Raw genomic sequence first — 60948 nt, 5'->3', positions numbered from 1 at the left:
CGTGACTTTGCAACATATAGACTCTTATAAATAAGTATCACACAACTCTTTCAAATCCTGTAATCAAAATACCGGGACCCTTCCTCATGTATATCTATGTTGGGGTACATGTATGCTTTTTTTATCAAATGCGACGTAAACCTGAAACTGATTCTGTTTCAAAAATCAGACGCAACTCTACTTTCGTAACTCGTAACTCGCAACTCGACTTTCGTTATATGTAGTTTATGTTTCAGAAAATTAAAAAGTTGCCTGGATTTTGATGTGCATTTTGACTCGCATTTTTGCCCAGTCTGCAGAAGATAGCAAAATAAATGTTTGCTTCGGAAAATAAGGTCTAAGGGAGACAAGCGCGATAGTAACTGGTTTTCACCATGATCTGGGACCAGATTTAACATTACGCATGATAACCGGAAGTGATTGAATGGATTTGGTGGTCAACTATTGTTGGTTGTTATGATCAGGAGACCAAGAATTATTATCATGTAGAAGCACTTCTGTTAGTTTTGCATTACCAAAGACGATAATTCAGGTGAAATACAAACGTATAAAATGGTTTATTAGGATTACTTTGTCGATACTCTCACGTAATTCTGTGTGTCACTGATCAAGAATTTATATAGAATACATTTACACATGTACTTGTTGACGTTGTACATGGGGGATCATAGCCTCATAGCCTATGACATAGGTAGATGCTCTTTAGACTAATGAGGAGAACATGTTTTCTTCTTATGGTATCCAGTTATCCATCAGATTTTTGATGATTACTAACTGTTTTCCTTGAGGTACAAAACATTGTGTCATATTTTTAATTAAATAAGTCAGAAATATCCGCTAGAAACCACATGATGGCACATCAAATATTTGGAATTAATTTTTGGACAACTAGTAAAATTGTCAACTATATTTTAATTTTGGGTTGCAAATAATAAACATTATGTTAGTTTGGTGCAAATCGCGAAACTCAGTTAGAATTGTTTAGTCAACGGAGAAAATGTCTGATGTCACAAGGCAAAAGTTAATGATGTATGATATCAAAAATTATAATTCAAAAAGTTTCATAAAATTGAGAATGGAAATACATTTATTATCTGGTTTGTTCTGGGTTTGTCTTTTCACCACTGAACATCGCCAAACACCACCTTACACCCTAAAAGACCACAAACCCCTTAGGAAAACAATTCCACAATAAAATGGTAAAAAATTTAATCATATTATACAATTATAGCCTTTGTGTGAGGTTGATACAAGGATATATTGACCTTAAAGAAGTATATAGACTGAGGACGAAGTCCCAGGTCGATATACTTCTTTGGATCGATATATCCTGTATTGACCTCATACAAAGGCTATAATTGTTATATTATTAATTTCCGACGATATTTGTATCAAAATCGTCAGTGTTATAAATTCGATCATTTGATTTTGTTGGAATTTTTTCAAGTCACAAATTATATCGGTTTTTAGATATTCTAAAAATAACCGTGCAATATGCTTTTTGCTATTCGCCGTTTTCTATCTACCTTCGGAAATATAGTTTAACATGTGACTATCCCTGAACAAATCAAATTAGTTAAAATATACGAATTAATAATATCATTTTATATCTTTTTTTGTGCATTATGCATTGTAGTTGAGAATCAAAAATAAACTTTCCGTATTCAGTAACATATTTTTTTCCTGGTTTGCAATTGGATATATATATCATTTTATATCATCTTAATTTCTTTACTTTACAAATAAAAGAAACAAATTATTCAAATTAGTGAAAAGACATTTTATTAGTCCCCTACTGATGAAGTTGAAAGGGACTTTAGGTTTGCTCTCCGTCCGTCTGTCTGTCCATCTGTCAGTCCGGCAAATCAGCTTTCCACACTTTTTTTCTTCGTTCTTGAAGATATTGATGTGATATGTGGTGTATAGTTTTATCATGACAAGTTATAGATCAAGTTTGAATTTTGTTCCGGTCTGATGATTTACTCCAGAGTTTTGGACCATAACTCTGGACCATTTCTAATGTTAGAGTACTATGTTAAACCATATCTCTGTACAAAGGGAGATAACTCATTTTTTATAAGACATTCTTTGTTAAATTATTTGAAGAATTTTTTGGCAGGTTTGTTTGTTATTTAGTATAAACTTATTTTCTGAATGCTATATATATATAAAAAAAAATTATGAAGAGAAATCCTTTAATTAGATAATAATCTATTTCTATTAATGTATATATTTCAATACATTACATTGTGTAGATAAAAGTTGTTGACATTTTATAGATAAGTTACAAATCTATATTAGTTTGTGACAAATGAAAGATAAAATATTTGGAACTATTAATTATATTTGATTATAATTTGAAAATAGATATACACTCAGTGTTCTCCACAGGCCCTTAAAGGACCGCGGGCCCGCGATGTATAATTTTTCACCGTGGTGGTATCGTTCTTACCGCGATGTATAATTTTTCTCTGTGGTGCTAAAATTTTCAGTTAAAAAATCGTAAATCGGTAAAGTTTTAAACGATTTGTTAAATCTTTTCCGTGCGGTATAAAATTCCAGGTGAAATTTGACCAGTTCAAACCAGTTCAACACATATTGTTTACACCACGTGATTGATTTACCTTTATGAGGTTAACCTTTGTTGATTGGATTTAACCGATGTAATTAACACTTTTTACATGATTCTTTTGTGTTTTAATTTAGAGATCATAACTTTATGATCAAAGATAACTATTTTAAGGCTTCACTCACCACCTGACAAGTCGGCAAATACTTTGTACACAAACCGTGTTGACCCGATAGTTGTACACACGGCGGTACATATTTTGTACATTATAAAGTTAGCTCAATACTTATTATATAGTTTTATATGTCTCTGATTAAACCATGGCCAAATTTATCTTTAATTATGACATAGTTATTGCATGCTATTCCGGTTTCAAACTGTCAACAAGTAATTCAAAGGAGAAGGATCACATGACCCAGTTAGTTCACGTAGAATATTCAAGATTATTTACAATTAACTGCAATCTATTCTATTTTATAAATAAAATGCATGACTGTACCTTAAAACTGGATATATATATCCATATGATCATTAATGAATAACAGAAGTGATCTTGCAATTTTAATCCATAAGCACATGTTAAATCTATTTATATCTACTTCCTGTCATTTAGGCGGGAAAATAGGGAGACTTTGTTGTTGACATTGAATATGTTACTTATAGATCTATAGACCTAAGATAAATTTATAGATTTAGCAATTCTTTTGAAATGGATCATGACAAATAAAGATTTGGATTTCAGTGCAGTATTAAGTCTGTATCTATATATGTTTGATTATCACCAAAGACAAGAAAGGCTAATATTTACATGTTCATGAAATCTATGGCAAAATGTTTTAAAATTTATGAAAAATTTCTTTTTATTAAAATTTAAGATAGAAACTGGTTCAGATTATTACACAATTTTGTTTCTTATTAATTTTATATCTCCTTATGACAGGAATCCTTTCACATACAACAACTTTCTTTCTAGAAACTAGAAAGGTTTTTTAAATTGAACATTTTTGTTCTCTTTTGAATCTGGGAACAGTATATCTAACAATATACATGATATATATGTTCCTGTTTGAATGATATTTTATTTTTATTGATCATGGATTTTATAAAAGATTTATTTACTTTAAATTTAGATGAATATTATGTAATGAATCATGTTTTATTTATTTTAAAAAAATATTAAAAGTATACAAACTGTTTATTGATCTTTTTAACCAATAATATTCTGACATAACACAGTACCACAGTATTAAAACTAAACAAGAGACATAAAAACTGCAGTAACTAGAAATATAGCGACGCCACGCGACACAACTGATTGTATGAATCATTTCACCAAGCTGTTCACACGCGTTACCCTGGTGCTATCCAAAAATCCTGGGGAGAACACTGACACTGTATTATATAATTACATGATATCTAATTTTAGAGAACTATTAATCATATCTAATGTTTTTTTCATCATGCTTATAAGATATTGATTGATAATTGGTATATAGTTTTATCATGACAAGTTACAGATCAAGTTCAAATTTTTGTTTCGGTCTAATGATTTTTTGCAGAGTTATGGTCCTTGGACTTGAAAAAATCACTCATATAATCAGTTTTCCACACTGTTTTTAGTCATGCTTGAAGATATTGACATGATATTTACTTTTTGTTTACACCATGACAAGTTATAGAACAAGTTAGCATTTTGTTCCAGTATAATGAAATTTTACCCGGTAGGGGACTATGTGTTGCCATGCAATACTCTCAGAATGCTTGTTTAATGAGAGATTATCACAAAAATTATATGTAAAAATATGTAAGACTGAAAGTGTACTGTTCTGACAACAGCCCTTGTATGACCAGAAAACTTCTTTTTTGGTTCTCTGGTTATCACTTCTTATTAATATGTTTATTTATGTATAAAATTATTCGTCCTTGTTCAAAAGGTTTGTCAAATATATAAATAAAAATGAAAACAGTATGTTTACATATGTTAGATGGTATACATGGTACATGTATATGAATGTGTTCGGTGGTGTTCAGTGGTGAACCTACTGGTTTGTTCCCTTTGATAATTAAGTCTCCCAAATGAAGTTTGAGAAGACTTATTGTTTTTGCTCAGTTATTATTATTATTATTATTATTCTTCTTCATCTTCCTCTTCCTCTTCATCTTCCGCCGCTTTTAAATTTGAACTTGTCCGCACCTGTTCTCCAAAACCGCTTGTCAGATTAACTTAGGGTTTCACAATATGTTAGACAAACATGTCTAGTGGTGCAATCAGGGTTTTGTTTGTGCAATGGGGTTTATAAAGGGGTACTTTGAGGGGCAAAAAGAAAAGAGGGTTTTACTATAGAACCCTATGGGATTTTATTTTTAAAAATTTTCAAATGATTATAAATTGAAAACCGTTTGTGATAGACACAATCTTTTTATTTGAAAATGTTCTAAATAATAAAACCCATTAAATGAAATACAGGGTTAGTCCCCAGGGGTCATCACCACCCCCAGGCCCCTGCCATTTAAGAAAGTTCTAATACCTTGTAAGTGATCAAGATCCCCACCCCTAAACCATATATATTCTGGTTTGTCATGCTAAGATGGTTTGAATGATAGACAGGGTTAGTCCCCAGGGGTCATCCCGACCCCCTGCCATTTGAGAAAGTTCTAATATCTTGTAAATGGTCGAGATCCCCACCCCTAAACCATATATATTCTGGTTTGTCATGATAAAGCACATGAAATGAAATACAGGGTTAGTCCCCAGGGGTCACCCCCACCCCATGCCATTTAAGAAAGTTCTAGTATCTTGTAAGTGGTCAAGATCCCCACCCCTAAACCATATTTATTCTGGTTTGTCATGCTAAGATGGTTTGAATGATACACAGGGTTAGTCCCCAGGGGTCATCCCGACCCCCTGTCATTTGAGAAAGTTCTAATATCTTGTAAATGGTCGAGATCCCCACCCCTAAACCATATATATTCTGGTTTGTCATGATACAGCACATGAAATGAAATACAGGGTTAGTCCCCAGGGGTCACCCCCACCCCATGCCATTTAAGAAAGTTCTAATATCTTGTAAGTGGTCAAGATCCCCACCCCTAAACCATATATATTCTGGTTTGTCATGCTAAGATGGTTTGAATGATATACAGGGTTAGTCCCCAGGGGTCATCCCGACCCCCTGCCATTTGAGAAAGTTCTAATATCTTGTAAATGGTCAAGATCCCCACCCCTAAACCATATATATTCTGGTTTGTCATGCCAAGATAATTTGAATGATATACAGGGTTAGTCCCCAGGCATCACTAATGCATATAACTTTACTGGACCAAACCAATTTTCACTGGACTTTGCCCAATGTCAGGCGACCCTGGGAATTACGAATTATGGAAGCTTCGTTTGGGAGACTTCGTAACAGCATCCTGTTACAATCATTTCTTGTTAATCTTGATGTTGCAAATTTGTATTGTGACGAAGGGTCTTTCTGTAAGCTTAAAACCACTTGAAGCAATGTTAGAACTAAATACTGCATCAGGTGAATAAATGTGTTATTAATTTGATTAAATTGTCATTTTAAGTACTGTAAGGCTTCTCTTATACATGTAAGAGTCATTTCCACATGTATATAGCTAGATTGGGCTTAATTAAATACATATACATTAGCCTGATTCAGATAAAATAAAGAATTTTAAGTTTCTACCGACTTATTTGGAATGCTGTCTAAATATTTTCAGTCATTATAAGAAACAAATTATTTCTGTGTAAAATTTTGAACCTTTATCATGATTTTTTTATAGAACACATGTAAAATAGAAAAAAAATATTGCATATTTATAATCTGCAGTACTTCCTCTTAAGGCTCATTATTGTCTGCTAAGTTTCAAATTGCACTTTTCAGAACTGATAATCAGAAGAAAACTTCAGGAAGTTTTATGCTTCATTAATTTATGAAAAATCCGGGAAACTTGCATACAAGATCTTCAAAATTGTGCATTTTTGTACGGTTAGACAATATTTAAGAGAGGTATTGGATTATTTGTTAAATACATGCATATGTAGTCTTGTGAAGGCCACTTTGCTCAGTTTTCCTGTCCTGCTACTTAAAAACTGACCTCACTGGCAAAGAGGGCTTTATCCTTCAAAGTTGTTTCTGGATCCTTGCTCTCTTCATATTGTTCTCTTCCTTCGGTGTGCTTTATTTGACTATCATCTCAAATATGTGAATTAAGTCAAATACTTGAAATAGTGTTTTTCAATTTTCTGCCAATGCTTATGATGATGGGTTTGTTTAATACATGCATAGCAGAATAAGACTTGTTAATCTGCTAATTTGATATGAATATTGGTCCTGCATATGACTTGACCGAAAAAGCTGACCTGTTACTTTTACATGTACATGGAAGTTCACAAGGTCTATAGAGTGACGACTCACCCTACCAAGATACATACTTCAGACTCGGATGTTCTTGAGTAGGGTTTTAGGGAAGGCACAACAAATCATCAAATTGTTTGTATTTTTTTGTAGGGTAATGTAATGATGATTTGCACTTGCAAACAAATAGTCCCTTGTATAACCTTGATATAACTTGATACAGTCCTTCACTATTCTGAAAATAATGTTTCCAGGACTCATTGGCTCATCATAGTGAGGACCTTACTATCCTTGTTGGGTCCCCATAATCATGATAATCGACAGTTTTAATACTACCCTTGTTGGGTCCCCATAATCATGATAATCGACAGTTTTAATACTACCCTTGTTGGGTCCTCATATAATATGGCATATTCATGATAATTGATGTAGTTTTAATTAAGACATTCAAGTTGTTGATTAGTTTCAACCATCATAGCAAAACATTATTGTACAATTTAGATTTGGTTTGATTCAATGAATTTAATAGACCTAAAATATGATATCAATAATATATTGATTTGTCTTCTAGAACTTTGCTATCAATTTTAATGTTTCTTTGGATTTTCATCAATAATTTTCTACAAGAGATCCGTGATTAAACAAAAGATGTTAGAAAAACAATGATAATCAAGATTTTTAGACATAAAAAATCTCAATATTTTCTCAGATACTTTTAAGTGAAGTTTTATACAATGTCTTTCAATCATTTTCATTTTTAAAAGTTTGAATATTGTCACAATTTATTATCTAAAAAAAAGAATTTTCTGATGATTATAGACACAGTTGAAATTACACAACAGTTATAATTTTAATTTTATGTTTAAATGTCAAATGTTAATAGCCTGATATGTTTGCTTAGATTAGCTTATGACTTATTGATTCTTTTATTTCTATGTGATAGATAGGTATACCTGAAAGCCTGAAACCATAATTCTTAGGTCAGACACAGAGAGCTGTCATTAATATCACACTAGAAATCATATTAAAAACTACTGGTTTTGGTAAACATCATTACATGCATTATATGACTGCAAAATTACTATTTTGCAGTTTAATATGCATTGTACATGTATATTTTTTTCATCCTGCATGTATTCAATCGGTTACATGTTCATACTTTTGGTTGAATGTTTACATGTTGTTGCAAATTAAAAAAAATTATATGATAGGACCCATTATTAGTACTTATCATGGTTGATTTGGAGGAGTTTAACAAACTCACATTAAAAAGTCGGCTACATTTACATGTAGCTAGATATCATGCTAAATTGACCTCAGTCTTTGAACTTGAAATTTTCAAGATAATGATTGAATTTCTCAAATTAGAGAACAAACTTGATGCAAGGATAATGCATCAGGATAATAAAAAAACCTGTGAAAAGTAGGTCTCCCTTGTGACTGGAATGTATTGTGTTTGTTTGTCTTGGCATACTTTGAATTATGGATCATGACAGTAATTATTAATTACACATCAGTATAAATATTTTGCACTGAATATTTCATATTATTGATTTGATTATATTTCCACAGTTGTATAAAAATTGTTTTGAGCCACAATTGACTTGAAAGGATTATTCAATTATAAAATAGGTTGCAATGAAATACCATGTAATATTTCACATGTGACATAAATCTTGTAATTTCACTCCTATGTCATACAACATTGTACAAAGAACAACAGGTGTTTGTCAAGACATTGGAAATGACATTGCAGTAGAACAAATTGGGAAAGCTTTGAAAAGGAAATAGTTTCTTGCATTTTTTTATATTCCAAAATGTATTACTTTTAAGTTAAAAGTCAATACAAACATGGTAATTAAAAGAATAACTGATACCCAGTATACAAATATCCAAAAGATTCAACTTCTCTCTTGCACAACATGCTATTGGTTTTTGTCGAGCCTGCGACTTTTGTCGCAGAAAGCTCTACATAGGGATAGTGATCCGGCGGCGGCGGCGGCGTTAGCTAACTTCTTAAAAGCTTTATATTTTAGAAGGTGGAAGACCTGGATGCTTCATACTTTGTATATGGATGCCTCATGTTATGAAGTTTCCGTCAGTCACATGTCCAATGTCCTTGACCTCATTTTCATGGTTCAGTGACTACTTGAAAAAAAAGTTAAGATTTTTTGTAATGTTAAATTCTCTCTTATTATAAGTAATAGGATAACTATATTTGGTATGTGCGAACCTTGCAAGGTCCTCATGCCTGTCAGACAGTTTTCACTTGACCTTGACCTCATTTCATGGATCAGTGAACAAGGTTAAGTTTTGGTGGTCAAGTCCATATCTCAGATACTATAAGCAATAGGTCTAGTATATTCTGTGTATGGAAGGACTGTAAGGTGTACATGTCCAACTGGCAGGTGTCATCTGACCTTGACCTCATTTTCATGGTTCAGTGGTTATAGTTAAGTTTTTGTGTTTTGGTCTGTTTTTCTTATACTGTATGCAATAGGTCTACTATATTTGGTGTATGGAATGATTGTAAGGTGTACGTGTCTAGCTGGCAGGTGTCATCTGACCTTGACCTCATTTTCATGGTTCAGTGGTTATAGTTTAGTTTTTGTGTTTTGGTCCGTTTTTCTTATACTTTATGCAATAGGTCTTCTTTATTTGGTGTATGGAATGATTGTAAGGTGTACATGTCCAACTGGCAGGTGTCATCTGACTTTGACCTCATTTTCATGGTTCAGTGGTCAAAGTTAAGTTTTTGAGTTTTGGTCTTTTTTCTTATACTATATGCAATAAGTCAACTATATTTGGTGTATGGAAATATTCTATGATGTACATGTCAGTCTCGCAGGTTTTTTTTGACCTTGACCTCATTTTTACGGTTCATTGCTCAGTGTTAAGTTTATGTGTTTCAGTCTGTTTTTCTTAAACTATAAGCAATAGGTCAGCTATATTTGTTGTATGGAAGGATTGTAAGCTGTTCATGTCTGCCTGGCATGGTTCATCTGACCTTGACCTCATTTTCACGATTCATTGGTCAATGTTTAGTTTTCTTGGTTAAGTCTGTTTCTTAGAAACTATAAGCAATAGGTCAACTATATTTTATGTATTGAATAATTGTAAGGTGTACATGTATTTCTCGTTTGGTTTATATGACCTTGACTTCATTTTCTTGGATCATGTTAAGTTTATGTAATAGTTGTAGTAAAGCTTTCATTTAGAACTATCCACATAATATAAATGGTTAGTAAAGAAGGCGAGACATTTCAGCGTGTACACTCTTGTATAATATAAATATGAATTGATTTTGGTGTTTATTTTTGTCATATGAATATATTTAAGTACTTAAATAAGTTGGACTATCTTTATTTTATGTATTTCAAATTGTTTTTGTCTAGTCATTTTTGCTAGAAAATAGAATTTTATTCGACATACTTGAATTATACAAAACTTTAATAAAGTTTGCCATAAATTTTTTTATGTCAGAAAGTAAGGTTTTCAAAAAGTATTAGAGGGAAAGAATTTCTTTGAATTAATGACCAACATTTCTGAAGATGAAATTGATGGGATTAAATCCAGATGGGCCTTTTGTATGGAATTTTTTTCTCTCTATTAGAACATGATTTTTTTTACTCATTAAAGTCATATGAAACAAGTTTAAAGAAATTTTAATGTTCAGGAAATTATTGAACCAATGCATGCATATATCATGTATTTACAAAACTAAGTCATGTATGCAAGTTTTTTGCTTATATTTTGGATCTATAACGTATAATTAACAAATAATATTTCATTCAGTGATAGTTGATCGCAAGCTCATTAACTTTCGAGTTTGTTGCCGAAGTTTACCGTATCGTGACATCGATAAACAACACAGAAGCACATGGAGCATGTGAAAAATAGAGAATTGAAAGAGCGTTGTTAATTTTTTTTTATATTTTTCTATGCGTTCCTATGTGGTTAATAAACTTTTCAATAATTGTTGTTAAATGATTTTATGTATTTAATTTTTTGTGTTGCCTTGATGGAGTCAAAAAAGCGAGACATAGGTATGCTGTTTCCGGCGTCAGATACTGCAGCGGCGTCAACAATGTATTAGTTTGTGATTAGGTCTAGTTTATGGTGAACCACAAGTGGTAGGTCAATGATATTTGGTATACAGTTGTATTAGCATTGGCACATCTCATTTCCATGGAGATTATTTGGCCCTGCCCCCTCAGTCATGGTCTATTGACTTTGAAGCTTTTGCTTAGTTTACATGTATTAGTTTGTGATTAGGTCAGTTTATGAGGAACCACTAGTGTAGGTGAATGATATTTGGTATGCAGTTGTATAAGCATTGGCATATCTCATTTCCATTGAGATTATTTGTCTCCGCCCCCTTAGTCATGGTTTATTGACTTTGAAATAATTGTTGTTAAATGATTTTATGTATTTAATTTTTTGTGTCGCCTTGATGGAGTCAAAAAAGCGAGACATAGGTATGCTGTTTCCAGCGTCAGATACTGCAGCGGCGTCAACAATGTATTAGTTTGTGATTAGGTCTAGTTCATGGTGAACAACTAGTGGTAGGCCAATGTTATTTGGTATTCAGTTGTATAAGCATTAGCACATCTCATTTCCATGGAGAATATTTGGCCCACCCCCTCAGTCATGGTCTATTGACTGAAACTTTTGCTTAGTTTACATGGATTAGTTTGTGATTAGGTCAGTTCATGGGGAACAACTAGTGGTAGGCCAATGTTATTTGGTATTCAGTTGTATAAGCATTAGCACATCTCATTTCCATGGAGAATATTTGGCCCACTCCCTCAGTCATGGTCTATTGACTGAAACTTTTGCTTAGTTTACATGGATTAGTTTGTGATTAGGTCAGTTCATGGGGAACCATTAGTGGTAGGCCAATGATAATTGGTATTCAGTTGTATAAGCATTAGCACATCTCATTTCCATGGAGAATATTTGGCCCACCCCCTCAGTCATGGTCTATTGACTGAAACTTTTGCTTAGTTTACATGGATTAGTTTGTGATTAGATCAGTTTAAGATGATCTGCTAATGTTAAGTCAATGATATTTGGTATGCAAATTTATTGGCATTTGCAAGTATCGTTTCCATGGAGATTATATAGCCCAGCCCCCTCATCATGGTTCAATGACTTTGAAACTTTTACATAGTTTACAAGTTAATGTTTGTGTTTAGGTTTGTTTAAAGGGAACGACTTATAATAAGTCAATGGTATTTAGTATGCAGTTGTATTAGCATTGGCACATCATGGAGATTGTTTAGCCATGTACCTTCAGTCATGGTTCATTGACTTTGAATATTTGCATAACTTACATGTTAAAGTATTGCTATTTTAATTTCAACCTTTGCACTATCAAATTACAAAAAGGTGAGACATATCTCTGTGATAACAGTTTATTCTATAGGAATCAATTATTACTATTTACCTTCCAGTGTAATTTTGTTAAAATTCTGTCATCACGGTTTTCCCTCCCACTTGAGCTGTGCTGTGGCCTAAGTTCTAACGAGAGGTCTCGTAGTTAAGGTCACCGCATACGGAAGAATATCAACGAATTAGTATACAGGAAGACAATAATTCAATAGCAGTACATTTCTGAAGATTTTTATAAGATAACGGATTTTCTTTCACAAGAAAGTCCATGTACACTTGTTTTATAATACAACTAATTAGCCATTCAAGTACCCCGGTATATAAAACATATTCAACTTTTTTTTTTTAATTTGAAGTTTCATATGACTTTAACTAGACAATAAAAATGTGGCTAACATTAGAAGTTTGGGAGAGAAAGACCGACATAGATGTAAAAAGGTAAAAGTCATATCTATTTACTGATCTGCAAGGCAAATTTTACTTATTACATCAAAGGTCAGATTCTGAGCTGCTTCTTTTAGACCAAATTTTTTGAAAGATTTGGTTCCTTTGGCATGTTTGGAATTGATTTTTTTGAAGAATTTACATAATATAGCCTTGCGTTATATTTAACCTGTAGATTCATTACATGTACCTGCAAATAAGAGTTGTGTGCAGTTGTATTTTAACCTGTTAACATGGTTAAGTGGTATAAATAGATTTTGCAAATAATAAATATATTGTATGATTTTGAAAAAAATGCATTATTCTGCTGCTGATGCATAATAGATCTTATGTTTTTGGAGTTATTCTTTTGAATTGATCCATGAAGTAAACAAAAAGTTTTATTAGACAATTTTTGCTATAAATTACCAGTCTAACATTTTTAGATAGATGGAAAAAACCTTTTAGTAAACTTTACTCCAGTTAACATGGTTAAGGTTTTAATGGACAATTAATTATCAATCTTGTCTCATCAAACAGATGAAATACCTGTACCAGAATTAATAAATCATCTTTCAGAATGACTTATTTTCATGATTTTGATTGGTTGTTCATAATACATGTAATATATTGGAAAACAAAACTTTATCGTTCTTTAAGTATTCCTAACCTTTCAGACCTAATTCTTAACAATAAAAAATCCATAATCCTAAGTAAATGATGATATTGAATATCTACAACTTTCAGTAAATTACATGTGTTGTTAATTTCATTGTATCGATGACAAAGCTTACCTTTATACAAACTGTTATAACCACGATAATGGCCTGATCAGACTCACAAATTACAAAACATTATCACGTAGAATTAACCAAGTATATTTGTTTTTGTAAAACAGATCTCAGTGTTAGACATTTTGTTTGATCATCATGAATACTGAGAAGCAAGATAGGATTACCTAGCGGTATATTTTATACACCTACAATTCAAATTTTCAAATGAACTACATTATAATCATTATAGGTATGAATCAGGAAATGGACATAGAATTATACATGATATAGCTTTATTTTGATATTTACTGAGAATGTGCTTTTGTTTTAAGAGTGATGAGACAACTTTATTTTCTTTTTTTCAGATGATATGTCTGAACTACAAGCGATCTTAGAGTTTCTGGTTGAATTCCATAAATTTTACAATGTGGATCTGTTTCAGAGAGGGTAAGTCATCTAATTTGTTTTCTTGTCCTAACTGTAAAGAATGTTTGTGTATGACAACATATTGGACTTACACATGATACTTTATTTTTGTTTATTGTATTTGTCAAAGAAATTGGACAAATTATAATTTCAGTATTTGTACGTGCAAGTCTTTTGAAAGAAAAATGCATTTTATACTCTAAATGATTGGTGCAGGGTAAAAAAAATAATCTATGTATATATATACATGATTTATATTTCGGAAAGATTTTTTTTTTATGAAAATAAATGGAAATGTGTTATGCTATTAAAACATTTATCAGAGGTATATATGTACCTGTTATAACAAGCTGTATGTGAAAAGAAATTGTTATTTATAGAGAAAATCTTGTAAAAGTTGTAAGGGATTTTAGATTTGTTCTGATTTATCTGTAATTTCAACATGTGTTGAGATAACAGTTATTGGTAAACTTTCCTTCTTACTTCTCAACTGAAATTCTGATGAAAAATATCAACATTGGTAAAATATTATACTGGGTATAAAGCCATAAAAAATAAAAAATCCATAGTTTTGTCATATCAGATTACATAAATGGTGTGTTGTCATAGTTGTAAGGCCAAAAGGAAGAAAAATGTTTCCAGTCACCTGACAATGCAATATGATTAAATACAGATCCTGTGTTTAAGCTTTGCTCACAAGGATCTCACAACACTCATTCTACTTTCTGTTTTAAAGATATATAGGGATCCTCAGGTTTTGTCGATAAAATGAAGACCTTTAAAAATTTGAGGGCTGAAATTTCATTGGCTGATGTAATAATTACCACAACAGAAAGTAAAATGGAGTGTTGTCAGATCCTTGTAAGCAAAGCTTGGATTCATGATCTGTATTTAAACAGATTGCTGATAATGCCTCATTTTTTTTTTACCCCATTCTCATTGTTTTGCCTTGCTGATCATAAAAATAATGATGCTTTCAATTCTGACCTTCTCAAACTAGATTTTGGTCTGTAAAAAATCATTTTTTTTACATGATGATAACTATTACCAATATCATTATCAACAGAGAAACATGTACATTAAAATGAAATGCTTCATATTGAGTCTAATAATTTCAAGCACATTCCATAATTATTTATACAAATACTATGCTTATTCCGAAAGTTAAAAAAAACCTTTAAAACAGATCAACTGACTGGAAACACAACCTATTTTTCATGGCATTAAACTTCTAAACTACATGCAAAATCTTAAAACTTTATCATCATGATCATGATGAGGTGAAATTCTTAAAAAATTATAAAAAAAACCTCATCAAAGATACCAGGCTTATACTTGTGTACGCCAGACGTATGTTTCATCTACAAAACACTCATCAGTGATGCTTGAATCAAAACAGTTAAAGGCCAAATAAAGTACAAAGTTGAAGAGCATTGAAGACACGAAATTCCAAAAGGTTTTGCCTAAACTTTGTCATCATTTGGCAAAAAAGACAGAAAGGATTGCTAAAACTTGTCATGATCTAGTTAAAATCTGTAAAGTTTTGCTTTGTTTCATGATTTGGTCAATAAGCCATTAACAAACCAAGGCCTTGTCATCATATCATTAAAACCATAAATGGCAAAGCTTTGTCAAGGTTAAGTAAAAACGTAACAAAAAATGAAAATATGTATAGTGACCAGTGAAAAGTTATAACAAATGCAGAACTTTCTTTGTCGTGATTTGGTAAAAAGCAATTATGATTGCAAAGTTTTGTTGTGAAGTAATGAAATATCACAATGATTGAAAGACTCATCATGATTCAGTTTAAACCCTTTGAAAATTCAAAGCTTTGTCTTGATGTAAAAATAAAGAATCTTATGGAAGTTGACAGAATTTGCCAGAATTACTGCCCTTGGACTTCATGAAATGTGTAAAGTTTTTTTTGGTAATTTTCAATGCTCATGTGTTGTATGGTCATATTGCTGTGTTAAGGGGCTTCTATTCATTTATTTACTTTATGTTCAGATATTACCAAATTAGGACAACTTTAAAAACATCAGCAAGAGTTCCTGCTAAGATTGAAGTAACTCTGCCTAAAGCTACAGGTTAGTTGATATAAGAGATATGTGGGGGGACATGAGTAACTAGATTTGATCTAGTATTTTATTACATCAACAGCTCAGTCATCTTTCTTAGACGTATTTACACTTGTATGCAAATTTGTCCACCATTAATTAGAATCACACAAGTTCCCACTAAATGTTGCATCACAATTTAAAAAATTTGACGTCATAATTAAAAGTGATTGTTGCTTGACATCAGAAGGTTATTTCGAGAAGGATCTATGCATGGTCATTCAGGGACAAAATTCGACTAAATACCAAAGGTATAAATACGTCTACTGTTTATACAATCATTGTATAGCAAGATAATATTTCACACAGAGCATAATGAAAAATTAATATGCAATTTTCTATAATGTATAATGGTTGTCCGTCTGATGGCAGAAAACCATAGGGTAGGTACGTAGGTATTTAAAATTATTTTATTTTTCGAAAAATAATTTACATAGACTGTATAGAAAATTTTCTTGGACTAAAACACTGCTAAAAAAAATATTTGAACATAATACAATGGCCAAAAGTGTCCATAAAATATGTTAGAGTTGTGAAAATTTAGAATAAGTAGGGAGGCAGAAAACCCCATTATCAAGGTTTTATTAAAGTTCAGTTCATTATTTAATATATATGAATCACATAATAAATATGTGAAAATACCTGATGAATATAAAATCATTTTATTTCAACACCAACTTGCATTATTTTAGAATCTTTATAGCTTCCCTAAAAAGTCATCTTCCTGTTAATAAAAATTCCCCAAATTTTCATTGAAAATGAAATTATTATGTTAAGATTGATTGTGGTGTTTTTATGCCACTTTCAGCACTGATGCCAGTGTTTATTGGTGAAGGAAGCACAGATTACAGTGCAATACTTTAGGGTCCTTTTTGTTTCGATCAGCTCTTCCAACTTTTTTATTGGTTTTTGGATTTACAAATATTTTGGTCTCGAGCATCACTGAAGAGACATTAATTGTCCAAATGAGCATCTGGTACATAAAAGTAGGTACCGTTAATGTTATTATTACCAGGAGAGAACCACCATCCTTGGCAGGACCCTGGCAATCCTAGTCAATTAAGATATGAGTCCAACATATTTGCCAAGAGTGGGGTTTAAACTCAAAACCTCATATTTGACAGGCTAGCTAGTGATCACTATAGACGTACTACTTAGACCACTGGGTCACTGAAGCCCCTATCAAGTTGTAATTCTTTATTGATCATGCATAGTTTGTACACCAAGTTAAGTCAATAACGATTCAGTCATAATATGTGTAATTAATACATGACTGAGGGAGTGGTAAGTATAGATTGATTTCACTTAGAAAGCATAATATTTCTAAATATATATATATATATGTAAGTGTTTTCTCATTTTAGATTATTAGGGTAATTATAGTACAGTATTTATTGCCAATTTTGACACCTAACTTTTTATCTGTTAATTATCTGTCTGGTCTTTCTTCAGCCTTTATTTAACACAATATACTGTATTTGTTATTTATTGCTGATTTACAAAAATAGATGAGGAGATTTGTCTGTAAGACAAAGAGGCCCATTTATAAAAGTACATTTAAAAAGCCATCACTTTGACCTATTTATCAAATCAAGGTCATAAGAAAGTAAATGTTAAATACATACATGACATATATGCAATGTAAATTATCATTGATATACATGATGATGTGAAATGTATCCAGTTACTGCTGCATGAAACAAATTAGTCTGTTCATCTTTCTGACCCACTTTTTGCATCAGCTATTCATCCTATTGTCCTGCTTTTTATATAGGCTACTGCTCCTTGTCGGTTAGACAGAATGTTATAAAACTTTCACAGCATCTGAACTATTGTTCTTGACTATTGGCATAGCTGGCTTACCAGATGATATGAATGTGATCTAGTAATACTTGAGAAAGGATATTTATTTTTTCTAGGTGAAACATTAGTGCTGCCCTCTTGTGTCAGTAGTGGATCAGCGATCAGCAAAACTTTTCAAATCTTGTATCGTAATGAAGATGTTACCATAAATGATTTGATATCTTTTAGACTTCACACTATTATAGACAGCAGTAAGGTAGGTTAATTTGTATGTATCTTTTTGTCCTTTTAAAAATTCCATAATTGACATGGTTGTTTTGAAGTTACATGTTTGAATTGTTTGGATTTGCATTCAGATGTGTTTTTAGCTCACCTAGCCCAAAGGGCCTAGAGAGCTTTTCTCATCACTTGGCGTCCGTCTTCTGTCGACTTCTGTTAACTTTTATTCAAAAATGTTTAGAATGTTGAGCTTTACCTATTGTCCATTTAAGTCAAAACTGTAAGAGGACTTCTTATAGGAGTTATTGACCTTAAATGATAAATTCTACCATTTTTACAAATATTTGCCTGTTATCCCGAAAATTATTATAGATAGATAGACAGAAACTTTTAAGAGGCAAAAATGATTGGCATGACAAGATCGATAAAAAATTCATCATGACCAAAAATGTAAGACGACTCCTTATTATTGCCCTTTAACTATGATTTTTACCAAATTTTTTGTGTTATTGTTAATATCTTATATGATATGATAGATAGATAAAATCTTTAAAAAGCAAAAATGAACAGCATGACAGGATCTACATGTTAGTCAGCATAGCTGAAATCCTTTAATGAGGATTTTCACCATTTTTTTTGCATTTTGGCTTATATCATAAAAACTATAAAAGATAGATAGAAACTTTAAAGGGGCACTAGCTACGAGATATATAAAAAATCTAAAGTATGATTTTTTCTGTTTAAACATTAATAAAATTGAAATAGTGAAATAATAATTCGCTTTTAGCAGCCAGTATGATTAAATTTTGTCAAATTAAGCTAAAAAACATTGATGATGAGTTATTGCAAGTGAATAATTCAAACAATTGAATCAGTATTCATGTGAACTTTAATTTAACCCCTTAGCTAGAGATGGATACCGCATGAATTGTGCGTATTTGGTTATTTAAAGGAAAAGAATGTCAACATTGAAATTGAAACAAAGGTAAATCATTTGATTGACTGGTTAGATCCACAACAAATCATTCTTATACAGGTAAAAACAATGATTAACATATATTTTTAATCTATAATATGAAATTAAACAGACCTAGAAAAATCCAATTGCACGAGTTTACTTTCTATTTATATCTATATTTATGTTTATATCGCTTAGGTCTTTGGAGGTCAACTCGATAGTTAATTAGATGGCGTCAAGACTAAAATACACACGAAACAAAGCTACATATTATCGAGCCCATGCCCTGTTAATTGTTTATTTTAGACTTTTTATACGACCGCAAAAAAATTTTTGTGGTCCTATATTGGTATGACGTTGGCGTCGTCGATGTCTGGCGTCGTCCGAAGACACATTGGTTTTCGCACTCTAACTTTAGTTTAAGTGAATGGATCTCTATGAAATTTTACCACAAGGTTCAATACCACAAAAGGAAGGTTGGGATTGATTTTGGGGGTTATGGTACCAACAGTAAAGGAATTAGGGGCCAAAAAGGGGCCAAAAATAAGCATTTTTGTAACTTCCAGACATAACTTGTGTGTTAGTGTATGGATCTCTCTGACATTGTACCACAAGGTTCCATATCACAAAAGGAATGCTGGGATTGATTTTGGGGGTAATTACCTCAAAATTTTAGGAATTAGGGGCCAAAAAAGGGGCAAAAAAAAAAGCATTTTTCTAGTTTCATGACAATAACTTATGTGTAAGTGTATGGATCTTTCTGAAATTGTACTACAAGGTTCCATATCACAAAGGGAAAGCTGGAATTGAGTTTGGGGGTAATTGCCGAAACGTTTAGGAATTGGGGACCAAAAAGGGGCCAAAAATAAGCATTTTTCTAGTTTCCAGACAATAACTTGTGTTCAAGTGTATGGATCTCTCTGAAATTGTACTGCAAGGTACCATACCACAAAGGGAAGGCTGGGATTGATGATGGGGGTATTTGCCTCAATATTTTAGGAATTAGGGGCCAAAAAGGGGCAAAAAACAAGCATTTTTCTAGTTTCAGGACAATAACTTGTGTGTAAGTGTATGGATCTTTCTGAAATTGTACTACAAGGTTTCATATCACAAAGGGAAAGCTGGGTTTGAGTTTGGGGGTAATTGCCCTAAGCGTTTAGGAATTTGGGGCCTAAAAGGGGCCAAAAAACACATTTTTCTAGTTTCCAGACAAAAACTTGTGTTCAAGTGTATGGATCTCTCTGAAATTGTACTGCAAGGTTCCATACCACAAAGGGAAGGCTGGGATTGAGTTTTGGGGTGATGAATCATAAGGGGGTTCAAAAATTTGGGGGGGGGGGGATTTTTTTTTTTTCCTTTTTGTTTCTTTTAAAATTTTCCATTTTAAGTTGGTTATTTCTGATTTATATTTAAAAGCAAATAATAATGATATGGTAGGAGATACACACCAAACAGGATGTGTAAATTATTATATAATAAGTATTGTGCAATAGCAAGAAATTTTCAATTGCACAGTATTGCACAATAGCAAGAAATCTTCAATTGCACAGTATTGCGCAATAGCAAGAAATCTTTAATTGCACAGTATTGCGCAATAGCAAGAAATATCCAATAGCACAATATTGCACAATAGCAAGAAATTGTCAATTGTACAGTATTGCGCAATAGCAAGAAATATTTAATTGCACAGTATTGTGCAAAAGAAGATACTTCGTATAAATTGCTTATTTCTTGACCAATTTCAATGGGGTTTTATTCTTGAATTCTTGGGGTTCTTTAATATGCTGAATCTAACCGTGTATTTATTTTTTGGATTTTGGGCCCCGTTTTTAAATTGGTCCACATTGAGGTCCAAAGGGTCCAAAATTAAACTTAGTTTGATTTTAACAAAAATTGAATTCTTAGGGTTATTTGATATGCTGAATCTAAACATGTATTTAGATTTTTGATTATGGGCCCAGTTTTCAAGTTGGTCCAAATTGGGGTCCAAAATTAAACTTTGTTTGATTTCAACAAAAATTGAATATATGGGGTTCTTTGATATGCTGAATCTAAACATGTATTTAGATTTTTGATTATGGGCCCAGTTTTCAAGTTGGTCCAAATTGGGGTCCAAAATTAAACTTTGTTTGATTTCAACAAAAATTGAATATATGGGGTTCTTTGATATGCTGAATCTAACCATGTATTTAGATTTTTGATTTTTGGGCCCCGTTATCTACTTTGTCCACATTGAGGTCAAAAGGGTCCAAAATTAATCTTTGTTTGATTTCATCAAAAATTGAATTCTTGGGGTTCTTTGATATGCTGAATCTAACCATGTATTTAGATTTTGGATATTGGACCATAATAGGTGAATGTCCAATTTAAAATTTTTAAGTTCTTAGACCACATTCATTCTGTGTCAAATATTTAATCACAATCCAAATGCAAAGCTGTATCAAGCTTGAATGTTGTGTCCATACTTGCCCCAACTGTTCAGGGTTCGACCTCTGCGGTCGTATCAAGCTGCGCCCTGCGGAGCATTTTATTATAATTTGGATAACTGTTTTGCATGGTTATTAATCAAATATGAGAATTTGAGTCAAATGGGTGAACATGAATTTGACAGCTAGTGCCCCTTTAAAAGCAAAAATGATCAGCAAGACAAGATCTACAAATAAGCCAGAATTGTCGAAATCTTCAGATGACTCTTTATTGGAGTTATTGCCAATTAATGATAATCTTGAAAATTTTTATGCATTTTTTGACTCATCTTAATATGATCTATAATAGATAAATAGAAACTTTGAAAAGGAAAAATTATCAACAGGATAAGATGTACAAATATGTCAACATGAAATTGAGTGAAATTGTCAGTTAACTCTCAATAGAGTTATTCCACTTTAATAATGTTTTTTACTTAAAATTGGCTATTGTTGAAGATACAGGTGAGTGACACAGGCTCTTCAGTTTAGGGCCTCAAGTTTATAGGAAAATATAATTTGACTGCACCCTGCTGTCCAAAAGCCAAAATGTGACGCATGTTTTTTTTATACGCCCGTCAAAATTTTGACGGGACATATTATGGTATACAAATGTTGTCTGTCCGGCGTAAACATATTGCACCGTAACTTGAGAACGAATTATCCAAATTTCATGAAACTTAACATAGTTGTTTCTTATGATGGTCAAACGATCTGTATACTTTTTGGTGAAAATAAGATTAAAACTTTTTGAGTTACGGGACTTAGTAACTAAAACAGGTGTGTGTTTTTTTTCCCTTGTCGTGCCGTATCTCAAAAACAATTGATGATTATTGCTTAAAACTTTACACATTTCTTCTTAAAACTTTACACACTTCTTAGTTATATTAATCTTAAGATCTGTATTCTTTTTGGTGATGATTCAAAATTTTATTTTTGAGTTATTGAGTATTTTGTAAAAAAAGGGGGAGGGGTTTTTCACATGTCGCGCCGTATCTCAAAAACGATTTATGATTATTGCTTAAAATTTTACACACTTCTTAGTTATATTAATCTTAAGATATGTATACTTTTTTGGTTTTGATTCAAAATTTTATTTTAGAGATATTGATTTTTTTTTTTTTAAAAAGGGGGTTTTCACATGTCGCGCCGTCTCTCAAAAACGATTTATGATTATTGCTTAAAATTTTACACACTTCTTTTTTATATTAATCTTAAGATCTGTATACTTTTTGGTTTTGATTCAAATTTTTTTTAGAGATATTGAGTTTTTTGTAAAAAAAAGGGGGTTTTTCACATGTCGCAAGGTATGTCAGAAACTATTTATGATTATTGCATAAAAAATCACACACAAGACGACGGGCGTATCATGCGCTCATGGTGCAGCTGTTTATTTTATGTATGACAACCTAAAGAAAAGCTTAACTTTTGTATATGATGTTATTTTTTCAATTTCAATGCACAAATATTTGGCATGGAGATTAAATTTGTGCATCAACAATAGATTCCTTCTGCATAACAATATTGCTATTATCTACAAACCATTTTTTACATATTTTACAAGATAACAAAATAAGCATGAATGTCCATGTTTACAGTATTTGTTAAATTTTGACCAACAACTGGTTAAGTGCTAAAGAATAAATTTTACTACGTTGCATAAAATTCTATAGTTTTAAAACCAGTTAAGATTCGGTCAAAGTAGTGCATAAGGTTGAATAAAATAAATAAAGGGTTATAAAAAAATCTGCAACTAAATATCTGTGTTGTAGACAATAAGTTTGACATAATATGTGTCTGTTTTTGTATTAACAGATAGAAGAATGTCTAGAGAAATTAGATTTACAACTGGTTCTAGAATTATGGTTTTCAGAAGAAGATGCAGGGTATTTATTATTACAATATTACAGCTAAATTATATTGGGTGTGTACTTTGTGCATAAAACTTACAACTTAAGTTTACATATAAAAAAGAAGATGTGGTATGATTGCCAATGAGACAACTCTCCACAAGAGACCAAATGACACAGAAATTAACAACTATAGGTCACTGTACGGCCTTCAACAATGAGCAAAGCCCATACCGCACAGTCAGTTATAAAAGGCCCCAAAATGACAATGTAAAACAATTCAAACGAGAAAACTAACGGCCTAATTTATGTACAAAAAATGAAAGAAAAACAAATATGTAACACATAAACAAACGACAACCACTGAATTACAGGCTCCTGACTTGGGACAGGCACATACATACAGAATGTGGCGGGGTTAAACATGTTAGCGGGATCCCAACACTCCCCCTAACCTGGGACAGTGGTGTAACAGTACAACATAAGAACGAACTATAAAAATCAGTTGAAAGAGGCTTAACTCATCAGATGGATAAAGATACAAATACTACAAATACAAGTGGACCTGGCCGGGTACTAGTACGTCCAAACAACAAAAAGACACTAAGTACTGATCTGAGAGTACTCGCAGTTACTGACAGCTAGTTCAAAGCCACTAACAACTAATAACAAAAATCATGCATCTAAGACTAAATTATCAATCCTTACACATCCAACATCCAATGGATTTAGTGTAAAGACGTCATAAACAGTCAGAGAAAAACATGACCTTGTGCAATGCCAAGATACAGGTATCAACAGGTTGTAGATCCATGAATGTGTATATGTATATAACAATAACATTTAGTTTGCTTTTAATTTACTGATAACAAAATCAATATCAGTACCAATAAAAACAATATTTAATGATCTGATTACAGTGTTGAATTGGTAACCTTTCAGAATAAGTTTATTTAAAGGATTGATATGTTTACCAGGATCGTTTCTAAATTTCCGGGCACGGTAAACAATATTGCTGTAAAAATGAGGATGTGCAATCCCGTTTGAAATAAGTTTTCTACAGGTACAACCAAACTTCAAAACCAAATCTTTATATCTGTGGAAGAATTTAGTAAAGGTTTTAAGTAATTTGTGGTAACGAAATCCCTGGCTTAATAATTTACCAGTAATACATAGATTACGTTCGTTAAAATCAAAAACGTCACAACAGACATGGGCATAGTGAACGAGTTGTGAAATATAAACACTGTAAGATGGTGCCAAAGGAACATCACCATCCAAAAAGGGAAAATTAACAATAGGGAACGAAAAATCGTCCCTTTTGTCGTACATTTTAGTGTGGTGTTTACCGTGTAAAACAGAAATATCTAAATCTAGGAAAGGACAGTTGTTACAGTTTAAATTTGATTTATTTAAAGTAAGTTCCTTTTGGTAAATTTCGGCAGTATATTGGGAAAATTCTTGATTATTTAACGAAAAAATATCATCAAGATAACGGTAAGTGTTGTTGAATTTATCAATTAAATGGAATTTAGACTGGTCTTTACTGAGTTTGGTCATAAACTGTGATTCATAACAGTACAAAAACAAGTCTGCTATTAAAGGGGCGCAATAAGTGCCTATAGGAATACCTACAACCTGTCAATAAACTTTTGTGCTGAAACGTACATAAATAGTATCAAGGAGAAAATTAACAGCTTCAATCATCTCATCACACCTCCAGTAAGTATATCTAGCATATTTACCTTTCTCAAAAGATAAGAAGGCTTTAAATGAGTTGCAGCAAATATATTTGCATTCAGATTTACCAAACAACCATTTAATTAAATAGTCAAATTTTTGTTTGATAAGATTGTGTGGAAGTGTTGTGTAAAGAGTAGAAAAGTCAAAACTGTAAACAGAATCAAAAGGACCATCAAAAGCACGTAATTTATCTAAAGAATCCAAAGAATTTTTTACACTAATAATAGTTAATTCCACTATTTTCATATATTTTATTACAATAGTTTATGATAAGCTCTTTGATAGTAGTTAAGGAACTTGTTAAAAGCACTGAAAGATTAGTTGTAGAACACTTACTAGAGGCCGAGATGAAACAATATTTTACTGGTTTTTTGTGTAGTTAGGTACCCAATACATAGTAGGGACCTTCAAATGTTCAGAAGAAGCCTTAAGCTGTGATGTGGTTATGATATGTTTTTTAACTATATGACTCTCTGTGGGGCGCATGGACTTGAATGTAGATGAATTCAAAATTTCATTCTTAAGACCGTCCGTGTAGTATTTACAGCATACCACAACCACATTGTTGGCTGCTTTGTTTGGTGATCATTAGATACTTTTGCATTTAAAGATAGAAAAAAAATTGATCCAAAAGTTTTTTTAAGTCATTATTTTGTTACACATACCACAATTTGATTGACTCATGGGAACTACTCAACTGTTACTCTATCATCCAGTTGTTATCAATGGTTGTATTGGTTTTATGGTAACAGGGAAACAAGAAAAACATCAATGTTCTTTGTACTCCAAGTATATATGCTGTAATAGGCATAATCATTTCTGCAAAGAAAAAAGATTTAATCATGGATTGAAAAAACTAAATAAAAAAGTTCACTTTAAATTTAATGAAATTAACATAAAATGTATTTCTTGATTTTAGGCCTGGTGCCTTACAGGACAAAATGGAGTCTGTTACATCCAGGACCTTGTCACTTCACTTCAGTCCAACTAAAGGCATACATCATCATGTTCCAGTTTTGTTTGATTATTTTCATTTATGTGCCTTAGATACAACTGTACATGGCACACTTATAGGTCTACACCAACCTGCAATTACGTAAGTTATGTATGGCAGAGATATGAGATACTGCTATTTATTAGACATATTTACACTCTTGATATTTAGCTGAATTTTGTCTCTGAATGACATTAGATCTGTCTCTGAATATTATTCTGATGTCAAGCAACAATTACTTTTTAATTATGACATTGACGTCAAATTTTTTAATTGTGATGTCAAATTTAAAGGGAACTTGTGTGATTTTAAGTAATGGTGGACAATTTTGCATACAAGTGTAAATACGTCTATAGGTCTACATCAACCTTCAATATCAACTGTTGACAACCTTAATTGCAATGAAACATATCTGTTGTCTTGTGATTGCATGCTAACATCAAGTCAGTCAGGTCATCAGTTCAAGCCTTGGGGCAGGTCAAAGTTAAATTCTTGAAAATTGGTATTTGCTGCTTCTCTGCTGAGCACCCAGTATTGAGAAGTAAGAGCAAAGTGTTTGGCTTGGAGACAGAATACTGTTTCCAGTTAGGGTGACATGTCTTCCTCCAGACTACAAGGATAAAAAACAAAATAAGACATTTATTGAACTCAAGATACATAATGGAAAGGTAATATAAGGGGGGGCACACATTTTGAAAGTTCATTCAGTGCAAATTCTGAATGATAATAATTATCAGTATGATTTCAAATGTGGGAAATAAGTTTTGTTTGAAGGATAATTCAATATTTGGAAAATAACATTGCAGCTTACCAAGACCACCAAAATCAGCATGGACTAAGAATGGACCCGGAGAGAACAGTATAGAAATGGTCTACTTTGGGTCAGCAGCACAGTATGGGGTAAGGCATTGTCAGCTATAAGTTAACTTTGTTAGCAAAACATTAACTACAGGAACATTATGTAATGTATTACTTAAAGAAATATGACACTTATCATATTCCATCTGCATGTTATGTGCAGTTTTGAATATATATAAAAAAAATAAAGTGATGTTGCCAGAGACATCAGGGACTTTATAATGTGGATGTTAGCAATTATAGATCACTGTATGGGCTCCAAACCATGAGCAAAAACGTGACTGTACAGTCATTTATTAAAGGCTCAGACATGACAAAATGCAACTCTAAAGAGAATTAAATGCCTTAATCATGCTAAAGCAATAAACAAACAAAAAACAAATATGACGGACAAAAACACACAAAAACCACTGAATTACAGGCTCCAGACTTGGGATAGGCACATAAAGAATGTGGTGGTTTTAAACATGTCTGTGAGTGCTCTAACCCGGGACAGGGTGTAACAGTACTAAATAAGAACAAACTGTTGGACCGACAGTGTTGTAACAGTACTAAATAAGAACAAACTGTTGGACCGACAGTGGTGTAACAGTACTAAATAAGAACAAACTGTTGGACCGACAGTGTTGTAACAGTACTAAATAAGAACAAACTGTTGGACCGACAGTGGTGTAACAGTACTAAATAAGAACAAACTGTTGGACCGACAGTGGTGTAACAGTACTAAATAAGAACAAACTGTTGGACCGACAGTGGTGTAACAGTACTAAATAAGAACAAACTGTTGGACCGACAGTGGTGTAACAGTACTAAATAAGAACAAACTGTTGGACCGACAGTGGTGTAACAGTACTAAATAAGAACAAACTGTTGGCCCGACAGTGGTGTAACAGTACTAAATAAGAACAAACTGTTGGAAAGGACTTGACTCATCAGATCGACAAGTAGCCTGTTGTATATTTTGGCCACTCATACTTTGATAATATTTCTATAATTTTCTTGTAGGATTATTCAAGAAATGATACAGTTAGATTACATACAGCTTTCAACGTTCACAGGAAGCTTTGTACTGTTTTATTATCCGCTTATGAAAGTTTGCAGACAACATTTGAATTGTACCTCAAGACAATGAGAAATTCCATCTTTAAACTTGGTAATATTATTGTATTACTCACAAATATATCAATTGAGGCAACACCAATTATTTTTTAGTTTGATGAACTCACATGATTACGTGTCATTAAACCTTCATCATTAAGACTTTCAAATTATAAAATTCGACCATGATCAGTAAAGCAAGCAAGAAATGAATTTAAATATAATTGCCAAGCAGTTGATCATGCAAATTTTCTGGACAATAATTTAAAGAACAAGAAATAAATTGTTTTAATGGGTGGATATATGCATGATGAGTGCCTTCAAAGCCACTCTCATACTTTTGTTGAAATAAGCGCTAAAAATTATGTATATTTTCATTGCTATTGTAAAGAATTTATGGGACACATGTTTTACTCCAGCATACATAATGTTTGTTCATTTATGATGTTTAATTTTTCTTTAAAGGTACATTTTGATAAATTCTTTGAGAATTAAAACTTACTCTTTTTTTTCATTCCATTTCAAAACACATGAATCATATACGTCTTTAGATTGAAGATGCATTTTAATAAATTCTGTGAGAATTAAAACTTACCGTTTTTTTTTTCATTCAATTTCAGAACACCTGAATTTTACATCGACGTCTTGAGATTGAAGATACATTTTGATAAATTCTTTAAGTATTAAAACTTACTTTTTATTTTTCATTCAATTTCAGAACACATGAATTGTCATCGACGTCTTGAGATTATAATGGATAGTATACAGGTAATTATTGGATTTTGTACTAGATAATGGATAGTATACAGGCAATTATTGGATTTTGTACTAGATAATGGATAGTATACAGGTAATTATTGGATTTTGTACTAGATAATGGATAGTATACAGGTAATTATTGGATTTTGTACTAGGTAACAGGTAATTATTGGATTTTGTACTTGATAACAGGTAATTACTGTAAATTCAGAAATTATTGCGATGTTTTTATTATTGCGAAAAATGCGACATGGTAATAATCGCAATAATTTAAACTCGCATTTTGAAATTTTTTATATAAATTAAACAGGATTTTTCTCAATATCGCAAAAATTAAAATCGCATTTTAGTCTAAAATGACAAAATCGCAATAAAAAATGCACACAATAATTTCTGAATTTACAGTATTGAATTTTGTACTAGATAACAGGTAATTATTGGATTTTGTACTTGATAACAGGTAATTATTGAATTTTGTACTAGATAACAGGTAATTATTGGATTTTGTACTAGATAACAGGTAATTATTGGATTTTGTACTTGATAACAGGTAATTATTGAATTTTGTACTAGATAACAGGTAATTATTGGATTTTGTACTAGATAACAACAAAATTTAAATTATTAGTTACTATGTATTTAGCAGGTATTAAAACAATGAAATTGAGTATTCAGAAAGTAGCAATTGTTTTTTGAAACCTCTAAAGTTTGTTCACTTAAGATTAAATACACATACATTTATATCTCTAGGAAATTTTTTTTTTAAAATGAAAGAAAAGGAAACAAAAATAAAAAGTCAATTGTAGATAGTTTAAACCATAGATGAAAACTAAGTAGTTTTGTTCTTAACTGCTCCTTTTTCATCTGTTTGAGTTAAAGATGTATTTACCTGTATATCTCTTAATTAATAGTGCTGTTTTCTTGATATGCAGAGTTTGTAGTGTTTTGAATGTGTAACCATTACATTGTGTCTGAACATGCATGAAATATTTGCCACTGGACATTAATCAACCAACAATCAATCAATCATTGTGTTTTTTTCTGGTAATCTATGAACTAAGTTTCATGAATCAGTGATCCTAGTTAGGTTATGAAATTGAAATAATGTGATTTTACTTTAACATAAACATGACTTATCGATTACTTTCTGTTAGTTAGAACATGTAGAAGGTTAATTTTACAGTTGATTTATTATAGTTGAGGCATTGATTATTGGTTACGTGATGTTAAAGCTGTGAAATCAGTATGAAACTTCATTGAATTAAAAAGTACCTCAAATTATTCAAAATTCTATGGAGGTGTAATCTGTTAATTCAGATGAAAAATGTTGGCGAATTAGAAATGATCAGACTGTAGAAAATATATATGTATATTGTAGGAATTTAAAGATAAGTATAGGCTAGTAGTTGTCTACAAAATCAACTTGAACTATATATGATGAAAAAATTTTAATGTCCATGTGAAAAAAAAATTATAATGCATAATGCACATTACTGATTAAATTCTTGTTTGATAAAAGGAATCAACCTCTGTCAAGCAGAAGTTCATATTCATATCTCCATGCCAGATCAGTAATCCTTTTATCTTGTCTTGTTCAATTTACTAAGCCTTTAGAGAACTCAGCTTTAAGATATATTTTGTACTTCATTTCAGTGTTTTGACAACGAAGAAGACCTGATTAACAAGGCCACAACAGATGTAACACAGCTTTGTGCAGAGAATGTCAACTTGTGGTTCCAGTTTGTAGAAGTGGTAGCTTTAGACAGAAGTGTTCTACATCTACTGACTCAGGAACATCATACTTCTAGGGTACAACACTAATAAATATACAATAGTTTTAAACATACAGTCCCAAAAAGTTAATGTGAATTCATTATTATTCAAGGGATACTCAGTTATGTGGATCTCATGAGTATTTTTAAACAATGAATTTAGATATTCAACAAGATAAAGATTTCCAAAAGGCTTGTATGCAGAATTTGTCAGAACCACAAAATCAAGTATCCACAAAAATACAATTTTTCCTCAATCCACCAAAATTGAAACAAACAAAAATCAATGAATTCACAGTACTTTATAATGCCATAGTAATTTTTTTTTTTAATTTGCAGATGAAATATTATAATGAAAGTTGTCAGTATGAATATTATTTTATAGTTCTTCTAGTTTTTAAATACTGATGCATGAAACAGTTAATAAATTTCGTTCGTCCAAATGCTTTTCTGGATTTATCTTCATCAGGAATGCTCAAACCTGAACATTTGAAAGCCAGGGATGCATAAATACGCTTAAATATGTTTATATCATTGAAGTTTTCAATTTTGAATCAAAATAAAGTTGGCCATTGGTACTCATTTACACTGATATGAATCACTAGGTGGTAGATATTTGGATTACCCTGGTAGAAATTAATTTGAAAGATGTTTTAAACTTTCTGCATTTTGTTTCGTTTTATTTCAGTGTATGTAAAAATTATGTAGAATCTGATTATTTTTAGAAATATTTTATATGTTCTCCACAGTGAAAATCATTATGTTGTAAGAAAGTATTGGTGAGAAAATGGTTTTGATTATTAACATGTAACCAGTTTCTGTATGTCTCCCAGCATTTTATGATTAAAAAATACAATCTGCTTCAATGGAAAGGAAAAAAAGTGTGAAAATTGTTTGGTGATGGTACTGTTTTATGATAAGTCATGTATCTATGTAAGTTTTTGTCTCGCCTTGACGGAGTCAAAAAGCCAGACAAAGGTATGCTGTTTCCGGCGGTGACGTCAACAATGTATTAGTTTGTGATTAGGTCTAGTTCATGGTGAACCACTAGTGGTAGGTCAATGATATTTGATATGCAGTTGTATTAGCATTGGCACATCTCATTACCATGGAGATTATATGGCCACGCCCCCTCAGTCAAGGTCTATTGACTTTGAAACTTTGCTAAGTTTACATGTAATAGTTTATGATTAGGTCAGTTTATGGGGAACCACTAGTGGTAGGTCAATGATATTTGGTATGCAGTTGTATAAGCATTGGCATATCTCATTTTCATTGAGATATTTTGGCCCCGCCCCCTCACTCATGGTCTATTGACTTTGAAACTTTTGCTTAGTTTTCATGTATTAGTTTGTGATTAGGTCAGTTTAAGGGGAACCGTTAGTGGTAGGTCAATGATAATTGGTATGCAGTTGTATAAGCATTAGCACATCTCATTTCCATGGATAATATTTGGTCCTTACCCCTCAGTCATGGTCTATTCACTTTGAAACTTTTGCTTAGTTTACATGTATTAGTTTGTGATCAGGTCAGTTTAAGATGAACCACTAATGTTAAGTCAATGATATTCCGTATGCAAATGTTTTGGCATTTGCAAGTTTCATTTCCATGGAGATTATATAACCCCACCCCCTAATTATGGTTCATTGGCTTTGAAACTTTTACATAGTTTACAAGTTAATGTTTGTGTTTAGGTTTGTTTAAAGGGAACGACTTATGAAAAGTCAATGGTATTTGGTTTGCAGTTGTATTAGCATTGGAACATGTCATTTCTCTGGAGATTTTTAGGCCCTGTACCTTCAGTCATGGTTCATTGACTTTGAATATTTGCATAACTTACATGTTAAAGTATTGCTATTTTAATTTCAACATTTGCATTATCAAAATAACAAATAGGCGAGACATATCTCTGTGTTAACAGTTTATTATATCTTGGAGTATTTTTTTTAAAGACAGATTTACCTCATGTTTGTTTTTTTATTTCTGAATCCTGATTACAAAACGAATGCAAAATTTTGGGATTATAGATGCCTTTAGTTTTATTAATGGTTTACAGAAATCTTATTTAAGTTGGAAGAAATACTGATCCCATTAAAATTGGTAAACAAAAAATGAAAATTTAATATAAAACTTACTATAAAGACCATCGTCTTTCACCGATTTAAAGGTATATGTTTCAAACTTTGTACTATCATATATACATAAAATGTTATTTTACATAATTGTTCGGTGATAATCCATAGCTATCATATCATTACATCTTCTTACCGTAGCCTCTCATAAAAAACTTTATAACTTTTTGTATTTTCTGTAGGCAAAAAGATTTGCAGAAGGGTTTTTTACACATGATTACCCAAAACCAGAATGTCTTTCTTGTTATGAACCAAGGTTTGTGTTTGCATATTATTGTATATGTGTGTTCATAATATATGTATATTATAAGCCATGTGTGTTCATAATATAGGCTATGTGTGAAAGAGATGAAAAATTTGAATATTCAGATTTATATTCAGAAACTTTAAAAAAAAAAATGTATTCAATACCTTTTATGAAAAGATCATGAAAATTATAAAAAAAAAAATGGATGGCTACTGAAGTCAGAATTGATGAGGTGAGACAATCTGACTGAAATCTAGTTTTACTGAACTTCTGCAAAACCATGATATCAAATTTCCATGAAAATACAATTTTTCCTCAGTCCACTGAAATTGGTACCCACTAAATAAATGAATACACAGTAAATATTCTCAACATATCAGATGAACTTTCTGACAAATTTCATTTATGACTAAAAAGAAATATAGAAAACACAATAAAACCAGATAACACTATAAAACTAGAAAACACAACAAAACCAGAAAACAACAAAATCAGAAAACAATAAAACCAGAAAACACAATAAAACCAGGAAATACATTAAAACCAGAAAAGACATGTACTAAAAGGTTATGTAGGTATTTCTGGGATTTTGAATATATTTGATTAATAACTTGAAAAGGATAGTTTATTTTTTCATACGATTGTTCTTTTAATTTAATAGATAAAGATTAAAAATTGTGTTTGCAATAGAAAAGGAGAACTATTAAATATAGAATCAAGGAATACAGTTCTTTTCTTAAAGCTTGATTAAAACTGTATAGAATGACACATGTTGTTAGAAAGGACATTCTGTAACAGTTATAACTACCAGGTACATAGCACTGAATCAGCCGCTACCTTTAATAAAAGAGGTTAGATTGAATAGATGACCTGTCACGTTGGAAAGTTGAGTACATAATGAAATTTTATGATTGAGATTGAGGTTTAATTCTTTATTGATAATAATTATGAGATTATTTATTTGACAGTTTCCATGGACATGCTGAGTTGTGTAACATTGTACGGAGCTCAGGATATTTCCAAAACCTGCCGTCGTTACAAGTAGAGATCTGTGATATTGATGGAGATTACACCACACTACCTATTATCTTTGAAGATGTTTATTGTGATCACATTCCTATGTCAAATGGTAGGTTTATACTTATATAAGGAGTTATGCTGCATTTTGGAAAATAGTGTTTATTCCAAGAGTAGATTTAAGTAGAGTTAAGAAATTTGAATGGATATTATGTTGGAGTTAAAGATGTTAAAGGGGATTTTCTAATTTTGAAGTTGGGGAAAAGTTTTTACTTTAAAGCTGCTCATTTTGTTAGTTTGTCATTTCTGTTGCCAAGGACATGATATAGTTAAACTGCTTTTTTAAATAGATTCCAAAGAGAGATTGATGGATTACCATCTTTTGAGATCCAATCAAATTCACTAATAAAGGGGATCAATAGTTCATTCACATCTTTATTTTATTGTCTAAAATCGTACTGACAATAAAAATGCATTCAAGCATATGCCTTAAATGAAAATTTGTCAACAAAAACAAAAGTAAGTAGTTTTTTGTAAAAATCAAACATTTTATATTTTCTAAGAGTTATCATCATAGTTCAAATATACCATTTTCCAGAAGACTGTAGGTATGATCTATGTTCATTAACAAAATTAGAATTTTGTAGGACATATTCATTTATGCTGATTTCACATAAATGGTTTGATGTTGCATGTGTAAGAGGGATACGAATGTTTTAAATTGAAATACAATAGTCTGGTATTATCATTTGTGTTTCTTAGATCATGAGGATTGTAGTTGATTAAATTAGAAGATTTTTCAATAACATGTACTTTACTAACATATGGGAGGTAATGAGAACTATATAATTTATGCAATCTATTAACCTCAGATTACCATTTATAAATGTTTTGACAAATTTGTATATAATTATGATAACACAGATGACCTACCAGTATCACCTCTGGTTGAATTATTTCAAATATTGACGGTGTCTACACATAATCTGCATAATGCAATCGATGTTAGTGATGTAAATGTAATTGGTGAGTAAAGGACCACTGGTCAAATAATGATGTGTGACCATCAATCATCAATAGAAAGCTAGTCATTCATGTAATTGCATGAAATAAGAAGATATAAAGAAATTAAGGTTGTCATTTGAATTTTTTAAGGTTATAGGGATAGTCAGATAATTTTATGAATTTTAAAAAAATTGCAATTTATGATGATGCACAACTGTTTTCAATACTTTATATTTTCAAGACAGTGATATTGAACTTTTACAAAAATGTAATAGGATGTTAAACAAGCGACAATCAATCAATCAAGAATGTAATAAACGCATATATAACTGGTCATACTTACAAGTACCAATGTTTTAATCCTGAAACTTGACTGAGAATTTATATTGAACAGATGTATAGATATCAATAGGCTGAATTTATGGTAAGGTAGATAGTCACTCAAAATATTTTTATAAATTTTTTCCTCAAAGTTTGGTAAACTTCTATTCCTTCAAAAATTTACTTTATTTCCAACATATGGGTTTTGAAATTTCAAATGTTGGTGCAAGATATTTAGGGGAAAGAATTCTTTGGTGAATAAAATAAATATTTATCTAGAAAGGGAGCAACTTTTGATAACCTTAATTTCTCACGAGTTAAGCTTAATCAGTTACCATAGAGTTGGTCACATAATTATTTATTCTGCACCAGGTTTTTTAGCAGATTCTTTTAAATTTTTACACAGTATGAGGATTGATGACAGAAGCTCATGTGTTGATTAATTTTCTTGCAAGTTGTCAGTTTTATTTAGATTTTTACAGAAGCTATTTAAAAAATTGATAGTTGATGAAATAGGATTGTTTTCAAGGAACAGCTAGACTTACATCTATAAGAATATATATCTTACCAAAGCAATTTTCATTTCAACAGCTATTAGTTTGGCAAAAAACCTCATAAACATTCTCAGAGGTGGATCCAGGACTGTCAATTTTTCTTAAATGTACTAAAAAACACATTTTTTCTGCATTAAGGAGGGCCAGGCCCCCTCACCCCCTGGATCCACCTCTATTTCTAAATACAGCTGACTATTTAGAAGAAAAAAGCAAGACATGACATAGGTATACACTTTTTGTTGCATGCATTGAGTTTGTCTAGTCATGCTTTAACTTGAACAGGCCTTGAATGTGTTTTTGTCTCGCCTTGATGAAATTGAAAAAGCAAGACTTGGGTGTGCTGTTTCAGGTGTCTGTGGCAGAAACATCAACAATGTATTAGTTTGTGATTAGGTCAGATTAAGAGGAACTACTAGTGGTCGGTCAATGATATTTGACATGCAGTTGATTAGCATTGTCACATCTCATTTCCATGGAGTTCACTTGGCATCTCCACCTTAGTCATTGATTGACTTTGAAACTTTCGCTTAGTTTAAATGTAAAATGTGTGATTAAGTCAGTTTAGGGGAAACACTAGTAGTAGGTCAATGCAGTTGTATTATCATTTCCATGGATATATTATGGCCCCTCCCCCTCATCATTCATTGACTTTGAAATTTTTGCATAGTTTACATGTTTAACTTTAATTTTGGGTCAGTTTAAAGGAAACCACTTATGATAATCAATGGTATTTTGCTCTGTACCTTCAGTCATGGTTCAATGATCAAAGGGAAAAAATAATAGATATATCAAAGTGTTTCTAAAAAAAATCAGGAAAAATCTATCTGAATTACATGTAGCATGCATCTGTTCTGGCAGTTAACACTATGAATATTGAAAACAGATAGTTTTAAATAACAAACAAAAAATAATAAACTTTGTTTCGCTTAGAATTGAATCAGATAATAACTTCTAATTGCATGCATTTTTTTAAGTGATTACAATGTTCAAGTTAACATTTTGGAACAGTGGATTAACACTTATTGTTGAGATACAAAGTTGATAATAAATTTCTATTCAATCCCTTCTGGCAAATATAATATTTTTGTTTATCTCTTTCTTAAAATGTTTGTCTTCTTTCCATAGTTATGAATTTTTATGATATGTTTTGTAAGTTTTAATCAATTTCCTGAAAGAAATTCCAACACCATGTTAATTGAATTTATGTTACTTATTTCAGACCAAGAATTTATTTATGATTGTTAACATGATGATTGGCTGTTTTCAGTTGAATCAACACCACCACAGAGTAGAAAAATAGTAGAAAGAGCACAGAGCTTTATTTGTGGTATATCATTCACACCATGCATGTGATGTTTGACAATTTTGTAGTGTTTATTTGTTTGTTTATTCTCATGGGTATTCTGGTGAAGTTAATGCTTATGTTTAATATGTTTTTACAGTCATAACTTATTATTATGTATATCATGACCAAAATGAAGTGAACATAATGGCAACAAATGTTATTGTGATCGACATTGCTTGTTCCATATAATCCAAATATACATTTTTCTGTCAGAATATATGCAAGTTCATAACAAGTCATATTTTGATAATTTCTGTCTCTGATTGCAAAATGCAGTTTGTTTTATAAATATTGAAGACCCTTGACTGACTGACTGTGGTTATGATGTCCCAGGTTGTTTTATTAATATTGAAGACCCTTGACTGACTGAATGTGGTTATGATGTCACATCCACTATCATTAAAACCTATTTTGGGCATCTGTTTTGCTGTGCAAGATGTATAAATATGCTGCCTCTTTTGGACCAACAACATACCCTCATTTTCAGGTAGCAGTCAAAATTTGTGTACTTCATCCTAATCCACATACCTTTCAGAATCTACCTATTGGTATTATTGTTTATTAGTTCTTGTCCAAAATATTTATGAAATATTTGACACTTGATGATAAAAATTTTGAAGTTTAATGTCAGTTTATAAAAGTTTGAGAAGGACTAAGAGTTTAAGACCATCCAGTATGTTGGTAAGCTGTTATTTTTTTATTGGGGTGTTTTTATTAAGGGAAAGGAATTTGTGTAGATGTACTATCCAGTATGTATTGAATCAGTGTGTCAGTTATTGATCATTCACAGTAATTATTTTTGTCCAAATTGTTACTGACATGAAGTACATGAAAATGTAATTAGTAACACATCAGACACAACATGTTTCCAAGAATGTTGTTATGTTGATATTGACATGTTGATCGTGGTTTGTTTAATATAGTTATGTTGTCTGTGACTAATACTATAATCACTGTTAACATAACAAATTGTTTTTTTATTATTAAGTGTTTTTCATTCTTACTGTTAAAATCTGTGGGATTTCAAAAATGTATATCGAAGACAATCCTTGTAAAAATTTAACCATGATATTCCAGGTTTGACACACTGTGTAAAATAATCAATCCTATTGATGGATTTGGAATTAACCTTAATAACTGTTGTAAATTTTAGTATTTTTCCTAGCATGTACATAGATTTTTTTTAAATATGAATTGAGGTGTAACTTCTAATTGCATGAAAATGAGTATAAATCCTTGTCCTTTGGTCTTTGGTGGAATGTACCACATGTCCTTAATTTTGTATGGTATAGAACTTATAAACTTGAATGATTCAGGGGGATGCTTACATTTCATTTTATTTTTCAGAAAAATTTCGAATCAAAACTCAGGGATCACAGAAAGAAAAAACAGAAAAGCTAAAAGCAGGTAGATCTAATTCAAATGCTTCAATCAGTTCTAATACAAGTAAACAGAAAAAGAAATTTATAAAGAATATCCGACCAGATACTTTCAAACGTCCATCTTCTTATTCCTGCTCTGAAGCTGAAGCAATTGCTGCCAAGGATCCTGTAAAGGATTGTATGCTAGTTGGATACAGAAAACTTGACCAAACAACGACGGTGACAGCCACTGACACTAGATCCTCTTCCAGACAGTCAATAGTTCTGGGAACATTTAGTCCTGCCCCAAACAGGGGTGAAGCTGCAGATGACAATGAACATCCTCCCTTATCAAATGCAGCATCCATGCCGTCCCTCTTCATTCGGTCAAGCTGGAGTAGAACCAGCATTACATCCTTACCTGAATATGCGGGGAGTTCTGAGTCACCCCACACTCACCGTAGGTCAGTCAAGTCAGCATTAATGAAAAACAAGCACATTCATTCAGATTCAGAAGTGTGTGTTAGGAAAAAAGTTTTTGCTGATGAATCAGCTTTGTCTAAAGAAGATTCACTTGGGGAGAGTGAATCTGTAGGTGGTACGAGTGAATTAACACAAGGTGATGACAAGGTCAGTGAACGTGATATTAACTGTGATATAAATAGTGCTACAGGAGAAATCTGTAACGAAAATGTTTCTTTGTCCAAAATTGATGAACAGTCTTCATGTAGTAAATTAGCTAATGATATTACACAGGCCTTAAGAAAGAAAGAGGATTGGTATGTAAAATCAGATGTGGATGAAAATGATGACCAAAGCGATGATGGAACATGTGTGGCTAATGGATATGATGACATTTTAGAAAACTATAATAAAGAGGACCAAACAGAGACTAAAAAGCCTGTCAATAGTACTGTTCATAAACTAAGCAAAGGATCAGACCATACTAATGGGTCTACACCTAGTCTTTCCAAAGACAGTGGCATTATTACTCAAGATTCAGATGAATCAGAGCATGAACAGGAAGAAAAAATGACTGTCGCCGAATTCTTACGTGACGAATACCTCAGATTAAGAAATTCATCTGAATCTAAACAGGTGTCAACAGACAATACAAACATGACAAAGCCTGATAGTTCTTCAGAAGAAGCAGCTAGTATAGCACATCATAGGGCATCAAGTGATTCTAATATTATTAAAAGTTTGGAAAGTTCAACAACATCCATTCAGAATTCATCATCAGAGTCCAAAGGTTTTCATCCATCGAAATCTTATCCAGAACTTTTATCACATATACAAAATGAAAGTCCTAAACTTGTTTCCCAGATTGGTCATGCAACATTAAGGTAAGTTATCTTCAGCAGTAGAGATGGTTTGACAGTAGATAGTGAACTCCCAAATCCCTCCAAAATGTTCAAACTTAAATTGAGTAATTCTGAATATATCAAATACATATACAACCATAAATGGCCCATGTAAAGAACTCGGTAAAAATTAAAAAAAAAAACCTTTTTACTAGTCATGTTTTTTACTACATATGATACATTTTGATAATGGTGATAATGAACATTAAATCTTAATTGAAATTTTATAGAGACCATATTTGGTTCTGATCAAAGCTACTACTTTATCATGGATATGTATTGATGACATACAAGTATAATGTATTAGAATAGTTTATTAACAATAGACATATATGTATCAGGTTTGGTGTTGGACTTGTCGGGTATGTACATGTTATCACTTTTCAGTTGACTGGGATTTTTAAATAAGAATTTTAGATACATGCCTATTTTAATTTTGTTTAGCCTTTTAATGAAAGTACATGAAACTTCATCACACATAAGGATAACTTTTCTCTTCTTTTTTGTATTAAAGGCAAATATTGAGGCAAGGTAACATATGCAACCAGTATCTATAACATATGTGAATGGTACATTTAATGAAGAACTATGTGCTAAGCATCTATTTTACAAAACCTTATAATTAATAGTCATGATAGGTATTATTGGAAATAATGCTGTTTAAATTTAAGATCAACTGACCTCATGGGTTGTTTTGTTGATATCAAATATTAAAATTGATAACTTGTGTGTGATGTCATATCCAGTGTTCAAAATTTAGGTCAACCCATAATGCCATAATAGGTCTGCAGTTTTCCTGAATTGGGTACAATATAAAGTTTTGTACTGGCTGAAGCAAAAGGACTCCTCTGTTCCTTTAAAAATTCGAACACTGGTAGTATCCCTATCACATTTTTACCACCTCATCACCTGATCACCATTTCAGAATTTCTGATTCAGAGCATGACAATAATAACCCAAAGTTTATACAGATCAATCCACTTGATATTTTTATTTTGAAATCATGAAGTACACACATCATATTTTTTGTTATTGTAAAGCTTTATGCATAGTATGTGTTGTTCATTTTGACATGTTCACCACTTTCACAGATTATTGTGGTTTATTCCCAATTTTTTTAATTTTCCTTTGTACAAGTTAGTTGCTTTTTAAAAACACAGATGATAATGTATCATGTGTTTTGAGCTAATTCTGTTGTGACAGTAAAAAGAAAATTGTAAATTAAATATTAAATTGTCTTAACAGTTTATAATAGGAATAAACTTGCAATGAGAAAATGTCACATTTAGTTCTGCTACCTAAAATAAGTTTACAAGTTTACAACACATTTATCACTTTCAGGGAGATAAATAAATGAATTTTACTTGTGTTTTTCCATAGTACCTATGTATGATTTATTTTGAAAATGATTTGTCACATGGAATAAACATTAGTTTTGGGGTGAACAGTAACATACAAATTGCAACTTTATAAAAACAAGGAGATGTGGTTGGCTTGCCAATGAGAAAACTACCCATCAAAGAACAAAGAAAACAGATTTCAACAACAACCATGATTTCAGGTAATTGTACAGCCTTCAATGATGAGCAAAACCTGTACTGTAGCATGAAGTAAATAACATTTAACTAGAACAATTATTTTTCTGTGGTTCCCCCTGGAGAATTGCTAATTTCTTTATACCATTTTGTTTGTCTGATCTTCTGATTTAATATATTGATTCAGCCTATTGGAAAAATCAGAAACATTTCATGGAGACAAAAATTGTCCATATTCCATTTTTTTACCCATTCTTTTCTTTGAAAATTTCAGCTTTGTAGAGGCAAGAGAGAATCTGAAAAAACAAATGAAATTTGATGGGCAGCTTTATAGGTGAGTTAACACATATATGTTATTTTCCTATTCCTTGCTACATGTACAGTATATGGTATAAAATATACTTGTCAGTACTGTTTTATCAAATGAAAGGTCAACATACCAGAAATAGAGATGACAGTAGAACCAGATATAACTGAAATTCCTGATTTTTTTGTATTCCTAAAAAATGTTTATATATTTGTAATGCTTTTCCTCTTTTATACTTTTCCATATACTGGTTTCTAAGAAATAATTATAATGACATCTTGAAAGTATAAATTGGTGTGAGCCAATGGAAGTCTACATTCTATCAATATTTTCTTTATTGAATTTCACATACTCTTATAATTTTAGTATTCAGTGTAAGTAACACTACCGTTCAGTTGTGCCAACGGTTCGATTTGGTATTCCTGCCTTCATAATTTAAATGAGTACAGTCTTTGTATCACTCAGAGTCCATTTTCTTTATATATATGTCAACACAAACTGTAGTTAATCTTTTTCAGTGAATTCCAGACCCTAGCATCAACTATCCCATATTTTATGATGCCACCTGATGGCGTTGATGACAGTGAAGGTCATCATTTGATTGTATGTGTTCATGGATTAGATGGTATGTTTTTGATAAGAACATATATAGTATCAATTCTAAAATATGAAGTTCTGTTAGTTTTTAAAAAAAGTGCATGTCAATTTGAATGATTGAAGTTAGAGTTATTTCCCTTCCATCAGCATTTGCTTCCCAATTCATATTTGCCATTGTAGTTTTTCTGCAAATATTTATGCATGCTATTTATTGTGTCATAAACTGGAGGAAAATATGCAATTTTTCTCTTCTAATATCTATTTAATACACAAAAAGATAAAGGATTTGCATGTCCACCAGTTGAACAGATATTCATCACAATATTAAATAAGTTTCAAAATATTAAAGTATTATTTTTGCATTGTAAATGCCTAACTTTGTATTGACAGGTAATAGTGCTGATTTAAGATTAGTGAGAACATACATAGAGATGGGACTAACAGGGTATAAACTGGAATTTCTTATGTCAGAAAGAAACCAGGTTGGTATACCGTATGCTACAAAATTCAAACCAATAAAATCTTGAGTTATGTCATGATATGTTTAAAATACTGAACTAGTACAAGTTTCTTTCATTTATTCAGTTTATCATGTTTATAAATGTTTCTCTTTAAGGGGCATTAGCTGCCAAAATCTGTCCACAGAATTTGAGTGTTTGAGTGAATTCCGTAGACATGAATTTCGCCAGCTAATACATCTTTAAATATGTTAAAGATCAGGACACTAGACTACTGAAACACAATATAGTAATTAAAAAAGCAGCATGATTGTCTGAAGTTAACAGACATTCTGATGACAGTCACTGTCCTAACATGTTGTCAAATCATTTCTCTAATTTTCATGCTATTTTCATATGTCTCGATCTGTGTGAGAAAAATTATTTCTCATCTCTAGAGAAAACTTAGTTCTCAGCAAACGATTGGTCTAAATTTCAATAAAGATGTCAAATTTTCTTGATATCTTCTGAATTTCCTATTGTGACGTCAGGAAAAAAGGCACTGATGACGTCACATTTAAAGAACACAACGCTAATCTTTAAAAAGGAAGGATAGACCTGTTTAGATATCATCTTAAAATCATTAGAGAAGCAGATTCCACCACTATATCTCGTGTATTACGATATTTCTCCCCTCTCAACAGTTAAATTTTAATATTTAGAACGCAAGGCTTTCCTGTTTCGAGTGGAAAAATATCGTAACAGACTTGATGCGGTGGTGGAATCTATATTTTTCTCTTTCTGGTCTGATTTATATTTCTGCTGAACAGTTGTTTATTTTATTTAAATCTAGGTGTAGTTTGCTTGATCTCAGTTTTTTATTGGTCAAATTTCAATTATGAATTCAAATTTCTTTTTTCTTTTGATCTGGCTATTGTGACATCCCCAAAAAGGTGATTGTGCCTAATGACATCACATAGAAAGCATAATCTTTTTGCTGATCATTGATAATAAAGATAAAGTTTGCCTTAATATTATTAAAAGATAATTAGAGAAAGAGATTCAGGGATTGTATATAACCTGAGATTATTTTAAGCAATTCATGAGATTTAATTGTTTGTTTGTGACAATATTACCCTCAGCTGATTACTTCAGATTTTAAAGAAGAACACAAATTTATTTCTAGTTAGTTTGGATTAGTATATTAACAATTATATAAAGTTAATAAAAAAAATTATTCCATTTCAGGACACATTTGCAGACTTTGATGTAATGACTGAAAGATTAGCCAATGAAATTATAGCTTACATCGATATGTATGGATTAAATGTTACAAAACTAAGGTAATATCTTTTTGTAGGATCATGAGTATGTTGTTCTGTATATACGAGTTAACTTGTATATAATAAAAAAAAACAAAGGATATGGGGTATCAATCCATGACACAAAATCAGTACATGCACAGCAAAAAACACACATAAAGCTAAGGAACAGTGCTTTTATTGCTGTTCTTCATCTCAAAGTCACAGTGAACCTTCAACACAGAGCAAAAAAAACCTTTCCCCTCACTGCAAGTTTATGACAGCTCCTAGCACTGGCTTGATAAGAATTCTTTGCAAAAATAATAAGGATTGACTTTATAAGATGTAACACCACCAAATCAGGCTGGGTCAAAAAGAACATACTGGAAATGAATATGTTTTTAAAACAAAATATAAGACTATAAAAAATATTTTTTGGTAATTTAGGTATCAAGTGAAAGGTGAAGGACTGGTGATCCTTGTAGAACACATTTTGACTGATAATTTTAATAATACAAAAATGTTTGAATGAATTCTAAAATTGAGGACATATATTGCCTGTTTCTCAGATATGAAGTACCTGGTTTTGTGTATCCAAAGTTCCGGAAACCAGTGCGGTCTGATGTGTAAATAACTGTATATTGATAAAATGTCTCAATTTTATTAAGTTTCTACAATGACATTTTAGTGTTTGTATTTACAGTTTTATTGGTCATTCCCTGGGTAATCTCATCATCAGATCTGTAGTGTCTAGATCTAAGCTGAAACATCTAGTGCCAAAGTTGTACACATTCTTATCTCTGTCTGGACCTCATCTAGGTACATTGTACAACAGTAGTGGACTAGTTAATATGGGTAAGTATGGTTTTATATAGATCAATGATTAGGCTTAAATTTACAGACTTAATATTTTACCCCTGTTCCAAAATAGAGTTAGACTTTTTTACCTCTGACTGTAATACATATTGTCATTTTATTCTCTGAAGCTACAAGTCATTGTATCTTTAGACATGCCACCAAACTAAATCTGGTTATGCAATACTGTTGGACATGTTTTCAGTTCCTTTTTGTCTTCTTCCTGTTTGCCAAAAACTTACATCTTTAAAATGTCATACACATATATGCAATTTTCATCACATTTTTCACAGCATCTACAAGTCATAGCTTTTTGATATATGGCACACATTGCATGACAAAGTATTTTTCACAGGAAGTTGATTTTGTCAGCAGCAATTTAGAACTACTTTGGTTAATACCCTAAAAGATAGACATCTATCTAGGTAAATGAGATAACTGGTAAATCAATATGTTTTGATCAGTGAAGTGATAATTTATTGTTTTGACTCTGGGGAGGGGGGTTAGTATAGAGGTGGAAACAAGTTATATTCTGAAGCCTTTATTATTCAATGAACTCATGGATGATTGAAAAATCTCTTTTTTCTTCTACATCAACATTTTTTGTGACAATGACCTTAGTATCAGAGTGTAAGATAATTACATGTACATAATTGAAGATTAAACGTTTTAGAGCGTAAAGTCTTGGTTTTTTTTCTCAAATAAATAGAACATACAAGTATATCATTTCTGGTCTGTAATTCCTTTTGACAACACCAAATAACATTTTTATTTTTTTAGAGATCAGTATAAATCAATATTTTACACTTCATTTCTAATTAATTTGCTTTAAAAACTTTATAGGAATGTGGTTTATGCAGAAGTGGAAAAAATCTGGTTCCCTGTTACAGTTATCACTGAAGGACAATGTTGATCCCAGACAATCTTTTCTGTACAAACTAAGTCAGAAACCAGGTAAGCATAGAAATTTGGTTCCCTGTTACATTTATCACTGAAGGACAATGTTGATCCCAGACAATCTTTTCTGTACAAACTAAGTCAGAAACCAGGTAAGCATATAAATCTGGTTCCCTGTTACAGTTATCACTGAAGGACAATGTTGATCCCAGACAATCTTTTCTGTACAAACTAAGTCAGAAACCAGGTAAGCATAAAAAATTTGGTTCCAATTTATAGCTGTAACTTTTTTTACAATATTGATTGGAACCCTTAACTTGATTCCTTTACTGCCATAACCACAACAAGTATAATATGATATATGTATTTGCTTTAGAAAAAAAAGCAGTCTTTGTCCTGTAATCTTGTTTGGTCTTTCTGCATTGGTTTAGTTATATAGCTGTTTTTCAATGAAGGTAATTTTATTAAGTTCTAATTAAATATCTAAAATATGTATGGTCATACTCTATCTCTTGCTATACATATGTTCTAATATGCATAATATGTATGATAAATTATTGTCAGTGCTAATAAAAGGAATTCATCATAAAAAAAAGTGTTTATCTCAGTAAATAGAGTTTGAATATTACTGGGTAATTATACATCTAAATTTTGAAATGTACACATTTTGATGCAGAAAAATAGTGATATTTGAATTTTAAAAAAAGGTACAGCAATTTTTTATGTGTCCTGAAAACTGATAGATGTTAGACATGTCCAAAGGTAATCTCCAAAATCAAAATCAAATCTTTCTATTGATATAGATGTGAAATGTAGATCTGCATTCCAAATTGATATTTTACAATTATCTTTATACAGAGTTGTAGAAGGTCCTATAACAACAACACTTTAAGGAATGCTCCAGTAATTTATTTGAGATCGACATGTTTCGGTCTCAATAAATTACTGGAGCATTCCTTAAAGTGGTGTTGTTATAGGACCTTCTACATTTTATGTTTTTATCGTAACGACCCTGCATACCTGAGGTATCCACTTTATGGAATCTACTGACAGAAGATTTACCAGGCGTTGGTTCACTTAATTTAATTAATTTATACAGAGTTGTTAAAACCCACTAATAGGTTATTACACAAAGAAATGACTATGTGGTTTCTCTTCAATGTTTTGTGCTTAAAATAGAATTACTAAAGCCATTCTATCATGATTCTTTCTCTTAAGTATGTGTAAAGGTCTTTTTGGTGAAATGCAGTTGAAAACCAAATATTAAGAGATTTGTTTTGACATTATGATTTCAGGTTTGGAATTGTTTCGACATGTGTTACTGGTGGGATCATCACAAGATAGATATGTTCCATACCATTCCTCCAGAATAGAAATGTGTAAAGCTGCACAAAGAGAGAGTTCTGGAATGGGTAAGTGCCTAGCTGCAAAATTTATGTTCATAACAATACTAGCAATAAAAGCACAAAGTCTAAAAGGGTAGTTTTACAAATGATAATTCTAATGCAATTAGTTTGTATCAATGGCTCTGATTGGATGACGACAAGCGTAAAATTCTCAATCTCCCTGTCTGTAACTAAGGAAGCCGACATTTTGAATTCCGGAATATATTGACATGTAATTTCTCCAATAATAAGCACAAAAACTCACATTTGGACCTACAAATCTTCTTTTCATCAAATTTTATTACATTTTGAAGCGGACAAGAACCCAGTAAACGCCCGGTGTTTAAGTTTGATGCCGGAAGCACACCTATGACGTCACCTAGTTTAGGCGCCAAAGAAGATAACATCATTTCGCGGAATTTTCGTTTAATGAAAATTTTACACAGAAATAATGACTAAAATTGAATGATTTGTTTATTTTGCATTAGAATAGAGATAACTGTATTGTATTGTATTTGAAGCTTTGCGGACGTCCATCGGTATTTTTACTGTCGCAAATACCCGTTTACCTGTCTCCGCTATGTGTCGCCAGGTAAACTAAATTTGTGACAGTAAAACTACCGATGGACGTCTGCAAAGCTTCAAATACAATACAGTTATCTCTAAATTAATCTACAGAATGAATTATACAATGCAATGCTATTATTTGAATATACCATACCTCCTCTTAAACCAGTGATGGATTTCAGTGAAACTTTCTTAGTAGGCATTTTGTATCTGCAGCTATTCGTAAACACACAGAATTAAGTAACTAATGGAATTGTGCACCTTCTACTTAATTTTTATCAAAAAGATTTTTGGGGTTTACAATATAATACAAAGACTTAGCAAATTAGATACAAAGAGCCAAGAGCCAGTTAAATAAAACGAAATCTACTCACAGTTTTCTAGTTTCCATGTGTGATAGAATTGAAGACATCACAAGATCGTATGATGTGTGTTTGTTGATTTCAAGTCAAGATTACAACCCTGTTCTGTTATACTTACACTTATTTCTTCTAATTTGTGTTAGTTTTCGTTTGTTTGTTATGTCCCCGCCATCACTAGAGGTGGCATTAAGTGTTACCCTTGTCTGTACGTACGTCCCAAAATTGGTTTCTGTTCTCTAACTTTAGTTTGCCTCAACCAAATGTTATGAAACTTATACACAATGCTTATTACCACAAAATACAGATCAAGTTCAAATCTGGGTGGCATTACTGTTCTCAAGTTATAACATTATATGCAAGCAGCGGCATCATCTGTGTCCCATGGACACATTCTTCATTTATTTACTTTTTACATTATATGAAGAGGGAATATCATATTAAAGATCTATTAGTTCTGTAAAGACAAAAACCATTAGGTTGTTACAAATGCTTTTTTTTTTCTGTGATTTGACACCACAGTTCAAAGATGCTAATTTCTATTTGACAGGTGCTATATACAGTGAGATGGTTGCTAATATACTGACTCCAGTTGTTAATAACATAAACTGTAAACTGGTACGATATGATGTCTTTCATGCTTTGACCAGCACAGCAAACACAATTATAGGCAGAGCAGCACATATAGCAGTGCTGGATTCAGAATTGTTTATAGAAAAGTTTATGATTACAGTTGGTTTGCAGTACTTTCGATAGCTAGTTTGTATGCACGTTGGAGGTACAATCTGGATATCTCAAGCATATAAGTATAAAAACTGTACTAATCTTAAGTACAATATGTAGGTCACATCTTATACTTTTGAAGTATATCTGTTGTACACTAAAACATTTGTAATAGTCCGGAAATAAAACTTGTGTAAATGTGGTCAGTTTCCTAAAGATCTCACAGATACACTTTGTCATTTTCACTGGTTGTACTCTTTTTTTTTAAAGAGCAAATATTGTTGTGGTATTATGATATTGTGTTAGTATCAAATGTCTGTCAAAAAGTTAGTGATTAAATGTGTTCAAGGAAAATGTTCTCTTTAAATTTGAGAACTGTGATTTTTTGCAACAAAGATATTTTGGAAAGATGACTATTATGTTTCTCTTATAATTCTCAAACAATTTTAGAAAGTCTTAATTGTATTCTTATGAGGACCATGTCTTTATATTCAGATATATAGGCTGTTGATTCTTTCTTTAAAAAAAACTTACTATTTAATTCGGGTTGTCCTGAATATGCATAAAATATTTGCAACTGGACCTTAATCAAACATAAACCATTTATAATTTAGTTTGGGTGTCTCATATGCTAGCTGTTAAAATATTTGACAGGTCAAAATGGTTAACAAATAGAAAGGGAAACAATGATGATACAAACCTCATTTAAGCATCTAGTGGATTTAATGGATAAGTATTTTTCTCTGAATTAGCCATAAGGCTTCAAGGGTTTAATTGGGAATTTGTTTCAACAAAGTAGCCACATGCCGTTCTATTTGAAGATCTTATTTATAAAAAAGCATCGGATGACAACCCTGAGTAGTATATAACCCAGAACGTGCTCCCAACATATGTCTATTTAAAGTAAAGATTTGTTGCATAAGGCATTGTCCACATTACTTAGAGGGAAATTAAATCCTTGAAGCTTTAAGGCTTATTCAGAGAATAATCCTCATCCATCACATCACCTGGATGCTTGGATGAGGTTTGTATTCTCTATCATATAGCCTCCAAGCCATCCCTTGTTTAATTGGGAATTAATAAAGCCCAAAAAATCATATAAAAAAGGACTTGAATAAAACATAATACCATCAATAACCTTTCATTAAGGTAATCCAAAATTAAAAAATTATAATATCCCACAAAGAAAACAATAAATGTATTCTGTTATATCAAAACAGTCAATAGTCTCTGTATTCCATCCAACGGAATCCTCGCGTCAATGTTACTCCGTTCACTGTATTCCATCCAACGGAATCCTCGCATCAATGTTACTCTGTTCACTGCAAATAAAAATTATCAATCAATGGTTCATAAAACATCATTAGAAAATGAACACTGGCTATCTCTTTTATCCTTTCCCCAACATCATTTGGGAACAAGTGTTCCTCTATCAGATTCAAGACTGAACACGGCTTTTGGAATTTTTTCGATATGTAGGGTCTAATGAAATATCTCCTCTATATATTAATCTCAAAGAAGGCATTACTAGCCAGTTCAATGCTTTGCGTTATGAGCTTCTTTTAAACTTTGAAAGGTCTATCTGATTACCCCTAAGAATTTCAGCTATCTGAATCATTGGCACAATACTTAACAACCCCAAGATTTTCTGAGTTTCCTGTAAACTGCAGTCTCTTTGGCTGTATGTTCCTATAAAGACAATTCCATATTTTAGTGTTAATAGTTGCAGGAACTAAGGACTTACAGTTACTTGGGATCTGCTTATCCTAAAGAAATTTACTAATGTTTGTGATTCCAGATACATGCATTGTTTACAAACTCTGCCAAACTTTCCATTTCAGGGTCTGAAAATTTTGTCTACTCCTCAAAATCTTTGGTAGTTCAATTCCGGCTGAATCGGTTTTACTTATCTGATTTTCATTGGGATCAGCACTAGAAAAGACATTATTCATACCACATGCATATCCCTCACTAGACTTGAGATGCTCTTTGTCATCTTGACCTTGCATACTTTCAATTTCCTGCCTACTTGCAGATTGGCTAATGGATAGAATTTGACTTGCACAAGCATTTGGACATTACTGAATGATTAAAAAATTAATAGATTTAATTTTAAGAGGAGCACTTACTTTTTTTCCTTTTTAACGGTGCGTTTCCCTTGGTATTTTTTCCAGGACCTTTTCCCGGTCCCTTTGCGACAATTTCCATCTATTTTGTAACATCATGAGCATGTCGTGCAATCTTTTGACCCTTTTTTTTGTCACAGTATTGGGCTCTACTAAACCAGAAACACTGGCACTTTCAACGGGCTCAAAGACAGAAACTTTCTTCCTGCTGGTCTGTATCATTGAGCACTGTCAGATCTATATCATTAGATTCCACTGAACTAATTTTGCTTGAACTTCGTCTGGTGAAGCAACACCTGTGAATTTGTTTCGGTAGAGTCCCTGAAGTGGATACCTTGGTATGCGGGGTTGTCAAATCATGCAAATGAATGCAACACTTGAATAATAATCAAAATTGACAACAACACTTCAAATGGTCAGCAATTTTATTTACTATGGTCTACATGTTTCGCCTGCCAGGCAGGCGTCATCAGGACAATTTATATAAGAATTAATGTGTATGAAGTACCCTAAAGTGGTACATCTAAAGTGACGTAACAGTTAAAAATGGTAGGTATTAGTAATGTATACATGTAAAAATAGAATGATTAAAAATAAAATTGAAAACGAAAGTGTTATAGTTATAAATAGATTATTATAGAGTTCTATGTAATAATATAAGCACATGGTGGTATTACTGTTGCTTAAGTCAATGATACTTTCTTCCTTTGTTTAGTCTATTATTGAAGTATTGTTCATATTGGTAGTCTTCTGTAGATAGCTGTAGTTATTCATGGTGTATTGATCCCAGCTTTCATAGTGATGGTATGTATCCCTGTTGAGGTTGTTCTTTTCTGTTAAATATCCATACCTGTTGATTCTATATTTATTCCAATCAATTTGTTGGGCCTTGATTTTGAGACTTAATGGTACTCTTTGAGTCAGATAAGTAAAGATCATGTTCTAAAATGATTGTTCTAGTGGTTTGCTTTTCTGGGTATGTTACGGTAGGTTTTCCTGGAATGACTCTGAAGGTTGGTTTCTTTGTTAAAATCCCATTTCCGTGCTTCAAAGGGTGGCACCCATTTTTCAATTTGGGTGGCTATCTCTTTCGGGGTTCCTGATGTTTGAGTAAAATTTTCTTCATCGGTTCCTTCATGTTTTCTGCGAATATGTTTCTTAATATTGTATTTCCTGGTGAAATTAGCATCACACAAGTAGCATGTGAAAGTTTTGGCCGTGTCTTCATGATAATTACGGTTGTGCCTTTTTAGAGTTACAATGTTGGCTAGTTTCTTGTTGCATTTAGTGCAATTAATCCCGTTTGTAGTGACATTGTTCTTTTTCCTTGGCGTGGTTTTCGTTTTAGCCATTTCAGTGTCTTTTGTTTAGTCCCCAGGGTTCTGCTGTAGATAGTTTATTTATACAGGCTTCTTCTGTTCGTAGGCGTATGTTTACATCGGTTGCTGTCTTAATGATGCCTGTTATTGTTACGTCGTGTCTATTGTGAAGAGGTGACATGAAGTGTATTGATACTGGTTTATATTTGTTTCCTGTGTTGATATCTTGAAAATGTCCCCTAAATCTTTCTTTCCGTGTGTTTCCTGTTTGCCCTACATATTGTAATTGGCATATTCTTCATTCAATCATGTATACTACATTGTTTGGAGTAACATGCTATATTGTCTCTAATCTTTAATTGATAGTTGTTAGCATGACTTTTCACCGTTTCTGTTCTTACCATGCTGTTTGCAAAGGTAGCAGTTTTCTCCGCAAGGCATGCTACCCATTTTCCCGTAATTTGGTTTTATGTCGCTCTTTAAGCTAATTTTGCTTTAGTTGCAAGAATTTTCATCCATAGTGAAATTGACAATAAACTATAAAATTCAACGTACACATTGTCTTTTGAACAAAGAGCATGTGGCAGTAGTGCACTCTGGGTTATATACTCCCTGGGGTTGTCACCTGGATGTTTTTATTTAAATTTGCTCTCTAAATAGAAAGGCACGTGGCTACTTTGTTGACACAAATTCCTAATTAAACACGAGATAGCCTGGAGGCCATATGATAGAGAATAACATTTTAGTGATGCATTATGCTGTTATAATCATAGCTTACATATTATGATTTAAAATTGAATATTATATGGTTATGACTTCTGTATGAAGCATAGTTCATAATTCTTTGTTAAGTTGATTTATGATTGTATGGTAAAAAGCTATATATTTTCTTACAAAATATTTAATAATTTTCTGAAAGGAGTAATTTTGGTGTCTCATCATGTTTAAAGGTCTTTATAGATTTAAAGATATTCAATAGACAATATAAACTATAGAAAACTTGTACATTTTATAGATACAAGTTACAAAAGAAACTGAAGTTAATCTTTGTTTGATAAGAACAGAGAAACATGAATCTTATGATATTTTTGTATTAATGTATGGTTCTCTCCGGGCACTCTGGCTTCATCCATATTATTGACCACCACGAAATAGCACAATAGTGACGTTAAACACCAATCAATCAATCATGTATTTATGTAAAATACAGTCATACTACATCAGAAAAAAGCACAATAGTGACCTTAAACACCAATCAATCAATCATGTATTTATGTAAAATACAGTCATACTACATCAGAAAAAAGCACAATAGTGACCTTAAACACCAATCAATCAATCATGTATTTATGTAAAATACAGTCATACTACATCAGAAAAAAGCACAATAGTGACCTTAAACACCAATCAATCAATCATGTATTTATGTAAAATACAGTCATACTACATCAGAAAAAACACATTGTATGCAATAACTAAAACAAATTTATATTGAATCAGATAAATTTTACACTACTGTCAATGTAATAAATTAGATCTTATGATTTGATACATGTCCAATTATGATAACCCTTCAGATCTTATTATTTCTTTAGAGATTGTTGTTTTTGTTTTTGTTTTACTTTTATTTGTGTAACAATACATCAGATAAAATTACTAATATTGTTTTAGTCAATTTAAATTTTATGATGACTTATTATGAGTATGTCTGGTTGTCTTTAAATAAAATATAGTTATGATTTGTTCAGGATTAAAACAAATTATGGGCATTAACATACAGACAGGTTTACTATATAGCTCTAAAACTTAGTTGTGTTTATAAACCTTATTTTTGATTGATGGTTTATTTGATGTTGTAATCACAGTATGTTCCATGGTATGAAATCATTTTATCTGTAGTGTTAGTTCCAAAGAAAAGGTTGCTTATCACTTTTGTCATTTTTTAAATCTGTTAAAATACCTCTGACATTTGGTAACATTTGGTTATATGATTATACATATATAGTTATATGTAATAGAATAAGACATCAGAGTTTGTAGTCTGTCTTTAATTAGGTATTATACTTTCATGTATGGATACTGTACATATCAAATTTTATCTTCTCAATTTATATTTTTAAGATTATAAATTTTTCATTATGTATGCTCTTTATAATCTATGTACTTTATTTTTTGAAAGGGCTGTGGATACACATTTATTCATGTCAACTAATTCACCATTTTCTGAATCTCACGAAAATATTAAAAAGAAAATACATGAGACATTTGTGATTGGTTATAAATGTCCGAAACAATAGTATCTAAACAGTGGCATAGTGGTGTTGTACATCGAAAATCTTCAAAAAAAAAAAGCAATCATATGACTGAGAAATGTATGTGCCAGAAGATCTCCATACAAATTTGTATATTTTGAATATAAATGAATACATAGAAGGCTTCCATTGCTTAATTGATATTCACAAGTGGTTGTTTGTTACAATATGGTAATTATTGGTTATAACCTTTTTTTTTCTATTTTCTTTTTGCTTCATTTGACCAAAAATATTTTACATTTATAGTCATTTGGTTATCTCTTGTATAAAAGTATGTTAGATTATCTAGTTAAGCATTGTACATAATGTATATTTTGACAGTAGTCTTTCAAGAACTGTGATAGATTTAGTTTGATAAGTCTTTATGTGAATTAGTCTGTGTTACTTAACTGAATCGACGTGTAAATAATCATGAATCTTTGAATCATAAAAAAAAAATGAAAATTATGTTTTCTGAAAACATTAGTATGATAAGGTATGATGATTTATTAGGGTAACCATGGTAACTGGTAAACACAAGTTAATTGGCAAATATTCATACAGGTAATTTGGTTCAATTGTATAACTTTGAGAAAATAAAATTTTGGGCATACAATATATCTCAAAAGTAGCAAGAGGCACAAAAGGACTGCTGCCAAGTCTTCAAAAGTGATTGTTTTTTCTTGACATTCCAGTTATCAACAGAAAATGATGGTAAACCCTATCTTTAAACCAGTTACCAAAGATACTCTAAATCCAAACTAATTGTTTGGACAGAATGTTGAAATATCAAACCAAGAACCCAATAAATACATTAATTAGTTTAAATCTGGAAAGTGAAATCATAAGCTTTAGTAAGAACTCCTGAAAGATCCCAGGCTTATGATTTGGTTTGCCAGATATGCTTAAATTGATATACTGGATCCAGCAATGTCATATAAACTATTCAAAGAATAAAAAGCTATTGAAATTGAAATGTAACAAGGTAAAAAAATTAAGTACAAAAAAATAAAATGAAAGTATTACGGGAAATATTTGTTTTGTATGTTTTTAATGCAACTGCAACTATTTTTTTTACACAGTGGGATGCCATTGTCCAGCTGCAGACAATATTTGAAAGTGTTTCCACTGTTTATGGATAATTCTGTGTTAATGTATATATAGAAATATTATGTTAGGAGAGTAGATAGGTATATAGATACATATTATACTACAATATCAGAATGGTATTGTGTATTATTTTGTGCAATAAGAAAATAATATTTATACATTTAAAAGCAATTTCAGAAAAGATGCAATGTAGGTTTCGGTCATAATATATATTTTTGTTGTACACCAGTAAATAGTAGAAAGTAATCAAGACATTATTTTGGATTAGGAAAATACAAAAGGTATTTTTTTATTAGAACAGGATATATATATGTATACATTGGCATAATTGAAGACGTTGATGGTACAGTGGGTTTAGCAAGGCGTATCTCCAGTAAATACAATCTACCCCAATATCATAGACATACCCCACTCTAAAAAATACAATCTACCCCAATATCATACCCCACTCTAAAAAACTCTATTGCAATCACCTTGTCTGTTCATTTGTCCAACAAAAATATTTTGTCGCATTTCTCTCAGAAAGTATTGAACAGAATGACTTAATATTTGGTCATCAGATTAACACTGATGAGTTTTAATGTATGTTCACTTTTCAGAACTGTCAGACACCTTCTTCCTGTTTTCCTATACTTTGAATTACATTTAGGGTATGCTTAGCACGTCAACACATGCATTCTTATTTTATTTAAAGTTACTTTTTCCTGTAAATTCATTAATGAAAAAATTCAGAGAAATGTTTGGCCTTGTGTATTGATTTCTTGTAATGGGCTAGTATAAAAGAATGGGGATCTGATTCTTTTACATAATTTGTGTTAGCATAATATAAAAATAATACAAATGTTTTCCTCCTGTAAATCCAGGTTTGAAATAAACTTCATATTTGAGGACAAACTGAATAGTTTGCCATTTAGTGTTTGTTCCTTTTTTATACCCCGGCCGTAAGCAATGGGGGCATAAAGTGTTACCCTTGAGCGTCCACCTGTCCGTCCCATTTTCACTCTTTCTCATCAAAATTTTATGAAATGCATACACAATGCTAAAAACCAGTGTTTAGATATGGGCAGTAAGTCACTTACAGTTCTAGAGTTATGCCCCTTTATAACTAGGAAAATTGCAAATTTTTTCGTTTCCACACTCAAGTTTTACTCTTCCAAATTTTATGAAACTCATATACAATGCTAAGAATCAATGAAAACCCACACAGAATTTCGGAATTAGGCAATAAGTCGCTTACTGTTCTAGAGTTGAGCCCCTTTTATAACTTGGAAAATTGCAATTTTTTTTCATTTCAGCACTCTAACTTAAGTTTGCCTCATCCAAATTTTTCTGAAACACATACACAATACTAAGTACCACAACACACAGACAGAGTTTAAATTTGGGCAGTGAGTCATTTACTGTTCTAGAGGTATGCTCCTTTTTTACTTGAAAAATTGCAAAGCTTGAGTTGGGGCATTCATATAAATTATTATTCATAAATTATTATGAAGAAACAGTAGCACTAGCACCTATATTTGGGTCAAAATTTTATGTTAAATATTTAAAAAACATTGTCTTGTAAAAATCTGAATCTCCTAAAATATCATAATGATACTAGAAGAAATTTATAATGATAGATTTTACTTATCAGCAGTTGTTCTTGTCTCCTGAAATTATAGGAGGGAATATGCAACAGCTCAGATTTTTAAAAATTTTACCAAAGTACACAAAGATCTGTTCGTTCTGACATAAATTAAGTATTCACGTAACTGTGTTAAAGGAATTTTCTGTCTATTGTTTCTACTTTGTTTAAATATAGGAGTATACAAATGTGGAAATTGAATATGTCCTACATGTATATTGACTATTGCAGAATTCCTTTCATCTGTAATTGATTTCTCTTTGATATTAAAAAAGTGCTAATAAACTATTTTAGTGTCATTTGTCTACCACTAAAATATGACTTATACTATACATGTACCGGTTTAGAACTTTTCTTAATTTTATTTATACCAATGGTGAATGTTAAATAAGTAAGTAAAACGAGGGAGAAATTGTACTTACAATTATTGTTACTATTTATCGATATCTTATATTGGAAGGGATTTGTTAGGTTGTTAGGTTTCTGTATATATAAATGTATAGTTATTTCTCTTCAAATTTTAGATTTTGTAGATCTATGTAAATAAAATACAGTATGAAATACGGAATTGCTTGTCTTATTTTTGTCTTTCCTCTTTATTTCAATTCTACAAACTACAAGTGGGCATTTTGGTAAAAACTGAAGTGAAAGAGAATATACTTACAAATTTTCAAGTTCAAGTGTACCTACAAAAACATGAAATTATGAATTAATCAATGTTATATACTGTGGATTCATTTATTTTCATGGCTTCCAATTTTCATAATTAACGGAAGTCCTTATGAATATTTGATTTCATGGTTTTACAAAAGTCTGAATACAAGCCTATAAAACATTTGTACTTCTTGAACCCATGAAATCAACAAAAATTGGTATCCCATGAATAATACTGAATCCACAGTAAATCCACAGTTATTGATATTACTGTACACTTTGGTGAATTTTACTTAGCAATCAATAATTGTGATAATATGGAGTCAAAATTCTTGAAGATATGTGATATGTGGATTTTTTTTTACCAATTTTCAAGGTAAATTATTAAAAAATCAAAGAACAAGTTCAAGCAATTTTAATCTTTATTAGTTAAACAAATTAGACTGACCTTAATTATTATTTGTTTAGTTACTATCAATCAAAATTCAATATACACAGTATTAAGATGAATTTCAAAACAGCTTAGATCATTGTACCCAATATGTTGTTGATTTTACTGAACACCTTACTTTTATGGTATTTGTCACAGGTATCAATAATAGTATTTAAAAAAAAGATTTATAGGAATTTGTTTTAAATATTCTTTTTTATAATAAGATTCAAAAGTTTATTTGAAAGAATAAGAAATGTTGAGGTGTAATATCATCATATGATTGAGAAATTGTTTTTCATTCTTTGTATAGTGAAAAAGTATTTCAAGTTTATAAGGAACAGAATATCCTAGGATCTATTTAGAACCCCCGACCTTGATAAAAATAATTTTCATCCACTCACTAGACAATTTTTCAACCGTAACAAAATATGAATCAGGTAGTCACATATTAAACTGAATGGTTTGTCTAAAGAAATAAATATCAGAAGGATTTTTCTTACATTTTATGCCTTCTTTGTTTATTTTTTACATGGGACTATAGACATGATAGATAATTAAGTATCCGGTAGGTATTTGTCTTAAGTTTTAAACCAGTGATTAGTTATCTTTTCAAGAGCAAAGTACAATCATATGATGTATGAAAAAGTATTTTGCCAAATATAAAAGCTTCCACTTTAGGAAAGCATGTAAGTCTGACAACTAATTAAGTTTTTTTCAGTTAAAATTCAGGTTTTCACTGTTTGTTAAATGTTACACAAAACTATAAAAGATAACTAGAAGTTAACATACAATCTTCAACAATTAAAGACAAGTGTCTATGCAATATTTGTCAGCTCTTAATCATTCCAGTTGTGACTAAATGAAACAGATCATGACAGACCTGCCATTAAAACCATGTAACAGAGATCATGACAGACCTGTCATTAACACTATGTAACAGACCATGACAGATCTGCCATTAACACCATGTGACAGACACCATGACAAAACTGTCATTAACACCATGTAACAGACCATGCCAGATCTGCCAGTAACACTAAGTTACAGACCATGACATACCTGCTATTAAAACCATGTAACAGAGACTATGACATACCTGCCATTAACACCATATAACAGACCATGACAGACTTGTCATTAACACCATATAACAGAGACCATGACAGACCTGCCATTAACACAATGTAACAGAGACCATGGCAGACCTGCCATTAACACCATGTAACAGAGACCTGACAGACCTACCATTAACACCATATAACAGAGACCATGACATAACTGTCATTAACACCATGTAACAGACCATGACAGATCTGCCATTAACACTAAGTTACAGACCATGACATACCTGCCATTAAAACCATACAACAGAGACCATGACAGACCTGCCATTAACACCATATAACAGAGCCCATGACATACCTGTCATTAACACCATATATCAGAGACCATGAAAGACCTGCCATTAACAATATATAACTGAGACCATGACAGACCTACCATAAACAACAAATACATCAAAAGTACAAACCTATTGAAATTTAACTAAAGATCATAACCACTAACGTCACTCCTGACTGATCAGGCAAACAGCATGTTGAAGTAAAGTTAAAACTATTTTCAGGCCACATTGCCATCACTTGGCGTCCTTTATCATTAACTTTTTTTTAAATCTTTCCTCTGAAAATACTGGCCAAATATTAATAAACGTTTCTTGAATGTTCCTCAGGAAATTTAGTTATGAAAATTGTACGCAGGGATTTTTATCCATCAACAAACATGGCAGTTGTAACAGCCTTCATTTACAACATGTATATTTATATCTGATGTGCTTTGTCATCATTAACTGATATAATACTTAAGACCGGTTATTATATTTAGTAATGACCTATATACCCGCAGATCCCTGGTTTAACAATAAGTTAACGTTCTGTTTCAACATCTAATTGTCAGTGACTTTCAAATATGGGTGAATTAGTTCTATTTTTAATTTGCTCTTGATTTAAAGGTAAAATAAGGTCAATTGCCTCATACATGTAGGTTAAGTAAACTTAAATTTCTGAAAATCATTTATAGAATAGAAGAAAAACCGATTTACTAAAAATCGGTCGAATATTTGAAATACAGAAATTGAAAGTAAAACTACATTGAAGAAAGTAAATTAATTCGCAGAATAAAGTAAATTAGAATTGAAAAGATGAAAGTAATCACCTCATAAAATAACAATTTGACACATTGTGAATTCTTAAATTATCATCTTAAGTTTGTTTTACCAAATTACATAGCTAAAAAGTTCTTGTTAACATTTTTCTGGTAATGTATGCTACATTCGACTTTTTTCAATTTATTGATTGATTTTAGTCGTCAGGTATTTTGTAAAATGGGTCCCTGCTTTTGTTTAGGGATGGTTGTATTTTCAGTGACAGCTAAAAGAACTCATTAATTTGTTATCGCTCCTCCAAATGGATATAGATATTTTGCGCATACAAAAAAAATC

General features: G+C 31.5%; 1 protein-coding gene across 1 annotated transcript; it reads left to right on the top strand.

Moving 5' to 3' along the window:
• The first annotated feature begins 416 nt into the window (after window positions 1–416).
• Window positions 417–57932, top strand: LOC127727024 (protein FAM135A-like). Its single transcript, XM_052234412.1, has 21 exons — window positions 417–532; window positions 13889–13970; window positions 15957–16036; window positions 17986–18125; window positions 23327–23397; window positions 26024–26200; window positions 26905–26998; window positions 27962–28109; window positions 28773–28822; window positions 30467–30622; window positions 32900–32973; window positions 33933–34093; window positions 38554–39913; window positions 41741–41800; window positions 42292–42398; window positions 42761–42852; window positions 44056–44150; window positions 44812–44963; window positions 45807–45917; window positions 47156–47272; window positions 48722–57932. The coding sequence occupies exons 2-21, from the start codon at window positions 13894–13896 to the stop codon at window positions 48925–48927; spliced, it is 3528 nt and encodes a 1175-aa protein (XP_052090372.1). The 5' UTR covers window positions 417–532; window positions 13889–13893; the 3' UTR covers window positions 48928–57932.
• Window positions 57933–60948: the final 3016 nt, after the last annotated feature.

The sequence above is a fragment of the Mytilus californianus genome, unplaced genomic scaffold (genome assembly GCF_021869535.1).
Source record: "Mytilus californianus isolate M0D057914Y unplaced genomic scaffold, xbMytCali1.0.p SCAF_19, whole genome shotgun sequence".
Lineage (NCBI taxonomy): Eukaryota > Metazoa > Mollusca > Bivalvia > Mytilida > Mytilidae > Mytilus > Mytilus californianus.
This window is presented reverse-complemented; position numbering and strand designations above follow the sequence as displayed.

Coding starts and splice junctions, on each gene's coding strand:
- LOC127727024 (XM_052234412.1), top strand. CDS start 13,894: ATGTCTGAACTACAAGCGATCTTAGAGTTTCTGGTTGAATTCCATAAA. Junction 23,398..26,023: donor TTTTCAGAAGAAGATGCAGG/GTATTTATTATT, acceptor TCTTGATTTTAG/GCCTGGTGCCTTACAGGACA. Junction 30,623..32,899: donor AGGAACATCATACTTCTAGG/GTACAACACTAA, acceptor TATTTTCTGTAG/GCAAAAAGATTTGCAGAAGG.